The sequence below is a fragment of the Podarcis pityusensis genome, assembly GCF_964106645.2.
Source record: "Podarcis pityusensis genome assembly, chromosome: 9".
Taxonomy (NCBI): Eukaryota; Metazoa; Chordata; class Lepidosauria; order Squamata; family Lacertidae; genus Podarcis; species Podarcis pityusensis.
In genome coordinates, this window is record NC_138034.1 from 29,107,672 (window position 1) to 29,179,760 (window position 72,089).

Here is a 72,089-nt window from a genome sequence, read left to right on the forward strand (position 1 = left end):
ATATTTTTCTTTACAGCATTGGACTTTCCTTTCGCTTCCAGGCATATCCGCAATTGAGTGACCTTTCGGCTTTGGCCCAGCCGCTTCATCAGCTCTGAATCTACTTGTACTTGTCCTCCGCTCTTCTCAGTAGCATGTTGGACGCCTTCCGACCTGAGGGGCTCATCTTCCAGCGTCATAACTTTTATATGCCTGCTGTCTTTGTCCATGGAGTTTTCTTGGCAGGGACACTGGAGTGGCTTGCCTGTCCCTGCTCCAGGTGGATCATGTTTGGTCAAAACTCTCCAGTATGACCTGTCCATCTTGGGTGGCCCTGCATGGCATAGCTCATAGCTTCTCTGAGTTATTCAAGCCCCTTCGCCATGGCAAGGCAGTGATCCATGAAGGGGAGTTTCAATCTTTAGATAGGTCTAGCAAGGAGTCCTGCCTGAAGCCCTGGAAAGTACCAGCCAGTCAGTACTGAGCATGAGGTAGATTCCTACATTCCTTTAGTTACCACAGCATATGCATGAATCCCCTTACCAATGCTGCCCCCAAACTTAACTGGAGGCAGCAATGACAGAAAGGGGCTGCTGCTATAGCTTTCATCCTGCAGCAGCAGCATTCTGAATATGAAATGAAGTGTCCAGGACTTGCTGCAACCTAATGAAAGACCAGCACAATGGCATCCCTTTTCACCGCCAGGAAATGGAAGGAGGCAGTTGTGGCAATTGGGAAGGCTGGTGTTGATGCTAGGTCACAGCTAATTATTAGCTTAGTCTGAACTTTAGAGAGATTCTGGCTTGGTTTACAGAGATTGTGGCTTGGGTTACAATCAGCCCAGCTCTGAGCTGCATCAATTTACACATTGAATCCCCCAATTTTGCACTTTAGCTGCACATTTAAGATATGAAAAGCACATACTGAAAAAGCTGGAGTACAGGGGATTTGGGAAATCAAAGATACAAGTGTATTAATTCAGAAACCACTTGAAAAGCAGGGAGTCTGCACAATTATCCATTCTTACATTCAGAAAAGCTAAGACAATGGATACCACACCTTTGTTAAGCATGGTTGGAACTAAGCTTATAAAATCAATTGTACACAAAGAGATCAATAAACATTTTACCAGTGTCAACTTCAAGAGAAGGGGTGAAGTAATTTATTATAAGAATCCAACCCTCTGAATAAAAGTAGTTCTGAAAAAAAAATATTTTACTCTGCAGTTCTCAGGATATGTGAATCAATACTCTAGTAATTGTAATTCAGAGAGAATGAAGACATTTTTTATTAAACTTTCACAGAATGTTAATGCAGTGCTCTAAGTTGTACAGAGGAGAACTCTGCATGCCCCCATTTTGTTAAGACAGAAAGCGGCCCACATGACCAATCTACCTGGGCTGCTTTGTTTTAACAAACGAGGCATAATCAGCCCTCTTCTTTCTCACCAAACTACTGTTACAATAGTTCAATGCTATATACGTTGCCTCAAAAATAACTGCAAATTTGGACAGTGGAACTGACTCCTGAGTAAGGATAAGAGAGAAATTCAATTCAGTTTGTATTTGAAGACAAACATGTGTAATCCACACTTTCTTACATGATACACAAGCTGAAACATACCCATCCTTTACAATTCACACTTCAAAATTTTGAAAATAATATATTAGTGTAATGTGTGCATTTAAATGCATAAAGTGGTACATCTGGTAGCGAACGGGATCTGTTCCAGAGCCCCGTTCACAACCTGAACTGAAAGAACCCATGTCTATGCGTCTGCGCACGCACGGGTCACGATTCGCCGCTTCTGTGCATGCTCATGATGTCATTTTGTGCGTCTGCGCATGCACAAGCGGAGAAACCCGGAAGTAACCCTTTCCAGTACTTCCAGGTCACCATGGGACGCAACCTGAAAAGACGTAACCTGAACCGAACGTAACAAGAGGTGTGACTGTAATTAGTAAAAAAAAAAGGCAACATATAAAATGTATTATATTGTGGAAAAGTGATTCAAAGCACTAATTTGCCCATGTATCATCATCATCATCACCATCCCACTGTTTACCCTAAGGTCCCAGGGCAGGTTACACCATTAAAACACAACATTAAAAACAATTTAAAGCCGCTTCCAATCATAAAAAGTGAGTCCAAAAATATACACCTCAAGAAACTGTCCTACCAATTATGGGAGACAACATGTAATCAGAAGCATGTGGTATTAAAGAAGCATAGTAAATGAGGCTAAAGTCTCGGCGGATGCTACACAGGAAAAAATTGTACCAGTTTGCAAAAAGCTAGAAGATCATACATTGGCCCTGTCTATGCTTGAATTGGAGAGGAGAAGTAGAAACTTAAGACTACGAGCGGTGCCTGAAAGTGAAGGAGACAACTTGGCGAACTTCCTTTCTAAAGAATTTTCTGATTTTTGGCAACAGGAGTTAGAGAAGGAAGAAATTAAAATAGTCACTGCTTTTAGACTGGGAAGAGCACAAGGCAGGAAGAAGCCAAGGGATTGCCTAATAACATTAAGATCAAGAGAGGAGAGAGAAAAAATATTGAGCTTGCATTTCCAAAGAACACTCGAGATTGAAAAGTCTTTTGTGGAGATCTTTAAAGATATCCCAAAGGAAATTCTAGACGCAAGAACATACTATAAAGAACTGGTCGGATTGCTGAAGAAGAACGAAGTACCTTTCAGGTGGGAATTCCCGCAAGGCCTATCTTTTAAATTCAAAGGTAGGAAAATAAGGATAAGATCAGTAGAAGATCGAGATCAATTTTTAAATCACTACAGGGAAGACCTTCTGAAAGGAACAGTCGGAGAGGAAATAACATCAGAAACGAAAGACGCAACAGACATTTTAAACCTGACGTTTGGACTGAAATCACCGACAGAAGAAGAACAACTACTCGGAGCGACAGGAGGTAAATAACTTCAGGATGGCCCTGCAACTTCTAAGCTGGAATTGTAATGGACTCAACCTTCCGCGAAGGAGGAAAAACATATTCCATTTATTGAAAAAAGAGCAGTTGGACATAATTTGTTTACAGGAAACTCATATAACAAGATTGCATAGGAAATTACTCGTCAATAAGAGATTAGGCCAAGAATTTATTTCATCGGATAAAGTTAAGAAAAGAGGAGTGGTAATCTATGCAAAAGAAAAACTTTCCCCAAAGTTTATATTTAAAGATGAACAAGGAAGATATTTGGCAATTGAAGTGCAAATTCAAGGTGAAAAATTTTTGATACTAGGGATCTACGCACCTAATGAAGGGAAGTCAGAATTTTTTAAGAAGTTGCATGAGACATTGTTGGACTATTTGGATTACAAATTAATTATGATGGGAGATATGAACGGAGTGGTATCTACAAATATGGATAAAGCACAAAGACAGGTAATTACCAGAGATGGGAGACTACCAAAGACTTTCTTTGAAATGACTGAAAATATGGACTTGATTGATATATGGAGAACAAGGAACCCTCTCGAGAGAGAGGGAACCTTCTTCTCTGAAGCAATGATGACCTGGACCAGAATCGATCAAATTTGGATTACTAGTGGGTTGGCTCCAAAGATTAAGAAAGTGGAAATCTGCCCAAAGACTTGCTCCGACCATAACGCCGTGAAGATGGAGATGAAATTTACAGTAACTGGTCAATTCAGATGGAGGATGAATGACAACCTATTTCGAGATGAGGAGATCCATAGAAAGGCCCAAAAAACTTTAAAGGACTATTTTGAAATAAATCTAAAAACTGATGTAGAAAAAAGAGTGATATGGGACGCAAGCAAAGCAGTGATGCGAGGATTTTTAATTCAACAAAATTCAGTAAAAAAGAGAAAGCAAAATGAGAAGAAGGATAAGATCTTGGAAAAGATAAAAGAAGGAGAGAAGAAATTGAGATCAAAACCAAAGTCCCAGGAGATTCTGAGAGAGATTAAGTTATACCAGACACAATATATGGAATTGATGAATCAAGAGATTGAATGGAAGATAAAACAAATGAGACAAAAGACTTTTGAATCAGCAGATAAATGTGGTAAGCTTCTGGCTTGGCAACTGAAGAAAAGACAGAAACTAAATACAGTTACAAGCCTAGAAGTGGATGGAAAGAATATTTCTAAACCTAACGAGATAAGAAACTGTTTTTTGAGTTATTTTAAAAAGCTATATTCACAAGGACCGCAGAAGGAGGAAGATATAGATGAATTCCTTAAAAAGTATGGACTACAAAAAATCTCCTACCAAAGTAAGGTGGATCTAAACCAGAGAATAACAGATCAAGAGATAGAGAGTGCCATTCAAAATATGCAACTGGGCAAATCTCCAGGACCAGATGGACTGACTTCCAGATACTATAAAGCTTTGAAGGAGTGGTTGGTACAACCATTAAAGGAAGTCTGTAATGAGATCTTGGAGGGGAAAAGGGCACCAGAATCGTGGAAAGAAGCGTATATTACACTCATACCAAAGACAGAGACTGAAAAGACTCAACTTAAGAACTACCGCCCAATATCATTACTTAATGTGGATTATAAAATTTTTGCAGACATTCTGGCAAAAAGACTGAAAAAAGTGTTGATGGAGAAGATTCATAAGGACCAAGCAGGCTTTCTCCCAAAAAGGCATTTATCAGATAATGTGAGGAACATAATAGACATTTTGGAATTATTAGAGGTGAATATAAACACTAAAGCAGTTCTGATCTTTGTGGACGCGGAGAAAGCCTTTGACAATATTTCTTGGAGTTTTATGAAAAAGAATCTTCATGGGATGGGGGTAGGCCAAGGATTTGAGAATGGTATGGGTGCCGTATACGCTGAACAAAAGGCTAAGTTGATTGTAAATAATGTGATAACTGAAGAATTTAAAATAGAAAAAGGGACACGACAGGGGTGCCCAATTTCCCCTTTACTTTTTATTTCTGTTCTGGAGGTGTTGCTTAATATGATTAGAGATGACCAGCAGGTTAAAGGTGTACAGGTCGGAGCTAAACATTACAAGTTAAGGGCCTTTGCAGATGATTTAGTACTTACTTTACAAGAGCCAGACACTAGTACAAAGAGGGTGTTGGAGCTAATTCAAGAATTTGGTCAGGTGGCCGGATTTAAATTGAATAAACAAAAGACTAAAGTTTTGGAAAAAAATTTGACAGTCATGGAAAGGGAGAAGTTCCAGAATGAAACAGGTTTGACAGTGGTAAAGAAGGTGAAATACCTAGGGGTCTATTTGACATCTAAGAATTCGAACTTGTATAAAGACAATTATGAAAAATGTTGGTCGGAAATTAAAAAAGATCTAGAAATATGGTCAAATTTGAGATTGTCAATGTTAGGCCGAATTGCAGCTATTAAGATGAATGTATTGCCTAGAATGTTATTTTTGTTCCAAACATTACAAATTCTGGACAAGATAGATTGTTTCAAGAGGTGGCAGAAGGATATCTCGAAATTTGTCTGGCAGGGCAAAAAGCCCAGAATAAAATTTAAAATACTGACGGATGCAAAAGAAAGAGGGGGGTTTGCCCTGCCGGACTTAAAACTGTATTATGAAGCAGCAGCATTTTGCTGGCTGAAAGAATGGATGCTCCTCGAGAATACAGATATCTTGGACTTAGAAGGTTTTAATAATACATTTGGTTGGCATGCATATTTATGGTATGATAAAATTAAGGTGCATAGGGCCTTTAAAAATCATATTGTCAGGAAAGCATTATATAACGTTTGGATAAGATATAAAGATTTGTTGGAAAGTAAAACCCCTAGATGGTTGTCACCTTTAGAGGCTACAGCGCTGAAAAAGCTTAATATGGAAGCTGAATGGCTAAAGTATTGGGAAATTTTGGAACAAGATGGAGATAAATTGAAGTTACAGAGTTATGAGAAATTGAAACCCAAGGTTCGAGATTGGCTCCATTATTATCAAATAATGGAGGTACATAAACAAGACAGGAAAATTGGATTCCAGGTGGAGAAATCAAAATTAGAAATCGAACTGTTAGAACCCAATACTAAGAATTTGTCAAAAATGTATAATCTGCTGCTGAAATGGAATACACAAGATGAAATAGTTAAATCAGCTATGATTAAGTGGGCACAGGACATTGGTCATAACATTATGTTTGCTGACTGGGAATGGTTGTGGAACACTGGTATAAAATTTACGGCATGTAATGCCTTAAAGGAAAATATTATGAAAATGATCTATAGGTGGTACATGACCCCAGTCAAGCTAGCAAAAATTTATCATTTGCCTGATAATAAGTGTTGGAAGTGTAAAGAAACGGAAGGTACTTTTTATCATCTTTGGTGGACGTGCCCGAAGATTAAGGCTTTCTGGGAAATGATATATAATGAAATGAAAAAGGTACTTAAATGTACTTTTCCTAAGAAACCAGAGGCCTTTCTCTTGGGCATTGTCGGCCAATTGGTGTCAAAGAAAGATAGAAATTTCTTTATGTATGCTACGACAGCAGCAAGAATACTCATCGCAAAGTATTGGAAGACAGAAGAATTACCCACCTTGGAAGAGTGGCAGATGAAGGTAATAGACTATATGACACTGGCTGAGATGACTGGCAGAATCCGTGAGCAGGGGAAAGAGACGGCGGAAGAAGATTGGAAGAAATTTAAAATTTACCTTAAGAACTATTATAAAATTGAGGAATGTTAAAATGTCGAGGTTTGGAGAAAGAAAAGGAGATTACAGTGACATAAGATTAAGCTGAAGAAAAGAATAAGAAAAAATATATTTGATAAAATTAATTAGAATTTGCTGAAATAAATTTTGGAAATTGGGATGTAGGAAGGGGAGGTTTGGGGGAGTCCGAGAAGAGAGGGATATGAAAAAAAGGTTATGAAATTTTACATGTTTGTATGTCTTTTTTTTTTATTTGTTTGTATTGTTTAAAATCATTCTGTAAAACCAATAAAAATTTTTACAAAAAAAATAAAAAAAAATAAAGAAGCATAGTAAATTTCTAAATGATAAATGCAGTGGGCACAATCAAACTCAGTTCTTAGTATATCTAAAATCTTCAGATCAACTGGTCCAAACATTTTTTAATAAGTACTGCAGTTGTAAGACATGTTCATGCCTCAGTCTCTCTGTAAATAATATAATGTTTGAGTTTCAGACACACAGATCTCATTCATGGTCAAACCCCTGTCCTGAAATGAGCCAGGAAATGTGAAACATTTCCCACTCCTTGTTTCCAGCTTCCAAATAGCTATAGAATGCCTCTGCCTCTCACCTAATCTAACCAGTCTCATTTCTCATTATGGTCCCTAACCCATCTCCTGTATTCCTGCCACTTTCTCTCTGTAGTTTTGGTCCCAATGACATTCAACTTTCACAGCACTTGGAAAGCTCATTTTAAAAAGGAAGTCCAGTTCCAGTTCACCCACTCCAAAAAGGAATTAGTTTCAATTGCAGTTCTTCCACTTCCAATAAAGGAACTCATTCCATTCCAGTTCCGTTCACAATTCATTTACATGGTGCTTGGTTTTCAGAATTTCACTCTGCTAAAGTACAAAATATACTTGCATGTCAAGGCCCCGAGCCCTCACCTATTTGTGCAATAATAAAACACACGGACACCAGTATTTTGGGTTAATGGGATAATTAAGACCACAACTTTATTGGTTGCAGAATGCGAGTTGTATTGGCTTAGACATTGAAATTGAACCGACTATATCTGACTCCTGCCCGCCATGCAGGTAGTCTGGAAAGGGTCAACCACCAGTAGGGGGAGCCCTGTTGATGTACATCAACTGAGAGCTGCCCCAGGGTCCCCAATGCAGTTGTGGCATGGCCGTAGCCCATACCTGGGCTTCGGAAGAGATCCACACTCCTGGATCCCTTTAATGGAATACGGCGGCGACTCCTGTAGCTGAACTCTGATGTAGAAGCTGAACACTCCAAAGTAGTACCAGATCTGTTGAAGGCGAAGGTAAGAAGGGAGGACCCCCCCGGCCATGTGGCTGTTTAAATAGGGCAAGCCACACACCCCAGGGCAAGATGTGGCTGGGACTCCCCGTGATGTCATCGTGCCACTGTACACGGCGAGAGCGCGTGGCTTGCCTGCAACACCGCCCCCTGGGGACGGGTAGTGGCTTTATGAACAAACACACAAAATATTTTTTCTTTAAAAAATACATAGTGTGTAACATGAACAACTGTGAACAAATGTTTTAGTTTTTTATTTATCCCCCCCCCCCGGCAAATTATTATCTTTAAGCAACACTTTTCAGGTAGGTTAAAGTGGTAAATGCAGTGGGCACAATCAAACATAGAGTTGAATAAAAATGAAAACTAAATTAAATTCCTTTCATGGAAGCACTTTGTGAGATATTCATATTTCCCAAAATTCTGCTGCAAAAGAGCTTAATTCAGTCAGTTCATTTAAAAATGATAGCAATTACTTTCAGGTGTAATTCAGTTATCTTTGAATTAATTGAATGAATTAGTTCATTCCAAGCACTGAGTGCTCATAGTTAACCCTGTATATATTTTAGTTTGGAACACTAGACCAAACAATTAATGACCAATAGCAATCAGCATATCAAGGAACCTTAAAACTAACCCCAAATCATTACTTTTGGGGGGCAAGCGTGTTTTCAGTGAAATAAAAGCAGTCTAATTTTAATTGAGCTAACACTACTCAATAACTTGACATTATACAGAACCATTTTATTATTCAGTTCATATAGGTTCCTTTGTCATAAATGAGTGTAAATGCACAAGATCATATTTTTAATATCAATTTGTCATAGGCTTCTTAACCTTCTGCCACACTTACACTGTGCTTGAGAATTAAGCCCATTAGTCTAATAACCATAATTAGTCATGATTAGCCTAATTAGGACATTAGTTAATGATCTCTCATTTCACTGTTCTTGGTCGATCTGCTAAATGAAATATTTACGTCCATAAACATGTTATGCTGCAAGTTCCTTGTAACTGCTGTAGTTAGCAGTGAAATGTGGAACAGGGGATATGATTGGTTTACACCATAGACTCTTATGTAGCTACAGATTGTATGGAGATAAACTGACTGAGGTGTCACCCTAAATATTGGTAAATACACAATTAAGTCATGGCATGAGTAGAATGACTTCAACCCAAGCAATGGAACTTCTCTTCCTCTCTTCAACCTATCCACACACTTCCCCAATATGCTTCAGGAATCCCCCAACCCTCTGGTTTTGGGACAAGTGGGGGTACACAGGTGAAGGGGGGGAGAAGTTCTGTTGAACAAGCAATTGTGGCACTACAAAGGCCATATAAATGCTTAGTGCATAAAAGGCACAATTAGTCAGGTTTATTTGTATTATTTATTTATTCGACCAGATTTATATACCACTTCGTCAAAATAACTGAAAAGATTACAAAATTTTCATAAGAAAATATAGATAATATCAACAGATATTAAAAGTAAACATAATAATATTATCAAAAGATAAACAGGGTGCCTGAAAAGGAGTTATAGATCATAAGTAATTGAACATTGAATAAACCAATCATCCGCTCTAGATCTTTTTAAAAAATCCTTTTTGTTAATACCCCCCCCCTCGGTGCAGTCTGTGATGTGCAGAGCAGGTCCAGCCTCTCAGCTGGGAGAAATTACAGCTCTGTGTGGCTTCAGGGGTGAGCAGACTTCTTATCCTACAAATATTTGCCTCAGCCACAAATTTAGCCTGTTTGATGGAGACTTTCCCACTCACCCTCCCTCATTTTCATAACTCTTGCTGTTCACATCATTGGGCATCACTACATCATTTGTGTATTGTGATTCTTTTGATATGGTGTTTTTAACTAGTCCCCAGGAGTACATGGGTATGTTAGTAAAACACTACATCAATCAAAAGAATCAACAATCACATCAAGACCACTTGTTGTTTTCTGGTGATCAATATGAATATTTGCCTTGGTAATGTAGAGGCTGGTGGAAGGTGTAAAAGGGTCAAAGGAGCTGAGACCTGCTGCAAACTGTGCATGGTCCAATTCTAAAATTAATTTTAGAAGTTGTCACCAGTAAATTTTAATTAGGGAGGTTTTGAATGCAACATGCAGTGAACTTCCAGCACAGCAGAGGAACAGAAAGAGAATATCTGGCTTTCCCTGCTAAAAAGTCACCATTGTATAAATTTGTCTAGGGTCCATACAGATGGGATATTGTCCAAACATGCATGATTGCAGAGAGATTTTCAGATATTGTAGCTATAAACCCAGTCCTTCTTTCTCTTATTGGCAACATGAGAATATTATAAGCAAACAGATCCAAAACATTTGTTCTGGATACTCTTCAGAAGTTTTATCTCTCCAACAACAGCATGTGTGTTTATTTTTCTATTTCAACAATTTTACTCATGTTTAATTAACTCTTTTAGGAGTATTTTTAAACACATGAGAAATAGCCTGAAGTCTAGAGATGTCATAGTGTTACATTTAAAGGCATATAGTGTCTTTAAAGGCATATAGTTAGATAGTGTCTTCTTTAGATTTCTTAGAGGCTCTGGATGGGTTACCCTAAATGAAAACATACATGCAAAAACAAACCAAAAACCCAATTAACATTATACAAGAAAACTGCATTATCCCTTTGCCAAAGACCTGTGCAACTGAACCAAAGACCTGTGCAACTGAACCACCAATGTGTTTGAAATGGCCACACATGCTCCTCAGCACAGGAATGCTCCCATGTATTCTGGATCTCTTTCTCTTACATGTCAGAAGGTCCATTTCCCTTTGTCATGTTTCTCAGCTTATATGGGAAGAATAAAAGAAACGTCATGGTGCATCTGCAGCAACACAACTGGCTGTCTTCTTCTGCCCCAGCTGCAACAAAACGTGTCTCTCCCACATCATTCTCTACAGCCACAGCAGGTTCTGCAGCCTGCCAACAGCTTGACCTCGCCCTCGAGACAGACGGATGCCAGCAGCAATGTAACATACAGTATATCCTGCTGCTTCCTTCTTCAAACCCCACAAGAGCAGAGCAAAACACTTTCACAATAATTTTTCTTCTTCCCATCTTACAGTTATATTTCCCTTCCTTGATGTGGGTATGCAGATGGACACACAACACAGCATTTCTCTGACTTGGGATGATGGGAGTTGGAATCCAATGGTATCAGAAAGGGGGGGAAATGTTCCCAGAACTACTTTGGAAAAAAATCTTCCCACTGTCAAAATGTAGTACAGGGGGGGGGGGGGCCGTCATACTTTCTATGGGCAGAGGTCTGGAAACTTAACTTGGTGCTATCTGGTTCTTATGGTGTTGTTAACGGCCCAGGGCTAAGATCAGATATACTTGGGAAATGACTGAGGCAGATGGCATGCAGATTTTGAACTGGATCTCTTCCCAGGGGACTTCCTTCACTGATGAATTATCACACCAACACACCATTATTACCACAATGGGCTGGTATTGTACATTTCCATGACTTGTGACATTAAAGAAATAAACTGCTTCCTTGTCTTTTCTGAGACAATGACCTTTCCTTTTAAATGAATCAATATGTCAAAAGAAACCCAAAACAAAAATCCACCATTCTGAAGAGCATGGATATTTTATAGATCCTGAGGTCAAAAAATCTTTCAGATCAAATAAGTAAGTGCACATTATTCTGAACATCTAAAAAAACTTTTGGACATTATTTTTCCAGTCTGTTTTTATTTATCTTCATTCTAGTCTAATCAAGTTTCTTTTTTTTAAAAAAAGGCAACTAAAGACCTGGGCTTGGATCCAAAGATAACTTGAAGAAGTTCACCGAAAGAAAGTTTTTCCCCAGCCCCAGAACATACATCTATACCTCCTGCAAAGTCTCTCTGGAGCGTCAGGGAACCACCTGAGCAATGTGGGATGGGTGATGGTTCTTATATCAGGACCCAAACCCTAATCATGGATAAATTGTCTGAAATGATTGCAATGGAATTTATTTCCATAGCATCATAGACTGGAGAGTAAGATTGCAGCTCTCCCCCCACTGATTCTAACCAGCCTGGTTGCTTCCTCTCACTGGTGCTTGACCTGCTATTTTATTTATTTATTCCACTTTTCAGACAAATGTGGTCTCCCAAAGTAGCTCATGTCAATTACAAAAACCTTGAAAGACAGACTCTGATCTCCTGAGTACCAACTAAAAGCTCAAGGCACATGAGGGAAGGGAGTGGCAAGAAAACATAGATGTCGGCGATTTCTTTGACAAAATGAGCGCAAATTGGTGAGTTGTGTGCAAGCAATTATATCCAGTTGGAGGTCAGGCTCATCTCCCCTTACAGCCAGGTGATCTTGCTTGGATAGAGGCTCTCCAACTACCCCAGCAGCTCTTGTTCCTTTGGATCAGGGATGGGAGACCTTTTCTAGCCCAAGGGCAACCTTTCTTCCTAGGCAACCTTCCAGATACCACATGTCAGTGATGGATAGAGCAACAGATGCAACTTCTCATTTTTGTTCTAGCCATTGTTCAATAGCCCACATTACAAACACATATATTTAGAGGTTTCTATACCCCTGCAACAGGGTGAGCTCCCGTTGCTCGGTCCCTGCTCCTGCCAACCTAGCAGTTCGAAAGCACCTCAAAGTGCAAGTAGATAAATAGGTACCGCTCTGGCGGGAAGGTAAACGGCATTTCCGTGCACTGCTCTGGTTCGCCAGAAGCAGCTTAATCATGCTGGCCACATGACCCGGAAGCTGTACGCCGGCTCCCTTAGCCAATAAAGTGAGATGAGTGCCGCAACCCCAGAGTCGGTCACGACTGGACCTAATGGTCAGGGGTCCCTTTACCTTTATACACCTTGCATCTCTCCATCTTCATTCCAGGCAGGCAAGAGGTATTATCAGAATTCAAGGACACTTTCAAGCCAGGCAAAACCACTTAAGGAGGGTGGAGAGCTTAATGTACAAGGCTTATTGACTCAGGAAGTGACATGCCCCAAGATAAAGATACCCATAGGGCGGCCTTTGGGCCTTGAGGATTGAAGTTCCCCACCTCTGCTCTGAGTGGTGGTACTTTTCCTGATTTCTGCAGTCCAAGGACAACCAGTAATTGGAGCCAAGCTTTCTGACTGAGAGGAAGTCAGCTCCCTGTGCTGCTCCTACTCCAGGCAATGGATGGGGCCACCAGTTTTCCCCTTGGCATTTGTGGAATGCTGTCTCTGGTGAGGTGTGAGTGTATCCTTCATTATTAACTTTCAGGAGGAATGTGGAAGCATTCCTATTTACCCAGGCATTTGACGGCTGAGACAAATACTGTTCCTAGCAAAATTCTTGGCTGAGGGAACGTGTTTGTTTTTAGCTTTTTAGAGAGGTTTTAATGATATTGTTATTGATAAGTTTGCTGGCCTGGCCTCCTTTGAGAGGAAGACCAGGATATAAACTATATAAGTAACAACAACATCCTTCTCCTGTCATGCCTGACCATAAGTCATTCTGTCTAGCAGATGGAAGTTGGAAGACCACAAGAATGGAAGGCCACCAGTGTCCCCTCCCAGACCAAGAGGTGGTGCTGGGTTACACTTTGGAAACTGCGTTATTGAGAGCTGGAGTGGATGCAATAGACAGACGGCCAAAGCTTCCTCATATCTGCTCTATGCCGACAGGGCTGGTACCCCACAGCCCTCAGAGCCCTAATGCACTGCGTGTTTCCTCACCCCACTCAGTGTGGAACTGACAGCATCTGTGATGCACGGCTAGCTCCTGTTCCACTTGTCAATGGCAGAAAATACTATCTTGTGCTGCTACTGGAAATTTAACACCCAGTGTCTATGTTTTGCTTCTTCGGCACAGCAAAACATGCTGTGTAGTAGCTTGCCAAAAAATCTGCAATCCTAGGCAAACATGCTGGAAAGTAAGTTCTTTTGAAATCAAAGGCACTTGTTTCCCAGTAAACATGCAACAGTCTGAGATGCCACTGTCTTTTTATATCCAGTTTCCAAGTAATGGAGTAGGGGCTACATGAATTATTTGTGTCTTCCGTTCTCTGCAGAGAAATTAATACCACCAGCACCCCCATTAAGTGGGACTGAGCAGTAATTGTCAGTTTAATTGTAAGATTTTATAAACAATTCTGATGATAATGCAGACTACAGTAATATATTGGCCCAATCATTATTAATTCATTTGGTATTTATGGTAATAATAGCAATTATGATGAACTCATTTAGCACTAATAGGAGAGCTTCAGGAATTCAGCATTAATTTGTAACACTGAATTAAAATGTATCCTCATGGTGATAGCATCGATTTTTTGATATTTTTGTTTGTGTTTTCTGCAAATGGTTTCTACCTTCTTTTGTAAAGCCACCTCCCCCGCCCCTCTAAAAAAATTATATAACTTTTTCTTCTTTTTTCATTTGGTAGAAACAAATCCACAGTTCATGTATTTTCACAGAGATGAAAACTGACAAGGCCAAAGTCTGTGAGCTGAGGCTCATGTCACACAGAATAAATATCAAGCCATGGGAATAGTGGGGAGTCTGCTTTTCTTAGTCTTTTTTTATCTAAACAATTTTATTTGGAACTTTAATGCTACTGACAGCTGCCAGATTAATGCTGCCACGAATTAAAATTCCCTGTTTATCTAGGAACAACACAAAGTTGTAATGTAAGTCTCCACCCCCACCCCCACCCCGCTCCATTCTGTATCTGAACATTGCTTGTGTTTGTCATGGAGCAGCAGCTTTTTGAAGAACAACTTGATTGCTGTGGCAAACTTGTCTCTGCTCTGATTTCAGAACCATATATACCAATATGGGGTACTGGGACTTGAGCAATTAATCTGCCTAACTGGGCATTTTGCACTTTCACTTTGCCTCATGGAAAATGTGCCCAGTATAAGCCCATGAAGAGGGAGTTGTGTACATTTTCCAGTCAATAGACATAATCTCCAATGGGCCTTGAGAGATATAAATATCTCAGTGGTGGCGGCATGACAAGGCATGACTTGCTTTAAGATAACTGCTAGATATCTTGAAAGATCTCAGAACTTGCAGGTCTGAATTATTTAATGCTATGTATCCTGCACAATTTCTCTTGGTCAGTAAAGTGGCTTCCATTTCCTTTCTGTACAATTGTACTATACAGTAAGTGCACAGAATATGTTAAGTTCATCCACTGCTAATATTGTCTGTGAGAGTGTTTTAAGTGAGCTCCGTGTAAGTCAGGGGTAGCCAACATGGCACCCTCCAAATGCTGTAATAATAATAATAATAATTTATTATTTATACCCCGCCCATCTGGCTGGGCTTCCCCAGCCACTCTGGGCGGCTTCCAAAAAAATATTAAAATACTGTGATACATCAAACATTAAAAGCTTCCCTAAACAGGGCTGTGGCATAAAATTCTCCTCATACCCAACCAGCATGGCCTAATAGCCAGGTATGATGCAAGCTGTGGTCAAAAATAACTGGAGGTATCCACATTGCCTACCCCTGCTGTTATGTGAATAGAACTTCAGTACATCCCTCCATTTTCCTTAAGTGAGCCTCATCTTTCCCTCCCATAAATTCCCACAAAATCTGATTGTGGTTGTTTTCAAATGTTCATTGCAGAAACATGCATGGTCTCACCACCTGAAACGTTAATTTATTTTAAATGGAAGGAGGTCTAAATGATTCAGGGTATTCAATCACACCATTTAAACCGATGAGATTAAGAGAATGGTTGTCACTTGTTTCTACTTCCATCTCCCTGTCCTTACATAACACTGGTCTTGAAAGAGCTACATTGGCTCCCAGTACGTTTCCGAGCAGAATTCAAAGTGTTGGTGCTGACCTTTAAAGCCCTAAATGGCCTCAGTCCAGTATACCTGAAGGAGCGTCTCCACCCCCATCGTTTTGCCCGGACACTGAGGTCCAGTGCCGAGGGCCTTCTGGCGGTTCCCTCGCTGCGAGAAGCCAAGTTACAGGGAACCAGGCAGAGAGCCTTCTCGGTAGTGGCACCCACCCTGTGGAATGCCCTCCCATCAGATGTCAAAAAGAAGAACAACTACCAGACTTTTATTAGACATCTGAAGGCAGCCCTGTTTAGGGAAGTTTTTAGTGTTTAACTGATCACTGTATTTTAATATTTTGTTGGAAGCTGCCCAGAGTAGCTGGGGTAACCCAGCCAGATGGGCGGGGGATAAATAATAAATTGTTGTTGTTGTTGTTGTTGTTGTTGTTGTTGTTGTTGTATTTAGGAGGAATTCATATACCTATGATTTGACTACACAAAATATACACCCAGTGAGCTTCATGGTCAAGTGGAGACTAGAACTCTGGTGTCCCAAGTCCTAGGCCGACACTCTATCCACTACACCACAGTGACTCCAAACATTTCAAATTAAACAAATAAATACCTTGCAGTTCAGTTCTATGCATGTTTATTTGTTACGAAACTGCACTGTGTGTTCACTATGAGGTAGTGATGTTTAGCACTGAAACTCTGTTGTCTTGACCAATACCCAGGTGCAGGTTTGAAGAAACGACATTCTGTAGAAAGAGCTATAATTGCCAAAGTTTTGCTTGTGCCCAGTGTACTTTCCCTAACCAAGCTTTCTTCTGCTCCTATTTAAACATAATCTCAGATGCTGAAAGATGAAAGTATTGACCATTTCAAAAGACTGTCTTTATGTCTCTATGGAGACCAGGATACTATCTTTTCCTTCTTACCTACTTCAAAATTGATTTCTTCCAACTGTTTAATTTGTACTAATTTCACCCCAAAACTGTTTTAATTTTTATTTTCCAATGTTTTTGTTTTCAAAGAGATAAATGTTTGGTTTCCGTATCCATTTATCTACAGCACTTTGTAATTTCTTTTTTTGTTTGTTTTCCTCTTAAAATCATCTGCACGGTGTGTCTTGAAACAGCCCATCCAAGAAGCTTTGAAAGTATACTCAAATTAGCATTTGTATTTGCCACTTCACTGTGTTGGTAATAATAAGCAGAATTGAAATGATAAATAAGAGGAAATGCATCTTTTATGGTTGGGTTGGTCCATCAATAAAGAACAAAAACACTCTTCTCTCATTTTATTTTTTTTAAAGAAAAAGGCTTCAAAATGCATCTGTCTTACAATAGACATCACACTTCACCAACCATGTACAAATTTATTTCCACTGCCATGATTTAGCATGCTGAAATATGGTTATGAGAGTCACAAGTTACTTATTGTTCAGTCTAAAGGAGGTTATCAGTACTGTTCCCAATAGGCTGCATCGAGGACCAATTTAAATGGCAGCATACAAAGAAAACTTTTTTTGTCATTTGTCTAGCAAATGCTGTTAAATATCGCCTGCATAAATTAGAGTGGGAAATGTTATTCAAGAAAAAAAAAGTGTATTGTGAAAAGGTCCCCTTCCCCCCTTCCTTGAATTAGGGCAACTAGAAAACGTTTAAGACCAAATTCTTTTTTTCAAATTCAGTGCAGCATGCAGGCACCAATGGATGTCAGGGTTCTATTGTGATATATAGGCTGCATAGTAAAGCAAAAAGCTCTACATGGTAAGAGATAGTTTCAACTTGCCAGAAATGTATAAATCAGGCAGCCTGATCCCATAAAGTCACTTAAGCTACCATGACAATTACCGTAGTTTGCTCAGCAAGCAGTAATGAGATATCAAACTGTGCGGAAATGGGGCGGAATTATTAAGCTCTGTTTCCCTACACTTGGGAAGGCCCGAAATATTGAGGGGGGGGGGAGTGTACAAGGTTGTCCCTGTTGCCCTGGGTTCCTAGACAGAATTTCAAATGTTGCAGCATCAGGACATCACTGCCCACTGTTGCAATGGGGCCAGGCAATACATCACATTAAGCAGTATCATAGTTGCCCACTGCTGTGCTGGGGCTAGGCTTGGCCCATCCAGCAAAACCACCCCCTGGTAGGGTTGGGTACTTATAGCCTGTACAGTTCAGAACTGGCCCTAAACTGATACTTTATGATTGTGCACAACTCCGAGCCCACCCCACCCCTATTTTCATCAGTGCTGTGATGAAATGTGCCCTCCAGTTTCTCAGACGGCTTCTTCTAATAAAGAGGCTTCTGTTTTTCTGCTTCATTCTCAAAGCACTTCAGAAATTCAGTTGGGGCAGGGTTTTCAGCTTACCCTGCCACTGTGAGATGGTCAAAGATGTTATCCCTTCCTATTCAACATTTTTCAAGTAATCTACAGCCTCCTGGCTGTCCCACACTCTCTGATCTGAAAAGGCCCTACGGAAGGAGATACCTCATGATGTCTTCTTGTGTGGACTTTGACTGAAGTGCAGGCACCTGGGAAAGGCTGAAAAAAGAAAGAAAGAAAGAAAGAAAGAAAGAAAGAGAACATTTAGACACAAACACCCCTTAGGTACCTCACAATTAAAGTTAGCACATCAAAACCCTTGTAACCCATCCATGAGAACTTTCCTGAAATTTTCCCTCCTCGCTGATCATTTTTGAAAGCAATTATTTTTCTCATTGCTTAATGGAGTATGGTAGAACAAATGCAAAGTTTTCCACCCAGCACTCGTTTCTTTCAGTTTCTCTGGAAAAGAGTGTGTAAGGGTACAAAGACAAAAAAAGAAAAAGAAAAAAAATACTGTCATGCTGGTTTTAGGACAAGAATTACTGACTTACAAATAAGCAAGCAGATAACATATTGGAAGGGGCCATGGGTAGAAACTGGCAAAGGCTAGTGCAGGAGTGGTGCTTAATTGCAAATTATCTTTGTAGGGCCAATTCTAAAATTTTGCGGATTATAAGTACTCAACACTGCCTATACATTGTTTGGTTGTTTGAACTAAGCCTATCCCCCTGTGAAAGAAGCAGAAAAACGAGGGTTGTAGTCAGCCATGTCCTACTCAGTGTAGACCCATTGAAACAAATGAACCTCAGTTAGTAATGCTCATTAATTTTGGTGGATCTACAGTCATACCTTGGAAGCCAAACAGAAGCTATTCAGGAAATCCATTTGACTTCCAAAATGTTCAGCTTCTAAGGTTCTGCTTCTGATTGGCTGCAGGAGCTTTCTGCAGCCAATTGGAAGCTGCAGAAGCCCCGCCGGACAGTCAGCTTCCAAAAGAACATTCTCAAAATGCAACACTCACTTACGGGTTTGCCAAAACGTTTGACTTCTAAGGCATTCGTCAACCAAGGTACAACTGCACTTTGAGTAGGGTTCATGGTCTATTTTACTCAGGGTTAGGTGAAAAATATCCTGAAATTGCTGAGTGAGGCATAGCAGAGCACTGTGCTGCACCCATGAATCATGAATCCATACAACATAGAATCAGTCCGTAAGGTCTTGAGCCCAGCACAGATAAGATCTGAACACATGGGAAGGGAGAGGCATGCTGCAGGCCTCAGTTCTACATACTGAGTCACCCACCCCTTGTTAATATTACACACACTCTTGTACATACAGAGGGTTTTTCTGTGTGATCCATGACTTTTCACTGATAAATTTTTATTGGTATTATACATATATACATATAAACTTATACAAAGTCCAATACTTAAATTACACATAATATATTCATTCCATAAATCATAAATACATTTATTTTAGGCTCTGCCAAGCCTTGAACTTCCTTCCACTCCTTTGGTAAGTATCAAATAGACTTTATATTCACGTATTTTATCTCTTTTACATAATAACCTTTTACTGTTAGAGTTATTCCAATCCCGCCAGTGTCGTTTAAAGTTTAGTCCCAATATATATCCAATATTTAATCCAATTATCATGAAATTTCTGTTCATCTTGATCTCTTATTCTTCCTGTTATTCTAGCGAGCTCGGCATAATTTGTTAATTTAATCTGCCAATCACTTATATTAGGTATGGCGTCCGTTTTCCAATTTTGTGCTAACATGATTCTTGCGGCTGTTGTGGCATATAAAAATAGTACCTTATCTTCTTTTTTAATTTCTTTACCTGTCATTCCTAGCAGAAAGGCTTCGGGGTTTTTGGGAAACGTGTATTTAAAAAAATTTTTAAGCTCGTTATAAATCGATTCCCAAAAGCCTTTCACTTTGCTGCATAACCACCACATATGGTAGAAGTCACCATCTACTTCTCCACATTTCCAACATCTTTTGTTCTTTAACCTATAGATCTTAGCCAGTTTCACTGGTGTGAGGTACCACCTAAATATCATTTTCCACATATTTTCCCTTAATGCCATACATGCCGTGAACTTCATGTTAATATTCCATAATTCTAGCCATCTCTCAAAATCGATGTTACAGCCGATGTCTATTGCCCACTTAGTCATAACCTCCTTCACCTCCTCGTCTTTTGTATACCACTCCAATAAAATATCATATATTCTAGACAGTATTTTGTTCTTTCCTTCAACAACTTCCACATTGAATTTGGATTTTTTATCTTCGAATCCTATTTTCTTTTTATCTTCTTTTAACAGGTCATTTACCTGGTGGTATTGCAGCCACCCAGTAAATGAGTTTTTAATCTCTTCATAGGGTCTAAGTTTTATACCTTGATCCGTTTTCCTGGTCAGTTCCTCATAGGTAGGATTCTTCCCTTCCATATTAACTTTTTTGACCGTTAACACCTCTGTTGGTGAGATCCACCAGGGTGTCTTCCTTTCCAATAGGTTTTTATTTCTTTCCCATACTTGGAATATTGGCCCTCTAAAAATATGGTTTAAAAAGCCTCTATGTACTTTCACCTTTTCATACCACAGGTACGAGTGCCACCCGTACCTGTTATCGAAGCCTTCAAGATCAAAGATGTCTCTGTTTTCTAGCGTTATCCAGTCTTTCAACCACGATAAACACACCGCCTCATAGTATAAACATAAGTCCGGAAGGGAGAAACCCCCTCTTTCTTTTTTATCTACCAGTATTTTCATTTTTATTCGCGGTCTTTTTCCCTGCCAGATGTATCTCGCCAAGGCTCTTTGCCATTCTTTACATTGCTTTAAACCTTTAAGTACCAGGATGGTTTGAAATAAAAATAACATTCTAGGCAAAACGTTCGTTTTAATAACCGCTATCCTCCCCCAAAAAGATAATCTCATTCTCTCCCAGATTTCTAAGTCTTTCTTAATGTTCTTCCAGGTGACCTCATAGTTATCCTTATATAGATTGATGTTCTTAGCCGTAATCCAGACTCCAAGGTACTTCACCTTCTTTGCCGTCATAATTCCGGTTTTTTGTTCTAGGTCTACTATATCTTCTTTAGATACATTTTTAGTCAGTATTTTAGTCTTATTCTTATTGACCTTAAAGCCTGCCACAGCACCAAACTCTTCAATTTTTTGTAGGGCTTCTTTTACACTGTGCTTTGGATCTTCTAATGTTAGAGCAATGTCATCCGCAAAAGCTTTAATTTTGTGTTCCTTAGTTCCTACCCTGACTCCTTTAACCTCTGCTGTATACCTCAGCCTCTTAGTAAGTACTTCCAATACTAAGATAAATAATAGGGGGGACAGAGGGCAGCCTTGCCTCGTCCCTTTAGAAATATCAAAAAATTCTGATGTAGTATTATTTATTATAAGTTTTGCCTTTTGCTCATGATAGATAGCCTCTATACCTTTTCTGAATCTTTCTCCCATCCCCATCCTTTTCAAATTTTCCATCAGAAAGTGCCAAGAGACATTATCAAATGCCTTCTCCGCATCGATAAATATCAAGGCCGCCTGTTTATCTATTCTAGTTTCCAGGTATTCAATAATATCTATCACATTTCTTATGTTATCCTTTAGTTGTCTTCCTGGTAGGAAGCCCGTTTGATCTTTATGAATTCTATTTTTTAATACCCTTTTTAGTCTTTCTGCCATTATATCCACAAACAGTTTATAATCGTTATGTAATAACAAAATCGGCCTATAGTTCTTCACCTCTAAGGCATCCACATCTTTTTTAGGTATTAAAGTAATATATGCTTCCTTCCAGGTATTTGGAATCCTTCCCTCTTTTAAAATATTATTCATCACTTCACATAGAATTGGGCATAATTGCTCACTTAATGTTTTATAGTACTTGGCTGGTAGGCCATCCGGCCCCGGCGCTTTCCCAATTTTCATCTTTTTTATTGCCTTCCTTATCTCATCTTCTGTAATCCTCTGGTCTAATAACTCTGTCTCTTCTATGGCAATCTGTTGTAAATGGTGATCTTCCAGGTATCGGTCTATTTCATAATCTATTTCCTTTCCTCTTTTATACAATTCCTTATAATACGTCTGAAATATCCTTTTTATTTCTTTTGGCTCTTCCACTATCCTTTCTCCATCCCTTATCTTGCAGATCGTATTTTGTTTTTTCCTTTCTCTTATTTGCCCCGCCAAGAATTTTCCTATTTTATTAGCTGATTCAAAGTTCTTTTGTTTCATCATTTTAATTTTCCACTCAATTTCCTGGTTAACTATCATAGAAAATTGGGCTTGTAATATTTTTAAATTTTGCTTTATTGTCTCGTCACCTGGTTTAGTAGCTAGTTGTCTTTCATTCTCCATAAGCTGTGTTAGAATCTCTTCCTTTTTTTTTCTCTTTCTCTTTTCTTAAATGGCTGTTTTTCTGAATTAGGAAGCCCCTCATAACGGCTTTTCCTGCATCCCAGACCGTTTCTATAGCTGTTTCTTTGTGTAAGTTCCACTTGAAGTATTCTTCGATTGTTTCTTTCGCCTCACTTACTATCTTTTGATTATTAAATATACCTTCATTCATTCTCCATCTAAATACTCTAGTATCTTTACCCTTTATCTCCATAAATACCGGATTATGGTCAGTGTCAGGGAACTGCCATCGGAAGGAAGGGAAGTGAAAGGGCTCACACAGGTTGGGAGAGACTCAGCAGCTGAAGAGGGAACCAGTAGGGGGAGAGGAGCTGAGCTGAGGGAAAGGGAGCTGGAGGGATGGCTCAGAGACACTTCCAGCGAAAACAGTGGGGAGGTTTCAGGACCTCCTGTAGGGACACCCACTCCTCGCCGGAAACTGTCACGCAGAGAGTCCAGAAGACGTGTTTCCGTTAAGGAGCTTTTATGTTGGAAGCGATTCCGAAAGCAACCACTGTCGGAATCTGCCAGCGACTGACGGAGCCATGTTTAAGGGGCTCCGTTACAGACAGAGGTTTGCAAACTTGACCAAACTCTGAGGGACTAGGATTTTACACACAAGCAGCTCATCGTCCCATCACAGCATTCCGACAGTCTTCGTGAGCAGCTTGTGCAGGAGAAGGCATCATGAGCAACCCAGCCGGAACCGGAGAAGCAGGAGCTGGAGCGGGTCCAAGCCTGGAAGAAAGGTACCGGGTGTTGGAGGTCCAGCTAGCGCTGCAGACGGCGAGGCTTGAGGAGAGGAGGGCTCAGGATGCAGACAAAAAGGGGAAAGACACCCAGCTCGTCAGAAAGGTACCAGGATTGGTGCAGAAGTTTGGGGGGGAGCCCAAAGACTATCATGGCTTTCGGACAGAGATGCAATATGCCCTCAATCTGCAGTTTGATGAATTCCCTGACGAGGAATCACGAGTGGCTTTCGTGATTGGGCATCTTGAAAAGGGGGCGAGAGACTGGGTTAGACCCCTGATGGCAGCGAATAGTGACGTCCTAAAGGACACGATGAAGTTCTTTCGCGCCATGGATCTGATGTTTTCCGGCGATATTGAACAGGGAGTGGTCCGCAGACAGTTAATGGCTTGCAAACAGGGGAGCCGATCTGTCCGTGAGTACTGGACTGAGTTCACCATGTTGATCCATAAATTGGGGTGGGATCTATCGGCGGAACCCATTCAAATGCTCTTTGAAGAAGGGCTTTCTTCGGCTGTGAAAGACGAACTTTCCCGGGCGCCCAGGGCGGAGTCTATGGACCAGCTGACCAAATCAGCGCTGACCATAGGAGCGCGCCAGGAGGCGAGAGCATTGGAGAGGCGGGAAGGGAAGGGGGGACGTTGGAAGGAGTTCCGCATTCCAGACATTCCAGAGCCAACTTTCCCGCCGGCAGAGCCGATGGAAATCGGAACAGCGCGCGCGCGCGCAGTTTCAAAGCCCAGTGAGGGGGGAAAGAAGGAGGGAAAAGGCGCCCGGAAATGCTATCTCTGCCAACAGCCAGGTCACTTTGCCAGAGTCTGCCCCCAGAGGAAGGAATGGCAAGGGATGGTAGGAGCTGTGGAGGGAAGAGAGGAAGAAATACCGAAGCAAGTAAAAGCCAACGCCTGGCTGCCACCGTCGGGGCACAGCAGCCAGGCCAAAGAGCAGTGAAAGTGCCCACGCCAGAACCTCCTAAACCCGCCCTAGTGATAGAAGTGGCGCTAGAGCTGCCAAACGGACACCCTCTAAAGATAAAGGCGCTGTTGGACTCAGGCAGCTCCTGCAATTTCATGAGCAAAGAGTTTGCAGCTGAACACCAGATACAGACGATCCCTTTAAGCAACCCCCTGCAGGTGACCACGATCGATGGCAGGGAGCTGTTGGGAGGAGAAGTCAGCTTGCAGACCGTCCCAATGATAATGAAGGTGGCAAGGCACACCGAACTGATAGCGTTTAATGTGGCCACCTTGGGAGGAGCTCCCATTATATTGGGGATGAGCTGGCTAGCGTTACATGATCCGCTGGTGGGCTGGCATCAGAGAGTGGTTTCTTTTGGTTCAGCACATTGCTTAGAACACTGCAAAGAGGGAAAGGGTTTGGCAGGGGCCCAAGCCACCCTAGCAGGGACTGAAGTAACGGAGAACGTGAAGGTACCACGACAATACGCAGATCTCCGCGACGTCTTCAGCGAAAGGGAAGCTGACCAACTACCCCCGCATAGACCCTTTGACTGTCAAATCAATTTACTCCCTGGGGCACAGCTCCCTGTAGGCAAGCTGTACGCCATGTCAGACAGAGAGATGCAGGAGCTAAGAGAGTTCATTGACAAGAACCTGAAGAGAGGGTTCATCAGAGAGTCCAAGGCGGTGGGGGGCAGCCCAGTGTTTTTTGTGGATAAAAAAAACACGAACAAGCCGAGGCTTGTGTGTGACTTCAGGGCCTTAAATGCAGTGTCAGAACCAGTGGCTTTCCCTATGTCCAGGATTGACGACATTTTGACAAGGGTCAGGAAGGGAAAGATTTTTACTAAACTGGACCTAAGGGGGGCGTACAACCTGATACGAATAAGGAAGGGGGATGAATGGAAAACCACCATGTTCACCCCTTTGGGGGCATTTGAATATTTAGTTATGCCCTTCGGCCTACAAGGAGGCTCCGCGTGCTTTCAATCGTTTATGAACCACGTCCTGGGGCCTTTGCTTTACAAGAATTGTGTGGCCTTCTTAGACGACGTGTTGGTGTATTCTGAGAATGAGGAGCAGCATGTGAGAGACGTCAGAGAAGTGTTGAGCAGGCTGCAAGCCAACCAGCTGTGGGTGAAACTGGAGAAGTGTCAGTTTCATACCAAGGAGGTGGAATTCCTGGGGTATCGCCTGTCAGACAAGGGATTGGCCATGGATCCCGGCAAGGTCCAGGCGGTGCTGGAATGGAAAACACCCAAAACAAGGAAGGATGTGCAGAGGTTCCTAGGATTTGGGAAATTCTATCGTAAGTTCATCCGAAACTTTGCCCACCTGACGGCGCCCATTACGGACTGTCTCAGCAGTAAGAAGAAGTTCGTTTGGACTGAGGAGGCGGAGCGAGCATTTGAGGAACTAAAAAGGGCCTTCGCCTCGGAACAACAACTCCTGCATGTGGATTTACAAAAACCGATGAGAGTGGAAACTGACGCATCAGACAGAGCTATTGGGGCGGTGCTTCTGCAGCCAGGGAAGGAGGAGTCAGAGTGGAGACCGTGTGCCTTTTTTTTCGCGAAAGCTGAACAAATCCGAGAGGAACTACACGGTGTATGACCGAGAACTACTAGCCATTCATGAGGCGTTCCGGAGATGGAGGCACCTGCTAATTGGCGCACAACATAAGGTGCAAGTGTGCACTGACCACAAGAACCTAGAGTATTGGAGGACGGCACGAGTGCTCAACCAACGGCAAGTGAGATGGGCCCAGGAGTTCTCCAAATTTAACTTTGAGATTTGTTACGTGCCAGGCCCAGAGAACATTAGGGCGGACGCTCTCTCACGCAAACCTGAATATTTGGAGGGGGAGGGAGCACCCGAAGAGAGACATGTCATTCCAGAGGACCGCTGGGTGTGTGGGGCGGCATTGGTGGGACAAAGAGAACTGGTAGAGGAAACAGAGAATGATGAATACGCCCAGAATAAGCTCAGAGGTCTTAGGGGTGAGGGAGAGGAACCAGGGGGTTTCGAGGAAAGAAATGGAGCTTTGTATTACAAAGGGGCACTGTATATCCCTGAAGGAGACTTAAGGGGGAGGGTACTCAAGCAGTTGCACGACAGCCCCACGGCGGGGCATTTTGGACAACACAAAACCATGTGGTTGGTCACCAGGGAATTTTGGTGGCCTAAGGTGAGGGAAGATGTACGGGAGTATGTAAGAGGGTGTGAGCAATGCCAGCGAGCCAAAGGGGAGAGGCGGGCACCGGCGGGGCTATTAGAACCCTTACCAACCCCAGAACGACCTTGGGAGGCAGTGTCGATAGATTTTATGACTGATCTGCCGAAGTCCAAGGGGAAAACAGCCATCATGGTGGTGGTAGACCTACTAACAAAGATGTGCCACTTTGTAGCCTGCTCGCATGCAGTCACGGCGGAAGAGACAGCGAAGTTATTTGTAGAACACATTTTTAGGTTGCACGGGGTGCCATTGAGGGTGGTCTCAGACCGAGGAAAACAATTTACTTCCAGGTTCTGGAGGAAGCTCATGAGCTTACTGCAGGTGGAGGTCAACTTTTCGACTGCCCGGCACCCTGAAACCAACGGGCAGGCGGAAAGAGCAAACGGGGTCCTCCAGCAATACCTGAGGTGTTATGTCAATGACAGAGAGAATGACTGGGTAGAAAAGTTGGCGCTGGCGGAATTTGCCTACAACAATGCCGAGAATGTGTCCACAGGGATGAGCCCCTTCTTGGCTAATTATGGGTGTCATCCCAGGGCTTTCCCAGGGGGAGAAGGGGAGAGATGGGGTGTCCCGGCAGCCGAGCATTTTGTAGAAGAAATGGAAGCAATCCATCGTCAGCTCCAACTCAACTTAGAAAGGGCGAAGGAAGAATACAAGAGGCAGGCAGACAAGAACCGAAGGGAAGGTGAAACCATAAGGGTGGGAGATAGGGTGTGGCTGTCAACCCAAGGGTTGCCGTTCAAAGGAGGTTGTAAGAAATTAAGACCCAGGAGATTGGGTCCCTTTGAGGTCATTCAACAGGTCAACCCAGTGGCTTTCAGGCTCCGGTTACCCAACCACATGAAACTGCACCCAGTATTTCACAGGTCGTTACTGTCACCGTATGAGGGGAGACGAGAAGGGATGGCCACTCGGGGACCGGTCATAGAAGAAAGGGAATGCAGCAGCCATGTGGCAGAAATCCTCGACGCCAGATGGAAGGGGGATCAGGTGGAGTATTTGGTAGCGTAGGAAGGAGAACCGGAGTCAGAAAACACTTGGGTAATGGCAGAAGATATCAATGACGAGGTATTGATAGAAACGTTCCATCAAAGGTTCCCAAGGAAACCTCAGCCTGTGGAGAGGTTCCGGAGGGAATACTTTGGGACCACCGATGAGGAGGAGGAGTTGGAAGGATTCTCGGAATCGGAAGGGGAAGGGGAGATGGACTCTGAGGAGGAGGAGTACTTCGAGACCAGGAACCGCAACAGGTGGAGAGAAGTGTTCGGGACATCGGAAGATGAAGGAAGTTCATTCCGGGGTTTTGCCTCCTCACCGCCCGTAGAGGAGGGGGCGAGAGGGGATGAAGGGGGCCCTGGAGGGGAGGTGGATGTCAGGGAACTGCCATCGGAAGGAAGGGAAGTGAAAGGGCTCACACAGGTTGGGAGAGACTCAGCAGCTGAAGAGGGAACCAGTAGGGGGAGAGGAGCTGAGCTGAGGGAAAGGGAGCTGGAGGGATGGCTCAGAGACACTTCCAGCGAAAACAGTGGGGAGGTTTCAGGACCTCCTGTAGGGACACCCACTCCTCGCCGGAAACTGTCACGCAGAGAGTCCAGAAGACGTGTTTCCGTTAAGGAGCTTTTATGTTGGAAGCGATTCCGAAAGCAACCACTGTCGGAATCTGCCAGCGACTGACGGAGCCATGTTTAAGGGGCTCCGTTACAGACAGAGGTTTGCAAACTTGACCAAACTCTGAGGGACTAGGATTTTACACACAAGCAGCTCATCGTCCCATCACAGGTCAGATATAGTTTGTGGGAGTATTTCAGATTTAGCTAAGTTCTGTGTCAGCTCCTTCGAGATCCAAATATTATCTATTCTCCCCCAACTCTGATTTGGGTTTGAGAAAAAGGTATATTGTTTTATAGTGGGGTTTTTAAATCTCCAGGCGTCAATTAGTCCCATATTATCAACCAAATCAAAAAACATTCGAGGTAGCTTGCCTTCCTTTGTCTCGCTTTTTTGTTGACCTATCCAAATTTGGTGACACCACTCCGTTAAAATCGCCCATCAATATCATTTTTTGATCGATCCATTCTAATAACTTATTACCTAATTCTAAGAAGAAAGCCGATTTTTTATCGTTAGGTGCGTATATTCCGGCGACAATTATTTTTATTCCTTGGAATACAATCTGTACTACTATCATTCTCCCTTGCTCGTCTTTATACAGTATTTTTGGGTCGAATTTTTCCTTTATATATAGTACCACACCTCTTTTCTTAACCTTATCCGATGCCACAAAATCCAACCCTAGTTTCTTATTATTCAGAATTCTCTTATGTTTTCTTATTACATGAGTCTCTTGTAGACAGATTATGTCAAGGTTCTTTTATAATCTGGTTCCTTTTATTTTTATTGTTAAGTCCGTTCACGTTCCAAGACAGTATTTTTAAAGCCATCTATTATGTACAATTAGTAAATTATCAAATCTGGCTTAAAGCTGCTGTTCTTTGTCTTCTTTCTCTTCCTCTTCCCTCGCTTCTGTTAAGTTTATCTCTCTCTCTTCCTCTTCACTCCTCCCGCCCCCGCCCCCCTCCCCCAGCCGCTCCCCTCCCTCCCCCCACCCCGCAACCCTTCCAAGTTCCTTCTCGTATCTTCTTGCAAATTTTTCAAGTTCTGAAGGGCTGGACAGTTTGAATCTTTTATCCTTAAAGTAAAATGAAATTCCTTCCGGAAACTCCCATCTATATAGGATCCCATTTTTCTTCAGTTGTTTAGTTAATTTTTTATACACATCCCTCCTTCGAAGAAATCTCGAAGGGATCTCTTTAAATACAATAATTGGGTTTCCTTCAATATATAACCTTTTACTATAATTCTGTTTCAATACTTCGTTCCTCATATCCAACGAGTTAAACATGGCTATTACATCTCCTGGCAATTTTTTCCCCCTAGCTTTAGCCGATTTTGTTTTTATCCGAAATATATTTGCTAGGGAGAAGCTTATCTCTTCCTCCTTCCTATCTAACCAAATTGCCAACTCTTTCACCATTTTAGATCTTATATTCTCGTTTGGGTCCTCTGGGATCCCTCTAAATTTTAAATTTAGTTGGTTCTGTCTCATCTGAGTCATAGCCATACTGTCCAGCAATTCTTCCTGTACCTTACCTATCTCCTTAACTTCTATTTTAATTCTGTCCAAATCCTTCTTACTATATTTTGTATCCTTTTGCACCCTTTTCATAGAATCCTCAAGTACTTTGGCTCTTACCGATAGGTCTTTGACTTTTCCTGTCAGTTCTCCCACCACCCCCTCTAATCTCTTATCTAATGTATCCTGCACTTCCAATAGCTTTTTCTCTATATATTGCTCATTATGTTTAAATTCTTTCCTTATTTCAGCCATCAAACTATCATAGTCCTTGATCTCTTTTCCCTCCTTCCCATCTTCTTGTCTAGATGGCCTCCTTTCTGCTGGCGTTCCCACCGACTTTTTCATTTTGTATGTCAACTTAAGTTAACTAATTATTAAAGACTTTCCCCCCCGTAAGACACTGAAGAGAGCTGCTGGCCTGTTCCTCTCATTAATTTCTTCCAATGCAGTTTCCTTTGATCCCACACGATGGCGCCTTGTTGACCTTCCAAGTCTTAGTTCTCTTCTCTTCAGTAGAGTTCATCAACCGAATGTCTCCTTCTGCACAAGGCCAAGCAGCTAATCTCGTGCAATATTAGCAATCACACAATTAGGGGGAACCAAATATACAAAGATACGCTAAATACCAACCGAAGCAAAAACAACAAAAAGGAATAAAAAGAAAGCAGCTAAAAAAACTGAAGAAGGAAAACCAATAAAAAGGAGAACCAAAGAGAAAAGAACAAAAAAGAAAAACAAAAAAAAGAAAACAAAGCAGTTACAAATAGGGAAAGCCAGCGTCTCAAAAGATACCCTAGGGACGTACAATAGAGAGGGTTAAAGGAAGGGTTAAAGGGAAATAAAGGGTGGGTGGGGAGGTGAGGAAGAAGTAACTGCCAAAGATACACGGGCGGGTAGGTGAAGTCACGTAATCGTGTAGTGGCTCTCTGGAACTCTGGAAGAATTGTGAGGTGAGTCTCGATCCGGGAGCAGACCCAGGAGAGCAAGGCGGGACCGAATGGAGAGACACTCCGCGATGAAAAGGATTCCGTAAATGGCAGAGGGTCCTGGCAAATTGTCTTATTGAATTTCTTTTCTTGCCAAAGAGTTCTCAATCTTTTTCCGCTGCATTAATAGTCCAGCCTTCTCCTACTTAAATATTGGAGTATGTCTCTTTAAAACGGGTGGAGACTGGGAGGAAAATGGCAGTGCAAAAACCCAGTAAGTTTTTACTTTACTTTAGTTTACTTTCTCCAAGCCATTCACTTTTTCTCCCAAACCTCGCCGGAAGAACACTGCCTTTCCCCGTCTCCCCTCCTCCTATTATCAGTCTGATTTTCAATCGTTTAACTGGGCTAAATATGTACCAGACTCTCCCCTTTGTTCAAACGTGGAGGATGAGAGGAGTAGAAATCGTTGTTTAAGTAATACTTAAATCAGTCTCCGCTCAAATACACCAGGCATAGAATTGGGTGTAAAAAACCCACCAATATATCTCAAGCCGGTCGCTGGCACAACACTCTCCGACCAGATAAAACAGACAAATTCCTTTCACTTCTCTCTTATCTCTAGTCCATTAAAATATTTTCAATGTTACTTTGCCTCAGATTACTTGTATTTTATACTTTGTATCTGAGGTCTCTCCTCTACGCCCACTTAGCAGCAGCTTTTCATGCTTTCTCTCTCTCGCAGTCTTCCGCCATACTCCCTTTTAGTCTTACCGCCAGTAGTGGATTCCTTCTCCTTCACCCCACACAATTCTTTTTCCGCTGGGTTCTTTAGTTAAGCTTTCTGTCTGTTATCAGCTGTTTCCCAGTTTTTTGGCTGTTGTCGGAGGTTCACCGCTTTTCACGCGGAGCCTGAGGCTTCACAACACGGAGTCTGTTGCTTCCCCTTCATGCTGCAGCTCCAGCCCTGTAAAACGCCAACAACACAGGCGAGCACAAGCAGCGTCGCAGGGTACTCTGTCCCCCAGAATAATCCTCCTGAGGTTTTGGGGTTCACGGAGCCTTCGTGACCCCTCTAGAACACCGTGTTGTTCGAGACCCCCCCGGAGGGCAGCCTCGCGCTCCTTCCCGTGGCCGCGGCGTCCCGGAAGCTCACCAGCTATGCTTTCTTGCTTGCTCCACAATGGCAGCCCGTGATCTATGACTTTTCAAGGAGTTTTGATTGTGTGTGGTGAGCCCTATTCACATACAGTTCTCTATGTAAGGGCTGTTTTCAGAGCTTATTATTAATACATGGAAGACCAACACACATGATCCTGCTTTCTAGCACCTCTCTCTCTCTCTCTCTCTCTCTCTCTCACACACACACACACACACATTAATATAACATCTGAAAGGGGCTTTGGTCCATCCCTGTTTAAAACAACAAAGCTCAAAAGTTTCTAGAATACTCATGTATGTCACTTTTTTTTTATGATAGAATGACAAATATTTAATGGGGGGTGGGTGGGAGGAAAAGACTGATTGCTCTCATTTCACCAGTGAGACTCACAAGCCACTTTAAAGTCTAAGGCAACATTTTTCAGCCCTGTGTCACATCTCCCTGATAATGTAAGGCAGTTGCCTTTTTGTCAAGTGAAATTTGAAGCATGCGTAGAGATGAGACTTTCCCCACTGCTCTGGGGACATTATTTCAAAGCCTCATAAATCTTCTAGTCAGGAGGTTGCTTCTGCTATTCAGCTTGAGCTTTTCTTTTTGACTTTCATCCTATTATCCTAAGTTTTATGTCTTTGTTCCATCCAGCATAATTCCTCTACCTCTCTGGCATTTAAACCTTTTAAGTACTTGAAGACCGCTATCAATTCCCTCTGTAGTCATCTTCCTGGCTAATATGCTTATTAAGGGTTATTTCTCCCTACATATTTATCATGTGTTTCTCAAGATGTCTCCTAATGTTATTTTCTGCCCATGTGACTCGTCCTTGGCTTAGAATTATCTCCAAATGTCAGTAACGTGCCTTTTCACCTCAGTGTTGAATAAATGCTTGGCTGGATGAGAGCCTATTGTAGTTTGCTCCAATGCTCCTCTGAACAATTTGATCCACGTTGCTTTGTGTTATTTCTTTCTTTGTCATTTGCTAGGCTCCTAGCTAGAAACATCCAAGAATGCCAGCATGATTTTGCATATGGGGGATAAGGCACCTTTGCTTTCTTTGTGAACATTGGGGTGCTCTTGAACACAATCTTGGTTCTCTTAGGGGCTCTCCAGACTGGCGTTTTATGGCAAGTGTATTCTGCAGCATGTTCTTGACACAACAATAGTGCATAAGTGGTTGATTTATTAGTTGATCTGTGGTGTCTTCCCAGTGCAACTACATTGTTGTCATTTCTGGAGAGGCTATATCACAACAAAAGTGGGGCAAAAAACCAAGAACCTCAGAGTATTTATTATATGAAGAGCTGTAGGGTTTTAGCAGAGACTTACAGGATATACACTGAATGGAAACTAAGCAGCATGATTGTCCCCAAACTTCTGCAGGTGCAAATAGTACTGAAAGTGGGATCGCACTGATGGCATGATTAGCACATGAAGGCACAATAAATGGGACATCTTGAGGGGACCTTGGATCACACTTAAGCATTTTAGTGCCCTAAAAGCTTCATTTTCTTCTCTCCACTCTGTGGCCTTGGATCAGACCAGGGCATTTTAGTGCCCTAAAATCTCTGCTTCCCGTTTGTCAGTCCTCAGAGCACAGCTGTGCCCTCCAATCTAATTCTTCTCTTATCACTTCTGGTCCAGGGGTCTCTTACCTGTCTCCTCTCCTGCCGTTGCCGTGATCCCTTGTCTGTTGTCATACTTCCTTCGCCTCATGGTTTACCTAAGCAGAAAAACACAAGATGTAGCTGAAAAGTGAAAATCCTTCTTATCTAGCAAATAATTCAGCCTCCAAGAAAGTGTTGACCTGCATGGTTGCCTTATAAATAAACTGGCTCCAGTTACATGTCAAGTACAAGGTCAAATATATACAATATGATAACCACATGCCTGAGTCCTCTTGAATAGGAATGGGGAAAATATTTGATTCAGTGCACATTTAAAGGCAAATCTATCAGATTTGCACTCCGAAACAATATGTGAATCAAAACAGCTATCCTTCAAAATTTGCATTTATCCAAATTTTGCAATGCAGTTCTCCAACTAATCAATGTTTACAAAAATTTGTATGTTAGAGAACAGTGTGCATAAAATGGATATTTTAGTAAAATCATGATACAAAATGCATTTTATTATTGAAGATGGCTTGCAAAAAATGTGTATGTCATTTTAAACTAAGTAAAAAAAATGTGTTGTTCCGGAGAAATTAACACTGAAATGCTGGCAGATTTTCATGACTGTTTTTAAATCATCATCATCATCACCACCACCACAAATTGCTGCAAAATGGGAAGAATTGAATTTAATAAATAGTAGTGATAATAATTTGCAGAATGGTACTTATTAGTACCTGCAGATCAAGATACATACATCACTTTATTTGTATGCCATCTTCCCGTAGTTAAAACTCAAGGCAGATTACAACATGAAAAAATACACAATTCAAAACACAAGGAAAGTAGTCATAAAGCACCCCTGTACTCCAAAGACTGGCCATACTCCATTCCAGCATTCCACAATATACAAGGAACAGAGGGTGAAATCAGCAGACCCAGAACACATTCTAACCTGCATAGGCCTGTGTGGATCCTAGCTATTCCCAATGCATGTAAAAAATACCACTTGTTATCTATATATCTGGAAACATTTCACCTAAAATGGCATCATTGTAGTTAGATAATGTAGAAAAAGATGCTTATTAACAACTTTTTATTTGTCCCAACATGCAGATGCTACCAACCTACTGTACACTACAGCTACTAACTGCACTTGCTTGTTGCCAAGGGAGAATTTGAATCTGCTGAAATGGTATCATACAATAGCAATGGTCAATGAAAACCACAGAATAGCTCCCGAGTCAGTGTTATGTAGGCTGTGGTTGGCTTCTGGTATGAACTTTGTGTTTGAGGTTCAGCAGTAACAATGGTACAAAAGACTGTAAGTTATCCAGTATTATGTATTAGATTGTTGCACACTTTTCTTATACTTCATTCATTTCATCTATCATTGTAAGCCCACATCAAGAGGGAATCATGTGTTGTGTTTGAAATTTATGGTTTAGTTTTTAGAGGTATCTTTTCCATCCATGCTAATTTTGGAAATGTTTTAGTACACCAGATGGGTAGTTAGCTGATCAGAAAAAAGAAAACCTTATAGGCAAATGGTACTCCTTAATTTAAATGGTTGGATTCACATTTCAGGCTTTGCACCAAGCCACTTTCATCCTTTTGCTGCTACTGATGTTTTGATGGATGTACTATAGAGCTACCATAACCATTCTGGACAAATACTTGATTAATTTTGTTCAAAGCAGGAACAGTTCTTACTAGCATTCAACAAATTTTGCTTAACTTTATATGAATATACCTGATTTCATTCTACCTTTAAGGTAAATGTGGGTGTGATAAACTGTCATAAGAAGGCTACCTGCACACCCACAAGGTAAATTTTTCAGTGTGCAGAAGTATTTTTCTCATGCCCTTCTGAAAGCTTTCAAGACCTGGGTCAATATGAACAGTAAAATGTTGATGTGGACTGAACAATAAACAAAAGTTGGTCAGGAAGCAAAGCAATGATATATAACATTTTAACATGCACCCCAACTAAGTCCAGATACACTCTATCTTAAGGTTACCAGGGTTTTTTCAATGAATCCAGGGACACTTTTCAACTTCAATGGATTTTGTATGGGGACTGATTTGTAAATCTGGGGACTCTCCCTGGGAAATGGGGATGTCTGGTAACCTTACTCTATCTGCATTTCAGCATACTTTGAAGGGAATGTGAATTAGCCCAGATTCAGTAGCTGCTGCAGCAGAAACGCTTGGTAGAGTACATGGGAAGAGCCAGAAAACAGGTGGGAAGCTAAACAGAGTCAAGAGACTGCATAGGGGGAATTAGTAATGTTTGTTTGGTTCAGTCAATAACCAGTAGAGGGGAAATTAGAAAACCAAATAATGCTGGAAAAGAATTAATAATCTGGGAAAGCAAGGCCTGATCACAGGCTTACTGATGGAGACATAATAAGCAGTGACATAAATAAGCACACTCTAGGCAACGGTGGAACGATAAGAAGTACTGTGGTATACAGAGTGTGTATGTACAATATATACATGGATGAGTAGGATACTGCATGTGCATTTAAGTGCATCTGTTGGTATTCTCTCCACATTAGTTATGTTAAAGTATTTCTAAATGTACACATACATTGTACACATACTCAAGAGTCAGGAAGTAATAAACCAAAGCCAATGTTATCTCTGCAAGTGCAAATTATTTTTTATTGCTTCCTTGACTGGCATTTAGATCTCTTTATGTTTGTAAAGATAAAGCATTTCCATTTTACATCATGAGTTTTTCACTGATTTTTCAGCTTTCATTTAATTTTAAACTTCCCCATTTACGTCACTTCAAAGGATACTGGTGCATTCAATATCTGGTAGATTAAAGTCCTTTGGCAGCATGCCTTTCCCCCCTTGTATTGTAATCTCAGATCTCAGGACCGGTGGACAATTTTACTGGACCAGTAATCCAGAACAATCACTGAGCTTTGAGCTTCTGTTCCGAAAAATACTTTCTTGCAATGAGAAATCCAACACACTTGAGACCAAAGCAGCTGTGCCTGAGAAACAAATGTGTGAGATATGTGTGCTGGTAGGAAAATCCTAGAGGAATGACTTGGGTAAAAGAAAAAAAGAAAAAAAAGAGATGATGGCCATTTGAAATAACAACAATAATTTGAAAATATTCGTTAAATTTAATTTTGCTTCTTATAATGTGTTTAAACTGCCGCTGCTGCATTAAATTCAGTTCTGCTTAATAGCATTAGAAAACTACTTAATTCCAATTTCAAAATGAGGGATTTTACAGTCTAGTGGTTTTTAATAATGCTTCAACACCACGAGTCTACAGTAGCCTCTCCTTGATTGCATACAAGAACAGCAATTTCCCCATGTTTTATTGATTTTACTTTTCTTGGACAATGGACATAACAAAATGCTCATCTTAGAACACTTTTTAACACATGGATTATTGCAAGAAGAAATGCGGAAGTTGTATCCTGCTACATGCCACCCATTTTGCCTGTAGACCCTGAATTTTGTTAGCCCACCATTATATCCACTCTTCTCAGGCAGAAGCTGAGATACAGAGTTTATTTTCATGCTGGAGATGATGGGATATACAGTCGTACCTTCGAAGTTGAACAGAATCCATTCCGGAAGTCCGTTCGACTTCCAAAATGTTCGGAAACCAAAGTGCGGCTTCTGATTGGCTGCAGGAAGCTCCTACAGCCATCAGAAGCCACAGAAGCCCCATCGGATGTTTGGCTTCCAAAAATAGTTTGCAAACCGGAACAGTCGCTTCCGAGTTTGTGATGTTTGGGAGCCAAAACGTCCAAGAACTAAGCTGTTCGAAAACAAAGGTATCACTGTAGTCTCCAAGTCCCCAGCAGGAAATAGATGACTCCCTGCATCCATGATTTCTGTCACCACCTACTACTCTGTGGGTGGGGAACCTCAAGCACAGGGCTCAGATGCAGTCCTTCAGACTTCTCTCTCTGGAGATTCAAGTACATCCGTAAAGTTAAAGCACTTTATATGTGTTATAACACTGTGACCCCAGATGGCACTGTGGATTCCTGTTTTTTGCCAGTGGGATTTCCCCATATGAAGTTTACAATGTGTTTAACTGAATTGCTTCTTTGATGTGTCTAGATCCAGCCTGGATCTCAGGACTCTCCCTGGGCTATGCATTCCATTCACTTTACCATCCTCCAGGCATTTTTGCCTGGCTGTCATGTGTGCTTGAACTGTAATAGTGCCCTTGCTTGTCTAAATGAAGAGATGCAAGTGTAGAAACCTCTGACTTTCACATGGCTAGGCTGTTGTCCACTGTACAAAGATAAGAGTGACATCAATTGTTTCAGCCACCACTGAGATATGGATCTCAGAAGGTTGGCAATTGGGAACATAGCCCTCAGGTTGAAAATGGTTTCCTCCCCCTTACTCACCATCCGCTGCTCCATTCTCTGACCACAAACAAAATAATAATGTGCAAATTACTCCTCTCTCCCCTGCCACATTATAATGGTAGGTTGGTAGGTAGGTAGATATCATTTTTAACAGCCTGCTGTGCAAAGGAGGGGCTCGGTCCCAAATGATGATGGTAGCAATAACTATTCACAGGGCCATTGACCATAAATGGCAATTGTGAGCAGTCAAAGGGTCTCTGATGGCTTGCCAATACTGCACTGCAATGGAAGGTAGTCTATTAGCGTGCGTGGGGCACTGCCCATCAATCACAATCTCTTCCCAACTAGTTACCACCTACTTGCCCTGCCTGTCACTGACTCCACCTACTGTTGGTCTCCTAGCCTACCAGCCTCAGTGGGCACCAGCCACTATTTTTGTGGTGCCATTACTACTGTTGAAGTGAGGACTTGGAACCTATGGTGTAGTTATCTTTGGGAAAGCACCCAACTTCTTTTAAACTAAATGTGCATAGGTAGTTGGGGCGCTGTATTTTGAATCCTTCATATAGGTCTACGAAAGCTTTTAAAATGAAGATATCTTCGCCATACATATCTTAATGGAATAAATTAGACTCGATCTGGTACAAATCTTCTTTTTCACAGAGATTAAACTAATGGGTAATTCATAGAATACCAGCTTATTATTAAGAACATTCTCATGTATATTTTGTAGTGGGAAGCTTCATCTTGGTTCCTCCCCTCGATTTATTTCCACCAATGTTCATAAAAAAATCTGAAGAAGTGGAGCACTTAGTCAGCCTTTAAATATAATTTCAAATATGCCACTGAGTGCAAATTTCATGTTGGTTTGATACAGTGAACATAAGGATAATAACTACTTCTGCACATGCCTCAACAAATGCATGAACTCATGAATACCTCCAAATGATTAGAAATAAATTGACACCCTTTGGAGAATGGAGTGGGCTTCAATGGAGAGTTCCTGCCTAACAATTGAGTTGAGGAACCATTAAACTTCTTTTTCCCAGAAGGTTTTCAAGATTCTTCTGCAGCTTTGTTATGGAAACATTCCCATCTTTATAGATTAATCTTTTAAAATGCAGAATTTTTGTATAATAGATTTCTCATTCATTATGTTTATAACTGTAAGAGTAAAATTGCTTAAATGCTGTAATTGATATGTTGGTTTTCATTTACTTTGAAACATTTCTATATAAAAATACCCAACAGGTTTGGCTGGGCTTTTCTCTCCATGTAGTAAAATTTGTATGAATATATATCTTTTAATTAAAATAGATGAATGTTCAATATTTCCATTCCATTATCTTTCTTTGCAAAATTGCATGAATATGAAAACGCCTTTGTTTGATTTTTGTCCTACAAGACTTAATGGGAAAAGTGAATGTCTGCACACCTTTTTATATAACTAGCAAAATCCCTGTCATGCTGATGGGTGGCATGTGCATGAAGGGAGGTTTTGTGCACAAAGACTCATTGCATCACTCTAGTGATGGCCCATCTGAATTGTGTTGTAAGTCTGTGCTTCTCATAAAGGAGAAAAACTGTTGAAGAGAGCATACATCCCTGTCAGATGGATAGACAGCAGGCAATGACATTCAGCAACACAAACAAAATATTAACATAGAAACAAAGGTCAGATCATTGGTCCATCTACCTCAATATTGGCAACACTGACTAGCAGGTGGCTCTCCAGAATTTCTGGGTGAGAGTTTCTGCTAGCCCTACCAGGAAATGCCAGATTGAACCTGCAGCCCTTCCTCTATTGATACAAAGAGGCAAGACTGTTGACACAAGGAGAAGGCAGTTGTCACAGGGCAAGACAGACTCATGATCCTAGAAAAAGACAGGAGCTGACTCCAAACAGGAAACCTAAATGAACAGGATAGGAGTAGATGCCAAAGGAGAAAGGAATCAAGGGTAAATAAAACACTAACATTTAAGGTGACTCACACTGACTTCAAACATTGGTCCATGTTGCCATGTGTTGGTTCCTCTGGCAGTAGCCCTTCAGGGACAGACTGTGATCTTTTCCAGCTCTTCCATGTGAAGGCTTTTTTAACTGATGATGCAGAGGACCAAACCTGGGGCCTGCTGCTTTTTAAAAACATGTGCCCTACCACTTAAGCTACAGACTTACTGCAGAAATGGCAAAGGGACAGGCTCATGGGGGTGGGCCTGACAGGAAAGCATGCATAATCGGACCAGGATGAAACTGGGCTGCTGGGTGGTAGTGTGCAAAGCCATATGCCAACCTGGAGAACTATCCCTTCACTACTTACTCTCTAGCAGGGGTGAAGAGTGTGTAGCCTTCCAGAAGTTGCTGGACTACAACTTCCATCATTACTTTCTGGGGCTGATGAGTGTTGGAGGCCAACAGCAAATGGAGGACCAGGGACTTAACACCCCTGTTCCATAGCCCTACCTGGCTCATCATCAGGGGCTGTTATGAACCACCTAGGAAGTTCCTGGTTTGAAAACTACCCGGTCCTGACAGTTACATCTTGCTGGGTGAACTTTTAACCCTATGACATTTATCCTAATTCCAGTCTCAATTTTTTTATTTTTTACACATCTAGTCAAAAATATTATCCAGTATGTAAACAAAGCACTTTAGAAATATATTTACCGGTATGTCTGATATTTATTTTGCCTTGCACTAAGGACAGTTGGCCCTTCAGTGATAATGACACATTGTTGGTATCCATCTGCCCTGACACAAGATGTTGGTCTTTGTCAGGTTGCTGGTGAGGCCAAATGCCACATAAGCTTGGGCAAAATGTTGATGAGTTTCCTCAAAGTGTGCTGTCAAGGCTGCATCATCTGCAAACAACATCTCGTGGATAGGAACCTGCCACACTTTTGTCTTTGTGTGGAGATATGCCAGGTTGAGCAGACCCCCACCGCTCCTTGAATGGAAGTATACAACGTCTTCAGTCAAACTGAAGGCATCTGAGAGCAACAGGGAGAAGAATATGCCAAAGAGAGTTGGAGCAAAAACACAACCCTGTTTCAATTTCCCCTTAACGACTCAGAGTCGTTAGGGTCTCTGAGTCTGACCAGGCCATGCCTTGTGCATCCCTTTCTCACTCAATAAACATGCTTCTTTGGATTTTTGCATTAGAATAACCCCTGAATTTTCACAGGGAAACTATTTGGAGATTCAGCTTTCATAATTCTACTACTTTAGTTATGCATATATTAATTAAGCAACATGTGCATTGGCCATTGTGAAAACTGGATGCTGAAGTAGATGGGTCACTGGCCTGAGCTAGCAGTTTCTTCTTATGTTCTAATTGTTTTTCTTTTCTTTTCTTTTCTTTTCTTTTCTTTTCTTTTCTTTTCTTTTCTTTTCTTTTCAAACCACTTCATATTTCAGCATAATTCTCTAAGCAATATATCCTAACAACAACAACAAAATCAATATAAGAAATGCAATGCAAATCCCACATTCAAAGCCGAGCAATACTAATATTAAATTCTACATTTTAAGTCCTATAATTAAACAACAATTCATATATATAAACAATTTGTATAAGGAAGGCTAGTAAGAACCATGTGAGCAAATCGCATACAAAACATCAAAATAGATTGAGCTCTAACATCAGAAAAATACAAGTTGATAATGGTATTATCATGAAGATTCCATACAGAAAAAGAAGCACATATAACACAAGAATCATCAAAATTATTCACACACATATTCATGCCACACAAAACTAATCTAAAAACAACCCCCTAATACACAATCATTCAATGACCACACTCTCTGTGCAACTACCATATTGCTCCATACACTCAGTTCTCACTCAGTACAACATGGTAATGTTCACCTCTGCAAAAAAACATCCAATAGCAGCAGGGGGGAAAGAAAACAGCTGTGGCAACACCCTCTCCCCAATATTCACCTAGGGTGATTTAGTCCTCCTCTACCCTCCTCTACCATCTTACATCTCTTGCCAGTTCATATGCAAATGAATGAGCTTGCCTCAAACAAACAATAGGGGTGATCATATCTCTGTGCAATTTTTTTCATTTTAAAAAATCAGATAAATTTATGAACATGAAGCCTTGTTGTAAAGGTAACAGCAGTGCCTGAAACAGATCAAATATTTCTCTTTTCCAATGCGACTGTGTGAAGTAACCCTCTAAAACTGAGAAAGTGAGAAATGGTCATGGTAGCAGAAATCAAGCTATGCTGATAAAAGAAGCAGTATTTATTGAGATCAAGAGTCATTGTCAGTGGATCATTGTTAGTCTTGAAAGAAGGAGCCATAAAGGTGCAGAGGTGCCTCTTCAGCAATTATTGGGCTTCAGTCGGCACACCTGGAGTAAAAAAAGAAGAAGCTAGCAACCCAAATATACCTTTTTGACTTTATCCATATTTATTAGGGTAATTGGCAGATTCAGTTTAAATTTGTCAAAAAGATGCAGAACAGCTCAAGAAGTATTTATGAAGAGACGGAGACAATGTAAGTTGTACAGAATAAACTTCCAAGGATGTATTCTTTTTTGTCAGTTCCTATGGAAATAGGTCAGCTTCCCTCAAATAATGAGACAGGTGATCATACTCCTCTTTTCTTTACGTTAAAAAAACACACCAATTCATTCATTTAGTTAGTATGCTACTTATCTCCTGCCTTTCAGGGTACAAATCCTTCCAAGGCAGCTTACAAGTAGAATCAAGAAACAGTGGTAAAAGAAGACATTATCAAAATGGAACAATTCATAAGAATTCTCTCCATGTATCTGTTGATGTTAGTTGACCCTGTGGGGGAACTGTAGTACAGCTGCAATGGACTCAGACATATTCTCCTTCAACGCCCCCTTCATTTTCTTCTTCCTTCCCACAGAGCGACTGATGTCAGTTTGCTCAGAGGGATTTGTGGAAAAGACCATCCAGCTGAAGCAGCCTTCAGTCTTCTCTATTTGCTTCCTTTGGCCTCCTTTCCTTCTCACAGATCAGGGTTCTTGTCAGGGGGACCACTGGAGAAGAGCTGTAGCGCAATGGTGGAGTATTATTTATTATTATTATTATTATTATTATTATTATTATTATTATTATTATGCCTTACTGGCCCATTTTAAGTCTTTTCTGTATATAGAGTGCTGCTTTTTTCTTTTTTACATTTATACTTCTATTGTTTTTATTGTATCAATTGGTCTGATTTGCTTCAATAAAAAATTATACAGTTGTACCTTGGTTGTCGAAAGTCTTGGTACTTGGTTGTTTTGGCTCCCGAACACTGCAGACACGGAAATGAGTGTTGCGGTTTCTGAATGTTCTTTGGAATCTGAACGTCCAACGGGGCTTCCGCGGGTTCCAATTGGCTGTAGGAGCTTCCTGCAGCCAGTCAGAAGCCGTGCTTTGGTTTCCAAACATTTTGGAAGTCGAACTTCTGGAACGGATTCCATTCAACTTCCGAGGTATGACATTATATAAAAAAATATTTCTACAGAAGCAAGTGACTTTAGTCTCAAAGTGCCTTGCAAACAATTCACAGGGAGCTTCCAGAAGGTCTAAAATTTGATGTCCTATAGCATATGTTAACAGATTCCAAACAATACGAAAAAGCTCTGTTGGATGGCTACTTGGAATCAGAGAAGTGGACTTTCTTTGTTGGACGTCCATGGACATGCGTCTGAGGCTGGCCCTGAATGTATTTCTTTTCTGCCTCAGAGTCCTCAATGTTGAGGGGTCGTGACATAGCCATTATACCTATTTTTGGAATACTAATACTTGCATACTAAATCCCCACATGTCCAATCTCCTTCTTTAAGAATTGTTGTGAAATACGTCCAAGGTGTCAGGGACACGTATGAGTCCAAAGGGTGGGCAGAAAAAGCTGGGGGCAAGAGGAAGAGGCCCACTGATTTGAGGGGTTCTGCGTCACCCATGAAGCAGAAGGAAGAGGAAGAGGCCTGGAAGTCAGAGGCGAGGAAAGAGTTGCAAGGAGGCACAGAGGTGGAAGACAAAATCCGAGAGAGAGAGTTGGGTTGTTAGAATCTCCTCCACCCCCCCCCCAATGTCTCCAAGGACAAGGAGGGGCTTAAAATGTGTGTCCTCCTTGGGAGGCTGAGTATTGTGGGATGCAAGGTATTGTGTGCACATTCCTTAATAATACCCTCTGCAGCTAGCTTTTGTCTCAGTGGGTTACTGGCATTCATGAAGGCTGGCTATATTCAAATATGCCATTGTGTTTACTTCCAGAAATGAAACAGTTCAAAGTCATCTCAGTGTGAACTTTCCTTCAGTGTACAGCATCACATTAAAAAGTGTTTCCATGCCCTGTCTACTTATTTTTTAGACAACAAATGCAGCTCATCACTTGGAATGCAATTTGTGGATTTTTTTTTTTTTTTTTTTTTGTAATGGATTCATGAATTATTGAGATGCCTTTCTATTGCAACATTTTATTTACATTGTAACTTGGCTAATAATGAAGAACATGGCATCAACAAGCAAGGTACAATATGCTTCTTGTTTTTAAAGAATGAGCATTGAGTTAAAGAGGTTTTGCTCATTCCGAGTAACTTCCGTCGCTCTAAGAATACTTTCAATTTCTCTCTGAAAAGCAGTATTGGCCAGGGCAAAGATGTGTTAATGGCATAATGATTCTGAATTATTTCAAGAGCATTAAAAATGTGCTCCCTATTGACAAGTTAAATGCATTCTTAACATTTCATTGAAAGGCATTCTGAAATCACAGTATAAATCAGAGAAAATACTAGAAATGATAGTATTTCAACTAAACTGATCATTATTCTTATATATAATTTAGAATGAGTAAATTTGTAGCACTAACAATCAAGATATTCAGAAATGGGGATGGCGATTTTAGTTAAAAATGACTTTTGTTTTTGAGTAGCATAAAGTTGCAATGAAAGTTTAAAATAGTGTAAAAATACTTGAATGTCAAAAATGGTACACAAGATTATACATTCCACATTTATGAAAAATATTTTAGAACTTGTTAAGCACTTACAGTTGAAAGCTTCATTTTCTATGGCTGCATTTATGCTGCTAATTGCAACTGTTCTATATTCTACCAAGCCTCCCCAATCCAACAAGCTGCATTCTTCTACTCTTAGTGCCGTGCTCCCTCCAGAAATCTCTTCGTTCCCACCTTTCTTGAAATATCTACAGCAATGTCTCTACAAAGTATTTTTATTTTGTTTTTATAGGATACACACACATACACGAAAAGAGACGGTTCCCTTGCCAACAAAAAGGGAAATTAAAAAGGTAACATACAGTTGTAGGTAGGTAGGTAGGTAGGAAGGAAGGAAGGAAGGAAGGAAGGAAGGTCACAATGAAGTTGTTCCTAGAGTATCGTCTGAAGGCACCTAATGTCACCACTTTGTTGAAGCTAAGCAGGTCCAGATCTAGCCAGTGCCTAGATGAGCAATCTCCTGGGAAACACTTATATGCCATCTGGGGTTCAATTATGGGAGAAAGATGGGATAGAAATGTAAGGAAACTAAATTAGATAAAATAAAAACGGCTGATGCATACAATCCCTTCAGGATAGCACGCTCTCGCAGGGAGTGTACAGCAAACTCACCTGCTGAATGCACTACCCCTGAAGAGCAATGGCACATACACATCCTTTGCTCATGATGCTATGGTGCAAGTCATAGTAGGGCCTCCGCTGTGGGCCTTTAAAACTAGGCTGTGAGCATAAGGTGCTGATCAAGTTGGAGCAAATGTTTAAAGGAGAAAATTGAAGATCAACATGGGTGGGAGGAAGGATTCGTGTGAATAGCAGTGGAACATGCAGCAGTCAGATGTAAGAAATGACTGCCACCCTCAATAGTTCTATGTGGTTTCGGACTGATCAGTCATTGCTGTGATGTATAAGTTATTTCTATAATTATTATTACCAAAGCTGAGGTGGGTGTCATGTGGGTGCGGGTGGGTGTGTAGAGAGGGAGGTGTGGAGAGAGACGGTGCTTGCTTGACCTGGAAAATTCCAGATACAGAAATTATGAGAATAAAATAACGAATGTTTTCTACTTTCAAGTAGCTCAAAACTGTCCAGGGCTGTTGGCTGACCTGTGCTCAGACACTGCATGAATCGTCACCTCCACATGCGGACTATTTGTATCATTGCTGTGATATGTATAAATGCACTACTCCAAAATGTGATGTTTATTCATTATCATCCTGTATAAAGAGTCTAGCATTGTGCTGGGCATTGATCATCACAGCTGCATAGGCATTGGCCTCATAAAGGTGCAGGTCACACAAATAATCTCTTGGTATGAGTGCTTCCTAGCTGGGCATCCAGGGACTGCCGATAATACTCCTGAGGCATTTCTGTTGCACCTGCCAGTCACTGCAAACAATCCCCATTGTTTTGGAGCTAACAAATGAATAATGCAATAGTTTTGTATGGGAGTCTCAATATTTATCATTAAATCCATTTTCAATTGTGGCTCACAACTAGCCTGCGCTGGAATTAAAGCCATTGTGGGTGAAACCCTGAAAAAATAAAAGTGCTGTATGCAGTGAGTATTACTGCACACAATTGCAGCAACTCCATAAATGCAGAGAAGGTGCTGAAGCCCTGGTTTCATTACTGGCAGGACATCAATAATTTTAGTGGCAAAAGCCACATGAAAAGAACTGTTTTGGAAGCTTCTGCAAATTGCATTTCATGATATTGCATCTAAAGCACTAGGCTAAAGTGACATTATGGCTATTTCTTCTCCTTTTATTAGCCTTGCAGGTTTTTTGATATTAAAATTAATATGATTTGGCGTGACCCTCCCTAAATATTCTGGTATTAGAGAACTAAAGCATTGATCTCTCCCAGGGGCGAAGGGATGCCTGCTCTTGAAATTCTCTCTCCAGGCAAGGACCTTTCAAAGTGCAGCATCCTGTTTTGCATTTTATTCATTTCACACCAAGTGCATCTGATAATCTCTTCCATTATGTAGGGTTAGAAGTGCTTGAACATTCTCATGAGGCTAGAATTCAGATGTGCATGTGTGACTTTAGACATAACATCTATACCTGCTGGGAAGAGCCTACAGCCTGCATTTCAGTCCACTAGGTGGTATGAGGATTTCTCCGTTACATTTCAATACTTTCTCTAGCAGCAGTTTACATATATTGTAGAAGTTGTCTAGAATATTTCACATGCCTACTGCTGAGGGCACGAGGTTTCTGAGAAGCCAAAATAGGTGCAGCATGAGTTAGGAGATTGCAATTGGGACATACCTTTAATCTATGCCAGGGTTGAAGAACTTTGGCCCTCCAGATGTCGCTGAACTACAACACCCATCAGCCCCAGCAAGAAGCATCAATGGCTGGGAATGATGGGACCTGTAGTTCATCAACATCTGGAGAACACACCTCCTCCAAGCAGAGTCAGGCTCTTGGATGAAATTAGCATCCTTCTATCTTTTATTAGAAAAGAGGGCTTGAAGAGAGGGCTTGATAAATATGTCCATTTAAGTTTCTTGGTTTCTCAGTCTTAAGTTCCATTCACCACATTTCAACATCAGTGGAAAATCTCCACATGACCTGGAACCCTAATTATGCATGGTTCTAAATCATAAGAACTGCAGATCCCACCCTCAATTGCAGAAGTTTGCCCTCCCAGACATTGAAGGCAGATACCACCAGCAGTTTCTCCCCTCTTGAACTCTGGGCATTTCCTCAATCAGCTTGGTTTTGTTTCTTGGCAGGGTGGGGGCTCGGTCTATTTATTTTGCATAGATTTAGTTGGACCAACATCCAACCACCCAGCAATTCATGAGTAGCTCAGTAATAAGCAGATGTTTGACACAAAAGATGGAATGATGTGGGTGGGTGAAGCCCTAACCATAAGTGGTATATGATGCTGCTTTAAATGTATCGTGCAAAAGGGGCCATGGTTAGGGCCTCTCCTGAATGTTCAATGAACAGTATCTGTGTGCTCCATGCCTACTTAATTGATCAATAGCTTGCATTTCCTTAGATGGAAAAGGGGGGTACATATAAAACAAGCTACCAAGACTATTGTGATTCCCCCTCTTGTATTGTAAAAACAGAGGTCTGACTGTGCCTTTTGAGCAACCAGAACTTTATTTATTCATTTCACACTCGGTTTCTAGAGGAGATTGGTTGTTGTTTCTGTCTCTGGAGGAAGTGCCTAGTATAAGGTTTGAAACGTCAGGGATAATTAAGACAAACTGTGCTTTTTACACCAACAAAAGAAATATATCTCCTAGAATAACTCCCTATTGATGTCTCAGAACAACAACAGCAACAAAACACACACACATACAAAGGAAAGAGAGGGAGAGGGAGAGACTAGCACTGTTGAGGCTGCTTGCAATGCTAAATCAAATGTCAGCATTAGCACGGCTCTGAATTGGTGTAGCTTACAATTTCAGTGAAAGCAGCAGCTATAGTATTACCAGCGGGGACAACTACAGACAAAACGCTGAATAGCCAAATGTGAAGGCAGCCGGTGTAAGAATCAAATAGAATGAGAAGAAGTGAGTTGGCCTGTGATTCAAAAAGTAGCCTGCCTGGAAAATACAAATGTAATTACACAAATCAACTGACAACTTTTATTGTAGGCTATCCCTCTGTGGGCATGCAAGCATCCTCTGTGTGTGTGTGGGTTTCCTGGTTTAGAGAGCTGGGCCAGTATCGTAGCTAAGCTGCAAATCAGGAGTCACTGGTTTGCCTATCACAGCTGCCACAAATTCACTAGATGGCCCTAAACAAGGCCTTTGTTTTCTTGTTCTGCAGCCTCAGTCGTCCTGCTCCCCCTTGCAATATGGAGCAGTAATGCTGACCTATCAATAATGGCTGTTGCAAAGATTGCAAATAGATAAAGCATGTGAAGCACTTTGAACACCTGAAAAGGCTGTACAAACATTAAGTATGATAATGCACAGAATGTGATTCTTAAAATATGAATCATAGAATCATAGAATCATAGAGTTGGAAGAGACCACAAGGGCCATCGAGTCCGAGCCCCTGCCAAGCAGGAAACACCATCAGAGCACTCCTGACATATGGTTGTCAAGCCTCTGCTTAAAGACCTCCAAAGAAGGAGACTCCACCACACTCCTTGGCAGCAAATTCCACTGTCGAACAGCGTATATGAGTATATGAGTCTATAAAGGTGCAAATAATTAAAACAGAGCCATTTTGAGACTGCAGTTTGTGCCCCGGCCCCTCACCAGCATGGCTCTGCAGAGTGGCCAAACCACTGCCACAGCCTCACCATTCACAGTGGCCACAGTGCAAGATAGGGGAGAAGGATGGTTGGGCCTGATTCCTCTACCAGCTCCAGGCTAGTGCAGTGACAGACCCTCCAAGTGTCCCTATTTTCTAGGGACGTCCCTGATTTAGAGAAGCCATCCCGCTTTCTGATTTTATCCTGGAATGTCCCATTTTCCTTAGGATGTCCCTATTTTCATTGGATAAATGTTGGAGGGTATGGTAGGATGTCCCTGTTTTCACTGGGAAAATGTTGGAGAGCATGGAGTTATCTAACCCCTGATCTGTCTGAAGGTAATCCTGTATAGGGAATTTTTTTTAATGTTTAATGTTTTTCAATATATAATGTTTAATATATATTGGAAGCTGCCCAGAGTGGCTGGGGCACCCAAGCAAGATAAGTGGGGTATAAATAGTAAAATTATCATTATAGAATGGGATGTCCCTATTTTCATCGGAGAAATGTTGGAGGGTATGCTGTGAATGGGACTGATGCTGTCTCCTGAGAGCAGCAAGACTAGCTCAGGATCCGGACAATCCCATGCCAGCTCAAATCTGTCCCCTTCCTACATTTGGAACACACTGTTTTAGGACTTTCTAGGCCTCCCAGTAGCCTGCACAGTCAGCCATGGTTGGTAGGGGCCACTTAACAGGTAGAACTGAGCAGAGGGCACCTCATCTCAATCCAAACCTTCACTCAACCCATCGAAAGAGGCATTTGAATTGTGGTTGCTAGACTTCCAGGGCTGGCCTGAAGTTCCAGATTTCTTTAGCTACCCCCAAGAGGCAGGTCAGACAGCCATTATTTTTTAAAAATGATTTTTATTAACAAGACTATGTCTGAAGCTTGCAAGCTTCAGTTCAGCAGGATCTGGCTACAAATTATTGCATAGACTCTCAGTGGGGGTCTGCCCTCCTCTGCTTCCTTCTCTCCATCCCAATTAACTTCTGTCTCCTGGGTTGAGAGGTGGGTGAAGAAGAGGAACAATCACCTCTGTGAATCACCAAGGCCAGTTCCTAGGTCCTAGGTCTCCGGGTTTGGGTGCTGAAATCTCAGGATCTGGGATACTCCAAACCCAGTAACCCTAGTTTGAATTGGTGTGTTGGTGAAAGAGTTGTATTTGGAGAACTCATCAAAACAACTTTACTTCCAGGTAATGGTATATTTAAGTGAATCCTTAGACCAGGCATAGGCGAACTCGGCCCTCCAGATGTTTTGGGACTATAACTCCCATCATCCCTGACCACTGGCCTTGTTAGCTAGGGATGATGAGAGCTGTAGTCCCAAAACATCTGGAGGGCCGAGTTTGCCTATGCCTGCCTTAGACTTTAATCCTAAACACACCTACTTGTAATTAAGTCCTACCGGAGTGGAACAAGATGTGATTCTGTGTAAGCATGAACTGGATAAGGTTCTAAGTCCATATTGAAATTACAAATTAAGAGCAAATGAAGTCAATAATTTTAAAGACCCACAGAAATCAATGGGACTTAAAAGTGGATTGGCTGGATTGGGTGCAGCATTAGCAAAGCAATTTGGATAGGAGAGAACATGATGAATGTGATGTGCTATTTAAAAACCTTTCAACATGTGGTGCCGTATTCTTTTCTTTTTTGGTCTTATGGATTAAAAAACCAACAAAGAGAACTTTCTAGTGACACCAGCCTGAAATATCTTTATACAAGACTAAAGGACTGCTAAGTGGCTTGATGCCACTGCTTTGAAACAAGCATGCATTCCTTCCTCTTGAAATGGACATTAAGACCTCTTGCGACCCCAAGCAAATTTGTCACAACATTAGTTACCATTCTCATCACTGGCATGCCAATTTGGCAGCAATCTATTATGTTCCACCTGCATACGCTTGCACATTTTTTATTAGGAAAGATGAGACATGTCAGGACTGAATTGGCCTCCAGTTGTCTTTAGAGGTGACATAATTTTGCAAGTATCCAAATGTCTCTTCCAGAAAACAAGGTGGCTGCAGGTACAATCGAAGGTTAAAAGGCAATTTGTATGCTGAAGAGGTGAGCAATATGTCATAGTCACCTTGCATGTCAGCTACTACGCTATTCACAGAGTATGAGCAACATGGGGTGATTATACATATAGCACACACACACACGCGCGCGCACACACACACACACTTGTTGTTTGGCTTAACACTTTCATTTGGGCTTATTGATATGTTTCCCTAGTGAAAACCAGACTGTATCAAGGAAATTAATTTTTTAGATACATCAGGTTTAGAATTATCCAGTGTGGAACAGAGATAAGTCTGGGATTGGAAGTGATATCCAACCAGTTTTCTGACTGCATTCTGGATTCAAACAGTCTTTAGTATGCACAAATCATTAAGGGCCAGTTTATGCCTGAAGAGCTATAAAGGTTCAATATTTCATAGTCAGGGTTTTGATCTATGATTCATCAGTCAGTTGAAAGCCAGAGAGGGTTTCTCCTTTGCAGACACTCAGAATCAATTGTTCTCTAGATAGATAAATTATTATTTTTATCCCCATCTCACCACTGAACGTGAGAATTGGGATATGTCTGTCAACCAAAATGTCCAGCCATGCATGTTATATAATATACAGGGTCATTCCTCACTTCTGCCCCATCCCAGAATGTACAAAGTATTCCAGTTGGTCATTACACTTAAATAAAAATGGCACTGTTGCATGGCACTGGCATATCTAACTTTTCCCCATTTTTACACATTTTTTTAATTGCTATCTTCTTCTAAAGGTGTTTGTTGTTTTGGCTTTTTCCTACAATCTGTAACTCTTTGAAAAGCTATTGCCTGTGGCGCATTTTCTTCTTCAAGGGGTATTCAAGGGTATGTAGTACCAGCACCTCTCTCTCTCTCTTTGGTTAAAAAGTGTGATACTTACTGTGACAACTTCAAGGTGAGTACCGGCACCTATTTTTCTAGAAAAAGAGCACTGATTGTCAGTATGCAGCCCTGATTTGACTTAGAACACCTGATGACTCATAGGTGAACTGTCCCTAAGGAGAAAGGGAAGCACCATCTGTGGTGCTTGGTTCACCCTACAGGCTATGCAATACATTTCATTTCATACAGAACATAAAAAATAGTGATAGACAGCGAAAGTGGCTCTCCATTATTGTTGTCTCATTCATAGATAGGAGAAATTCTAAAAAATTCCAGTGTCAGTTGGCTCACCATGAAAGTGACTGCAGAAGCTTTGTAGGGTTAGAACATTTGGCAGCCTAGTAAGCCATCAAGTTCTCCAACAATGCTTTATAGGAACAAGGCTATGTTATGATATATGTTCATTCTAAAGCTATCAGTAAAGTGGGAAAGGCAGGGCCACTTTCCACAGGGCCAACTCCCAACTGCCTTTGAGAAGCAACAGAGGGCAAGAAAAGGACAGTGAAGAAATCAGCAGACCCTCTTTCATTTTGGACTGTGCTCCTTCCTTCCTCCCCTCCCCTCCCCTCTCCAACCACCACCAACTACCACCTGAAAAGGACCCCAGGGAAGAAAGAGAGGTAAGGCTAGGAAGACATCAGGAGCTGCTCCTGCTGCAGCTGGACTCATCCATCCCTGACAGGGTCATCTACTACCAGTAGCCAACTCTAGGCAGTCAAGGTGTCTTCGACCCTCTCAATATTTGTTGGAAGGGGGTTGGGCCACCTCAATGTTGAGGGGGTGGAGGAGGCCAAGCGTTGAGTCAAGTGCTGTGCACCAGGCCCCTTCATTCTTGGGGGCAACTTGGCACTCTGACACAGTTGTCCTGAGGGAAGAATCCTTATGTTTTGCTCTGTGTTGATATTGCACTCTTTCTCTGTGTCAGCGTACATAAGATGCCTTGGGATGATTTGTATCCGGAAAGGCAGAATGTAAAGCACTGCAATAAATAAATAATAATTATTGCAATCTTGTGGTGATACTTCTTAAGTGTTTGTTATCTAAACAGCTTTGCGCCTTCCTACTTTATCGTGTCCTCCATCATGGAGGGCACGTGTTGCGGTGAGATCACCTAAACTGCCTCCCTGTTGTAGGGTGGGACCGTTTGGATAGCCACCACACACCATCGGTTGCCCCTCAGTTGCTGGGGTAGAAATTTGGCCTGTTGGGTTGTCTATTGGCTACTGAGGGGCTATTTAGAAGAAGAAGAGTTTGGATTTGATATCCCGCTTTATCACTACCCGAAGGAGTCTCAAAGTGGCTAACATTCTCCTTTCCCTTCCTCCCCCACAACAAGCACTCTGTGAGATGAGTGGGGCTGAGAGACTTCAGAGAAGTGTGACTAGCCCAAGGTCACCCAGCAGCTGCATGTGGAGGAGCAGAGACGCAAACCCGGTTCCCCAGATTACGAGTCTACCGCTCTTAACCACTATACCACACTGGCTCTGCTGCACGTTGCTGGGAGCTTTCTCTTTCCTGCGATGTGCATCGGATCTCCCTCCTTCCCTCCCTATATTTAGGGCTGTTCTTTGACCTTGTTATACCTGTCTAGGGGTCGTCTGTTTTGGAGCAGGGGCCCAGTAGGAATTTTGCCATTTGGCTGATTGGCTGTTGCCATTTGGTTTTTGCCTACTGTGTAGCAAATCGTCACAACTTTGTAAGGTTTTTTGGGAAGGTGACGTGGTTGGCTCTGCCTGCCCCTCCATTGCTGCTGCTTGGGAATTCTGTTAAAGGAATCCAGGGGGCTCACCTTGCTTTTGTCCGAACCCTGTTAAGGGGCTAGGGCCATGCCAGAGCCCCTGGGAGCATCTGGGGTGAGCTGTGAGATTGAAGCCAGCTTCTCGCTGCCCCAGGATGCTTTCCCTTACTGACATGTGGTGGTGCCCAGTATCAGTCCTGTTCCTGCCATTGTGCAGGTTCAGGTAGTCTGGAACCAACGCCTAAGCAACCACTCACATGCTGTAATCAATAATGTTGTGGCCAAAATTAATGCCAACAACCTTAAACTAAATTCTATGTCTAGTGTGTCTTTATTTGGGGGGTGGTTTTGGGGGTCTTCACACACAACTCATATACATCTCCTACTTTAAAGCAGGAGCAGGACTAGCAATGTTCTTGCTGATTTCAAAAGCAATTTTTTTTTTTAAAAAAAAGGAAAATCTGAATGTTTATCACATGCCACAATAGTTCTTGGCCTACTGAGTGCTGCTCACCAGTCCAAATGACAAAAGAGCCAGGATATAGTTTGCATGATGAAGAGTAAATATTTTACGAGAGACAGAGATCAACGTTCACTCACATGCTTATGAAGTAGAATCTTTCTTCATGCAATCTCTTTTCTCAGAAAGGTGCTAGGCAACATCCTGACCTATGCTGGGGCCATTATTCAGTTGAAAGTGAGTTAGAAACATACTTACAAGTATTCAGACTGTGGGAATAGGCTCCCTGTGGAAATGGCATGTGCGACATTTTAAATAACGCTTCGCTACTGGTGGGGAGGAAAGCATTTGCACCAAGTTTTGGGTAGATGCTAAAACCCATTTTGTCTGTGCCTTGCCATTTCTCAGAGAATGGGATTGAAACACACACTCCTTCTCCAGCTGCACCACGCCATGCCCTATAAGGTCACGCTGACTTGGATTATAGCCTAACCTTCTGATGTCTGTGCAGAAGCCACTCACTGAGGCCTCCTTTCAGACATTTGCTTCAAATCGCAGTGACTGGCCCAAGTTTGTTCTGTGTCAGGTAGGGAGATAACAGTCAGAACTGTGTCACCACCTAATGACCTGCTGAAAATCTAGGTCAGCTGTGATTCTTAAAATAAATAGGGGGGGGGGGATGCCGCAGAGTCTGTCAACTGTCTTCTGTAAGTTGCTCCTTGGCTAGGTTGCTGCAATTCTAAGGGAGAAATGCATTTTTTGTGGGGGGGGAGGAATAAATATTGTGACAAAAGAATGCAGCTATCCTGCTCTGAAGATGGTTGAGGAAATAATGTGCTTCTTTCGTATTATGCAATTTATTATGGGCAGTGGTGTTATTCTTTAGAAACTAAAAACCGGCACCTCTATTACTGCAAAAAAAATAATAATGGAGTCTCTCATAAGGCTGAATAATTAAAAAAAGAAAAGAAAACCCAGCTCAAGATAGGCTATTGGAGGATGCTTTTATCAGTGACACAACATGAGACATAAAATTCAGGCAGACAAGGCAGTGTTCCAAACTCAGACTGAATGGAGGAGGGTGGGTGAAATTGAGTGTTGCTTAGTTACTTCCATAAAGGGTGTTTCTGTGCTGAAATTCACTTTGAGCTCAATTTGTTTTTAAGCTTAAAGGCTGCTGCTGAGTTTGACCTTCAGTTGTATTGTTACAATATACTAGTACTGAGTTGTTACTACTAATATTTGGAAGTTGATTGCATGCATACTGAGATGTACAGTTTTGCAATTTTGGGTCTAGCTTTTAAACATTTTAGCTGTTGTTACCTAGACCAGCAATCATAGCCTTCTATTTGTTTACTAGGAGTTGGCTTGCTCTCTCACAAAGCCTCTTAAGTTGTCGAATATTTTCATTAACTTTGGGCCATACTTCAATTCTGAAAGTTTAGTGGTTTTGTTGTTGTTTCCCCTGTTGAATAAACCATTGAATATTTTGGCAGGAAGAGTAGTGGATAATTCAAAAACATTTTACACTTTAACGAAAGGGTGCTGAGCAGCTTTACAAAATGCTTCCCCCCCTTAAAAAAAAATTGGTCCTGTGTAGAATCACGTTGTGCACACTTAACAAAATTCCCCTCATGTATCACAGATGGCCTTTCCATTGTCCTACTACATTCCTTATTAGACTTACTAGAAACATTCATTTACATCAATCAAAGGGGGCCAGAATGGAAATTAAGAGAATAATTAGCATCCATTTCTTATTGAAAACATTAGTTTTAATGACTACCCATGGATACTGTGAACACAGTGCTGCTGAATTATTTTTTTTATCCTCATTCTCAAAGGAGCCTCAGAGCCTGAGGGAGATTCTATAGCTGCACCTGCTCATATCTTTGATTATGTGTCACCAACAGTCCCCATGCCTTTAGGCTCAGCTCCTCTGAGTGCCAGTGCGGCACCTGGAAGCTCTTTGGTTAGCAAAGAAGTTTGTAATTTGGAGCTTGATTGGTATTAATTTTTTCCCCTCTTTCCCCCATGTTATCCTTTAATGGACTAATTCCCAGGAAACCCTCCCAGCTCCTTCTCATTTGCTTTCCGCGTTGCATGTTTGGCATTAGAATATTATCCCTATTGTGATTAAATGGATGCTCATTTATGCAGAAACTGAAGAGCTTGTTTTGGTTGACCTTAACTTTCTGGTTACCTCAGCCAACTCTAGCTATTGCTGTCGTTCATTTTGTGCACAATTTGTTGTCCCGATACATAAAGAACCAACCTGCTCCTCTCACAGTGGGTGTCAGGGTCTTGAACTTTAAAGTTCAGTGTCTGAAACGGTTGCCAACTGAGTGAGGAAATTCTGGCCCTCCAGATGTTGATAGATTCCAGCTTCCACTAGCAAATAAATGGCTTTGGATATTATTATTATTATTATTAGTATTAGTATTAGTATACTACTAATAATATAGCAGCAATACTCATCATCCAACAAGATCTTTAGGGCCACAGGTCCCCCAGTTTTGTATAGACTTGTGTACTTCGTTCTCAGAACTTTCTTCAGGGGCTGAAGGGATTAATAGAATACTTTCTGCAAATTGGCAAGGAATGTAAAGCTCTCATTGGATTCATCAGAATTCATAAATAGTAGTATTCTGACCTTTTTCTGGTCCGTAGAGCAATGCCTTTTGCTTGCTACACTTCAGAGTCAAGTTCTCCAGCTTTTTGCTTCTTCAGCTTCCATTTTGAGTAGGCCAGTTGCTGGGAATCACAGCTTGGGAGAATGCTAGTGCACCTGTGTCCTGCTTGTGGGTTTCCCACAGGCATCTGGTTGGCCACTGTGAGAAAAGGATGCTGGACTAGATGGGCTATCGGCCTGATCTACCAGGCTCCTTCTTGGTTCTTATATTAATATGATCTTTCTATGTGCATTTGAAGTGGAGCAGCTGCCCAAATGACTCAATCACACAAATGTTTGCTTCTTCACATACAGTGAAAGCTGCACCTTATGCCATGAGAGAGCAGGGGTGCCAACTTGAATAAAATATTGTGGGGGCCCACGTAGGCCTCTCCCTGCATAATCAATCACATGATGCACTTTGTTGGGGCCTGGACCCCAGAAATACTTTATTGTGGGGGCTGAAGCCCCCACAGTCCCAAGGAGTTGGCTCCTCTGTGAGAGAGTGCATTCAGTAGTGATCTGTTAAATAATTACAAAAATGCTTTCCACCTTAACTTATGCTAAGATCTAACAGCTGTGGAGTAAGATTCTTTTGTATGCCCCAGTGTCATATCTCCAAACCTGGTGTCCTTCAGATATTTTGGACTACAACTCCTATCAGGCCCAACATGACCAACAGTCAGAGATTATGACAGCTGGGGTTCAACCACATTTAGAAGGAAGCAGGTTGGGAAAGGTTGCACTAAGTACTAAAGGAATCAAAGAAGCATTCTTAAGCAACTTGTATGCCCTGAAGTTGAGTATAATTATTTTGCGGGGTACATCTGAGGAGCCAGAATAGTGGTAGCATTCATATGAGATGGCCTAGGCACTGACTATAGAATCATAAAGACATAGTTTTCTGAAACTGTGTGTTAGTTCCAATGACCTAAGTAAAGTGGGACAAGGACACCTTGTCTAGTGAAACTTAAGGAAATAGTGTCATATTCTCAGATGGTTATTTGAGTTGCATGGCCCTGAGGCGTCCTAAGGCTAAGATGGTCTGTGGGGGGTGGGGAGAAAAAAAGGGGGGAAATTAATGTACCAAAGCCATTTTTCTGTTGGGCAAAGTAATGCTTTCATCGTAGACTTATGCACAGAGCTTGAATAATAGCCAGGAATGTTCTTTAATATTGTATGCTCTTGCAGCCATCAATATGGTGATATTAAATGATGCCCCAAAGATACGCAGGACAGTTGTGCTGAAACTGCTTAGGTCACGTTTAAGATTGGAAGTTATCAAACAGCTAAATGTGATACTTAAGCCATTGTTAACATTTTTCGCAGAGTTAATAAGGTTTTTAAAAAAGGTGTTGCTGCTTGATTTCAAAAGAGAGAAATCTGTTTAGGATGAGGTGGATAATGAAACCTCTTGCACAGCTGGGAATGGAAGGCTCTCTTGATGCTCATGGAGGTAAGTAGGGCTCTCTTAAAGCACAGGAGAGCACGCTGTGTGTGCACACCTGTGTGTATGAATTGCAGGTATGAGGACCATCTACAGCCTCATATGCACTCTGAACAAAACCATTCCTTCTGTAGAAATGTGTTGGAAAACTCTGCCATTGGACATGTTCTATAAAACAGCATAGTTAAATTATAAAATTCACATCCCTGGGAGGCTGTGATGGCCATCAACATGGATTAGACAAATTCGTGGCTATTAGCCATGATGGTTATGCTCTATCTCCACTGTCAGAGGGAGTTTGCCTCAGAATACTGGTTTCTGGCAATCACAGGTGGGTAGAGTGCTGTGCTCTTCCCCTGGTTGCTGGCTTTCTGTAGGCATATTGTTGGCCACTGTGAGACCTATTTGTTTTTGTTTTGTATTTTGGTTGAACGAAAAATGCCAGATATAATAATAAAAAAAGAATTCCCTGAATGCCCAGATCCAGGTATGGGTCAAGTACTCATTGATTAGAGAATCCCAGCAGAGATTTAAAATCATAAAATATGCTGCAAAGCAAAGCATTGAAATATAAGCCATTTGATCATTATAATATCAACATCTAAGTTGCTTCTGGAGTTAAGAATTATTTGCTTACAAATTTTTCAAAGGTCAGATTCTTGTGCTTTCCCATACAGCAGTCAGAAAAGACATGCAGTAAAACTTAGGTTCCAAAGTGGTAAATATTTCTAAATTATTTGCATAGAAACACAATAATTTTCTAAATTATTTGCATATGGCTTGCTTAAGCCACACAGCCTAAGCTTGGAGCATCCAGCTTAGACCTCCTTAGTGGCAGGCATAGGAACCAACTCCTAAGATGTGCTCCTGCCACTGCTAAAGGTGGATCCTACCCATGAGAAACTGATATAAAAATTATCCCACCCCCAGAGAAATTTACTGTAACAACTCATCATGTCTGTGCTCTGCCTACAAACAGTTGAGGATTTTCAGAGCCCATTTGCACACTTCTCTTGTATCCACATTTGAGTCTGGTATTTGCCAGCAAAAATATGGCTGGGGGGAAAAATCAACGTGTTGGGTTCAGGCAGCTCATGAGCAGGGAGGTGGAACCAAAATAAATGCCGCTATTAAATCTAAGGAAATCTGGCCTGGGTTTGGGAACTATTTAGAGACTGAAATTAACAGGCAAGAAATGGCTCCAGACTCGTGTCTTGCCCTCAGGCAGATGTGGCCAATGGGGTTGTGCAAGTGGGGCTACCTTGCTCTCCTAGCTTCTGAACACCATGCATTGCTGCCGGTTACCAAGGGGGAGAGGAGGGAGAGCAAGACAGCAGGGAGCTCAGCACAGTGTGGGAGCAGCAATGGGTCCAGTCTGATGCTCCCAACACTGTGCTCACATCACGATTAATTCCTTGCTATTTTGGTCCTCCCCTTCTTGGTAACCAGCAGTGAGGTGTGGTGTTGAGAAGCAGGATAGCAAGGCAGTCTCCCATGCATAGCTGTCAACCTTCCCCATTTTTGCGGGAAATTCCCTTATTCCAGCGCCGTTTCCCGCTGCTTCCCGCTGCTATCTCGGATTGTTAGATATCCCGTAGACTATCCCTGGGACAGGTGAGGCTGCTGAGTCCCTTATTTTCAAATCTGAAAGTTGACAGCTATGCTCCCATGGCCCACAGGCACAACTGCCTTTAGGCTTTTTAAGAGCAAAAACTAGAGTTTCAGATATACCTGTATGAAGGACAGTAGGGTGGGAGCTGGCTGTATTTTCCTAATTTTGTCAGATGAGGCTTGGGTCTGTGTCAAATATAGCAGGGAGACAGAGATTTGACATGAATCCTATTAAGCTATTCAGTCTACCTGCAAACATGCAGAAAGAAGCAGGGCAATTCTTCATCATCACCCCGTTTAGAGTTCCCCATGACTTTGAGGTTGAAGTAGTGAAGTGAGGAACTTCTTCTACTCCTGAAGTCTCTGCACTTGATTTAGAGCTTTGGTTGAGATGGAAATGGGTAGTAGGATTTTGAGTGCAATTGGAGGGAGGTTAGAAATTCAGTTCAGGCAGTTGACAATTGAGTGCTAAAGAAAAATATTTTCAATTGAACACATTATGAACCTGGGTGGGATACGACACATTTCCACTCACCTAATCATGCCAGCTTTTCCAAGAGCCAAGCACATCAGCAATTTGCTCTGAAGGTTCTTGTGTTGTACTGATTTTGCATTGCATTTGATGGAGTCAAAAGTTGGTGCTGGTTCCATTGTAACAACCCCAGTTTAACAAGCCATGGAAGAGTATGCACATGTGTTTTTGTTCGCGCTCTCTCTCTCTCACACACACACAGACAAACACACATCGTCTTCTGTGTTTGTTTACAGGCAAGCAGAATGAGCACATATCACTGCATCCTTTGACATAGGGAAATCTGTCTCCAGCTGGAATGTTTGACATAGTGTTATGGGGGCAGTGGGCAGCAAGGGGAGAGTTGTAAAAGCTTCAATAAAAATAATATTCGATGCATCATTTTGTTTTCTCTCCTCTTGACCAAGATGGCAACAACTGTATCTTTAATGAAGCCAGAAGGCTTATTCTAAATCACCATCACGATGATTGCTATATTCAAGGATCTAAAAGAAACAAAATTGCATTTCACAGGCTTTCTAAAAAATAGCTGGATTTATTTTATTTTTTTTAAGGAAGAAAATTGCTTTCTCTTAAAATAATGTTACTTTCCAGAGCAATAAGTGCCTTCAAAAAGGGACTTAATGAAAGTGGCTCTTCAAACATAAATGTGCCTTTGCTCCAACAAATCCCTAAGAAAAGCCTTACAAAAGTTTCTGCAATTCTCTTGGAAAAAAAGTGGGGGTATTAATCTAGTTTCTATTCAGTTTACACTGAATAATGATTCTTATAATTGAACTTTTTGAAAATTACAGTGTTTGGGGCATATAAAATTTAAGAGATTTTATAAGACCACCTCTCTAGCTTGTTTTTTTCACCCACAAATATGTATACATAAAACTGCCAGTGCAAAAGAAAATATGAAGCATCTTCCTCTCAATGCTGGCCATCTGAAGAAATGTATGCTCTTGCCCTTGATTTAACATTCACCCAAAGGCCAACCAATGTAAGGAGCAATATGAAGTGTGTGTGTGTGTGTGTGTGTGTGTGAGCACTTTTTAGCGTAATCATGTATTTCAGTCCAGCAGTGTACGTTTAATGAGAAGTCCTTCGAAACAAATAGCAAGGCAAAGCTATAGTGCTCTTTTGGAAGCGATAGCTTATGGAGAGAGACAAAGGGAGAAAAAAATGAAATTCTTGACAATGAAAACATATACAAGAACCTTCAAAGAAAAATCAACCATGGGCTCCAGAAGCTGTGTCAAAAGGAGGGCCTACTTAATTATGCCTTTGTGTATATATATATATATAGAGAGAGAGAGAGTTAATAACATTGTGGATCATGCTACACATTCAGAACCAGATGCTGTTCATGTAAACAAGGCAAGCTTTTGATCTGAATCTCAGAAGGAGTTGATCGTCATAAACAATCTACAGAGTAGCCAAGGTTATTTAGCTTTCTTTTACTTCATTTATTTGTAATTTTGTTTTTATATTTATGAAGCAAGCCTATTCTCTGTAAATAAAGTGAATGGAAAACAAATACTGCAAGATTCGATGGGTGAATAGCACATTATCTTCATCTCCCACTGTCTTTCCCAGCTATATTTGTCTTCTGGGGCTGTTACTTTATTTTCCTTTTAAGGCAAGCACCAACTAGTGTGATTTCTTCCTTCCCAGAGATGGAAATTTTTCACGTTATCATAATAAGTGTGCAAGAAAGCACCCAAAGAGCAGATCCTAACAAGTTGGTTTCTCACACTTTTTCATATTAACAGTGACTTCCAGGTCCTTTCTGATTTATTCTAAATAGATCTTACTAGAGTGTACTTCTATTTAGCACATGCTTTACTGATGTCAGTTCCTGTAATTACACAATGTTATATTTCAGTAACGAATGATGCCTTTCCAACTGCCAGTCTCATCTAAGCCTTAGTTTTTTAACCTTGTTTAGAATCAAGCTGAACAAATGAAGATGTTTATTAAATACAGGAGATTTCTCCGGGCATTGCCATAAAGTGGGGTTGCAAGGACAGACATTTCCATTACACTGAACTTGGGAGGGTGACCTTGTGAAGCACAGAACCTCCCAGAGATGTCTTTCTGCTATCTGGAACTGGTGTGATGCCCACCAGAACCATTCAGAGGCCAGAACCTGAGTCCTCTTTCCCCATACTACAATAACCCATCCTCTGCCCTTAGCCCAGCTTCTTGCTCAGAGGCTGCATCACTCCTTCCTGCTTTCATTCATTTCATGTGTGTGTCAGAGAGATAGTATACACCAGGCACGTCCAACTTCCATTAGGTTGCGATCCACCATCCAGTATCAAAAACTGGCAGTGATCTACCACACTCTCCCACTGTCATTCTTCAACTTAAACATATTATATTTGGCTGGGGAAACCCAGCCAGATGGGCGGGGTATAAATAAATGATGATGATAAAAATAATAACAAATTATTAACCCCACACCATCCCCCTCCCAGGGCCCTTGGTGCACGTGGGAAGCCAACACGCCCCAAAATGTCCAATTCCCCCTTTACCAATGAAGAACTCCATGGGGAGGGGGGCAGCAGCTTACTTTTGAGTAAATGCAGCTAGGCTGGAGCTGGAAAGGTGGGGAAGGTTCAGCATCCACACACACGCCTCATCTTTGCCTCCCTGCCCTGGGCTACAGATTGCAGGGTGTGGAGGAGAAGAAGAAGAAGAAGAAGAAGAAGAAGAAGAAGAAGAAGAAGAGGAGGAGGAGGAGGAGGAGGAGGAGGAGGAGGAGTTTGGATTTGATATCCCACTTTATCACTACCCAAAGGAGTCTCAAAGCGGCTAACATTCTCCTTTCCCTTCCTACCCCACAACAAACACTCTGTGAGGTGAGTGGGGCTGAGAGACTTCAGAGAAGTGTGACTAGCCCAAGATCACCCAGCAGCTGCATGTGGAGGAGTTGAGACGCGAACCCGGTTCACCAGATTACGAGTCTACCGCTTTTAACCACTACACCACACTGGAGGCAGGTGCTTTGTGCCTTTCCCGGCTGGCCAGCTGACTGGGCACCTCCACAGCTGCAGGGGTGCTTGATGCAGCCGCGAGGTGGCCATGATTGGCAAAAATCCATTGCGCAATCGTCGCGTTGGACATACATGGTATATGTAAAGCCATATGATATTGACATAGAAATAAGTCCCACTGAGTTCAGTGGGGCTTGCTCTGAAGTAAGCATGCATAGGATTTCAGCCTTGTACTTGGTGTCTTTTGCAAGAGAGGAGACTGGGGAGAAGGCCTAATTCGTTGTGTCTGGCTACTGTGATCCCTGAGCCCACATACCATTAGTTGCCCATTCCTCTACCCCACCAGTCTCAGTGGGCACCAGCCACTATTTGAATATTTTGTATCCTTGCCTTTTGGAACCCTTTAATTAAAAAAATTGAAGCCATCAAACTCAGATGCCATTATCACATCTTGTAGCATTGAATTCGCTACATTCATAATGGAATGTGTGGTTAATTCATAGAATTCACTGCCATCAGATGAGATGGTGGCCACTGGTTTGATGGCTTTTAAATGAGATTAGATCTGTGTCCTCCTTTTGTCTCATGACCTCAAGCAAGTGGTTGTCCCACAGTTTAAACACTCTCACAGGGTCACTGTAAAGCTCAAACCTTCCATCAATGACCTCCTTTAAAAAAGTACAGAGTACATATAAAATAAATTATTCTTAAAGCAAAACTGCATTCATTGTTTAACTTTCTGTAAGTCTCTTCTATATCCTTTTAAAGGGTGAATAAGTTTTGAGAGTGTAATCCACTGGGTGCTGTCTTCATGAAGCAAATAATGCAATGAAGCAGCAGAAAAGTAACATTGAGAGCAGAAATTCCTCCATCAGAAACCTGCAAAACTTTCCCCCCCATGTGTCAAATCAATGCTCCATTCAGTATTGACTACATTCAAAGAAATTTTTTGAAATATAAATGTGGAATCAAAATAGATGGAGAAATTGTATGTTTGGGATATCACAAATATTAGAAGCAAATAAAATATTTAGAGAATAGCTTCTGCATAATATACCTGGTAAGGTGTTACCTTTCAACCACGCTTGACTGACCAGAATTTTAACTGGATTTTTCTTTCTTTCTTTTCTTTTTTTTTTTTTTGTTTTCTGATGTTGAGCTTAAATATTATCATTTAATGAGACTTTAAGAACTAATTTGCATAATCCTCAAGCAAAATATTGTTCTGTATTGAAAAGAGCCATCAGTATTCCTTTTTCACAGCTTGTATTAATTCAGCTTCAAAAAGAGGATGTTTATGACACCTAGATAAGAAAATACAAATACAGTTGTTAATCACTGTGTAATTACAGAAAGCCTTTCCTTAAAGTCACAGCACAAATAACTCCTGTGCGCTTAATTCACATTCAGCTGCCAGTTTTAATGTTCCTTATTTAACCTTTGCAAATGAAAGTTACAATAACTTATTCTGCAACAAATGCACCTGAGACAATAACAGAGAACATCATAACGAAAAGCTGAGGCTCATAAGAAACTAGCCCAGTTATGATAGCAGGACATTTCATAAACATCAGCTTACTCTGTCAAATGCCTGGGGCCACCACAGCTGATGCCTTCCACTTTTATTTTGACAGAGTACAGCTGCTGCTGCTGCCGCCACCACCATGGTCCTTCTTCCCAGTAGTTCTGGATCCCACCCCCAATGAAGACATCAAAGGTGAGCTCAGAGGCACTGGAAAGGAGGACGGTGATGGCAGGCACATATTAATGGATAAGAAGAATGGTGGTGGTGCCTCCATCTGCACATGCGGCAGTGCTTCACCACCACTTCTGCCCTTCTCATCAGCCTAGAGGCCACTCTACCTAATTCACACTTTCCAAAATACAGCCATCCTTCAAAATTTGCCCTTCTCCAAATTTTGCAATGCAATTCTTCCATGTGTACAAAAAGGCATATACTGGAATGCACATAGTGAAAATAATGTACAGATATGCTTTACCTTAGGGGAAATTTCTTTGGAGAACCGTATATAAGGCAAAATGGCACACATAAGTGTGGGTGCAATATATAAATATTAGGAGAAATTTGCACTACAATGATGATGAATTATTGTGAGGACATTTTTTTTTTTAAAGATCAAAAGCTGATGTTAAAATGTGGAGAGTGGAACTTAAGATTGAAAAAAATAAAATGAGAAACTGAGTGAAATGGAAAATGACAGATTTGCCCACCCCCAATTTAAAGGTTCCTGTGCCTGAATTACTCAGGGTCAGAGCTTTCCAGACTGTGTGTCGCAATCTGTTAGTTTGTCAGCTGCAGTCTGTAGGTGTGTTGCGTGAATGCTCCCCGCATTCCTCCCAGGGCTGAAAGGGATTAGTTTAACCTGTGGTTTGCTAGTAAAACTGAATTACTATGTCACGAAATGATGCTTGTTTAAAAAGTGTGTCACCAACATGAAAAGTTTGGAAAGCTCTGCTCTGGGTGGACAGGGACAGCAGAAGTAGCAATGTATGGTCAGCAGGAGACAAGAAGTGCCTCCACCTTTGCTTTGGGTTTCCCAATCTCCTTAAGTGACAGTCACACACACACGCACACACACACACACACACACACACACACAAACACACACACTTCCTACCACTCAGTTAATTAACATTAACATGCTTATTCTTACCAAACTTCAAGTTGAAAAAAATGCCATACTGTATAGATGCCATACTCACTGAATGAATTTCAGAACTCCCACATCTAGTGCTGAGGGAAGATTCTGTAAGTGAAATGCAGGGGGCAAGGACATCCTCAACCAGCAAAAATGTCTTGGGCTTGCCCTAGAGCCAGATCATCAAGTCACCATTTCACCATTTCACCATTTCACCATTTCACCATTTCACCTCGACTGAACTCACAGGCAGCTTATAGGAACAAAACATATAATAAATTTAAAAAGCAACATACAACATTGAAAAGTGCAATAGAAGTGGCCTGTAATAAAAACATGCCCTCTTCATACTGATAGAAGTCACTTCCAAATATATCTGCTTAGCCATACATTGGATAGAGGTAGAAGGTGGGCAAGATTCTCTCTAGCCAAGTCTGAAAGTCCTTTCCTATGCAAAAAGAAGTAATAGATAATATACACTTTTATCATGCTCCACATGTGCATGAAAATGCACAGTAGTTTCATGCTCCGTTTGCTATTAATGTGTGCTTGCAGCCTTTATCTGCAATGAAAGTCGATTATCTCTTCACCCAACTGGAAGAAGCTGCAATAGGTTTGATTAGTGAAAGGGAGGGGTAGAGCACAGGATTTGTTGAGTTGGGAAATATATATATATATATATATTTAGAATGAGCTGCATGATAATAGATGTCCTTTCTCAGATGCGTTTCTCTTTCTAATCACCTGTGTGCAGCAGAGACATGCTACTGTACTGTAGACACTAATTAACAAGAGAAGTGCACAGAGGATAATATAAATGTTGATAGCTGTCTGTGGAATGGCGAGCATGAACTACGATGACAGAACTGAGTGTGAGCAGGCCACCTGCTTCATGTGATTAATTTTGTCATGGGAGGGCATTTATTAACCTGATAAAAGATTCTTTTCTCCTCCCTTGCCTGTGTGAAATTTAAATAAACACCATCCCATTGCTTTCCCTACTTGTTAAAGCTTGATTGTCCAAAAAGGACATGCCACTCTGTGCGATCCCCTTCTGTGGCCTATCACTCTGCTTCGGAAGAAGACTTGATCCATTTTGGTGTGTGAGGCACCAAACCGCTGGGATTTTTTTTGACAGTTTTGCATTGGTATACAGTTGATACAATGCTGTCATCTAATGTTTGTTTATTCATAGATTCATAGGCCAGAAGAGACCATTAAAACAATCTGTTCTGTATTGCTGCACCCGTTCTTCATTTGAAGAAGGCAGCACATCATAATGAATCTTGTTCACCCACAGCTCAGAATGTTCGAGCAGCAAATTGCATTGATGGATAATGATTTCAATAATTTCACTGATGATTTCTGTGTTATATTTTTTAATGGTAACAATATGGGCTTCCAACAGTGTTCCTCATTTGCTTGCAGCTTGTTCGAAATGTGGCAGCGCAGCTGCTTACTGCATTAGGCAACTGTGATAATTTCTTTTCGGAAACCATTTATCGTGTTGTCCGGGCTAGTACTTAAAAGAGTTCTACCCTTCTTTGTTTTGTCTGAACACATTTAGAATGTAGTCACTGACAATGACACCTTGGACCCCAGAGTCTGTAGCACAGTGTATTTCGGGAGGCAGTAGCACCACTGCTTATGCTCCCCTCTGTTTCTCCCCCAGCCCAAACAGAAGGTCGGTTGCATGGGCTGGAAACTGGGAGGTGGGCTGAGTCTGATGAAGCCTCAAGATGCACAGAGCAGAAGGATAAAGAGGCAAGTGTGTGCATATTTCCAGAAGGTCCTGGACGAGCAAAGTGAGAGCCTTGTGCACTAAACAAAGGAAATAAGAGAGGAAGGTGAGGAGGCTGAACCAGGAGGTAAGTAACAGAAACTGGAAAGAGGATAATAGAGGAGGGAGAGATGGTATAAGAAAGGAGGAAATGATGGAACAGAGAGGGAAAGCTCTCTGTTCCATCACAGAGCATCAATCAGCCAGTGGGGAACAGGGAACAGTCTGGGCCTGTTAGCTCCAATGGCAAGTCAAGAGGAGGGAGAATGAAAAGTGGACTGGGACTGGAAACAGGAACCCTATACCACAGTGGAGTAATTTAAAGAGAAGGATCTGCTGATGACAAGAGACCCAAGCTCAAATAATGAGACAGCCTGATGTTAAGAGACACTCTGGGACTCTAAAGATCATATGGACCTAAAGGTTGAAAACATTTATACATACATACATACAAACATACATACATACATACATACATACATACATCAAGTTCCAGGACAATGTCCTTACAAATATAATAAATAAAGCACATATCTGATAATGAAATATAATCTAATAATCTTTCTTCAGGCCTGGCTTTCAGACCGATAGCTTTGGTCACTTGCTGGATGATCTTTGCTGGGAAGTGAACAGCATGGAGTGCATCCCTGTTGGTTCTGCTGGACCTATCAGATGCTTTCATCAAAGACCATGGCATTATTCTGGGTCACCAGGCCAGGATTGAACTGGGGGCACATTTTTATGGTGGTTCAGTTCTTCCTGAAGGGTAGTTCTCAGAAGGCACTGGGTTGCTGCCATACAACATCTTGATTTGGGGGCAGCTGTGTCCTCCAGGTCAATTCTTTCATCTAGGATTTAACATCTTTTTGAAACCAGTGGAAAAGATTATTCTGTGATTTGGGGTCTACTGACATCAGTGTACTAATGATACTTTCCTATCAAGATATCTTTGTTTTGGAAACTGGAAGCCAGCTGTTGTTATTTGAGTACCACATATTCTTAGGGATGAGGTTTAGCTGACTCTTCCAGAGACTCTTCAAAGGCATCCCCATGTATTCTGCAATAAAATGCTGGAGGCAGGAGTACTCCCAGTCTGAAGGCAGATTTTCTAAAAGGCCATTTTCTTGTTTGCTTGGGGTGGGGTTGTGTGTGTGTATTTCACTTTAGTTTTAAAAATGGGGTTGTAAGACATCTTGAATGATGCACAGTGGGATAGAATATTTAAAATAAATAACAATTACATCTAATAACAATTACATCTATATCCATCCTGGTTGCCAGTGGAGTGGTGGACTTGATTCAGTGCGCTGCTAATTTTTAAAACCATGAGCAATGTTAATCCTGGCTGTGTTAGGGTCTTAAAATCCCCCCTCCCCCCAAAAAAACCCCACCTGGAAAAAATCACTATTTTCCCAAGTGCTTGTTGGGGAAATACAGTTACGTTTGTTGATTTCAATTGATGCATCTTCCTGTCCCTTACCATCACTTTCACTGGATATGCTGACATTTGCCTAGCTTCAGGTTAGTAAAAAACCTGTGCCTGCAGAAAGTTGAGAACTATAAAGAGCCTTCCAGAACCTCCAGTGGGCAGAATTGTTTCAGGCAAACACATTTCTCTTTCATTTCTATATTCTTCAGCTCCGCACCCATTTATATAGTGATGACTGGTGTCCATTAGGACTGGTAGGTCAGAAGGCAGAGCAACTGATGGTAAATGGAACAAGAGCCAATGACAGGCATAACCAACTAATTCTCGTTTTGTTTCCATCCTCCTTTACAACCCTGCTGTCCTATCTCTGCTTCCCAATACAAAGATTGCGAATTTACCCTTCTCTGTGTCAGGGCATATTCTTAGTCTGCACCCATTAATTGAGGTGTAATGAGGTTTGTGGCAAGGGTGCTGAAGCACAAACTTGATCCTCTACTGAAGCTGCTGTGGTTTATAATGCAGCTGATCTGTTCTCAAAATTGTGCCACTAAGCTTGAATGCAAAAAGAAGAGAAAAAACACCAGTGATGGTTTCAGTGTAGATGTTGAAACTGGCTTAGGAAGATCTTCACTTTCATTGTTATCAGTGGCAGGGCCAAAATTCCTAACTGAATCCATCAACCTCCCTTCTATTTTAATGTAATGGTCCAAATAGGAGTGATTTGCTTATCCCATCTGCCCATCAAATCTGTATTTCTTTTACTATAGACAAATGCATTCAGATTAACATATGAATGTGGGGAAATGCACCAGTTCAAAGATGCCCACTAATATTGTCCTGTGCTTTTTCCTTGTTAAATTTCAAATGTAAGTGTTGGCCTTTATTAGTAGAGACACTGCTATAGCACTGGATACTGAAGTGATTATGCACGTAAGACAAATGTGGATAACTTCCCACTTGATTTAAAAGGCAACTTGGAAAGTCGGCAAGGCTAGATGCAGATCCAACACAATTCTATCCAACTGGCACAAGGTCTTCTCCCATTTCTGAAAGCCTTCAGATGCATTGTTTGCTTCATGTGGAGACTGCCAAATCTGACTCCAATTCACACATTCCCTAGTAGCCAAATTAATGTAGGGCACATGTTTCCATTCTGTTTGTATTTACAAAGGCATACTTAGGGGCATTTGCATCGTGATGCTTCATTCTTTGCCTCGAGATGCAAGAGAAGATTTGGATGTGGTTGACTCAAAATTTCAGGGGGTTATTATTTCTGTGTTGATTGGAATCAAAAGGACAAATTTAATCCAGGCATCTCTAACAAATCAGCTCAAATCACAATCCAGTTTATGTTATTAGAATGCAAATGCACCAGTGAGTGCTCAAATTATGGGGTGTGGGAGTTCAATAAAAGCCACAAGTCTCAGCTCCCTGGATACTCCCAATTTTAGTTAAAGCACGCCTGTGTGGTAGCCTTCAGAAAGCCAAGAAGGGCACATAAATATATAAAGTTCTGCCCTCTCCACCACCCCAGAAGCTGAGCATTGAAATCAGTGATTTTTTGTGAACATTGCATCTGGTGGAGCAGTCAAAAGTATCTTCAGTCATGGCCAAAGGGGTTGGAATAGCTATTTGCTCAAGTTTCAGATGTATAAGTAAAGCAACTGTATATTGCATAACAGTATATTCAGTTTGAAATCCCAAACACAATTTATTCCAGGCTATGACACTTAACTCATTCTACCATAGTTGGATTAACAGGTGCACAACAGGATTAACAAGACTGAACAAGATAAATGCCCCTGCCATTACATGTTTATATAAATACTAGAGACTGCCATCACTGCTCACATTGCTTGCCAACCCCACCTCTTTTCTACTTCACCCAAAACTTCCATCCCCTTGGTCCTGGAGGTTCTGCTGAACATGATTAGAACGGACCGGTTGGTTAAAGGTATACAGGTCGGAGCCAAACAGTACAAATTGAGAGCATTTGCAGATGACTTAGTATTGACGTTACAGGAGCCAGAATCTAGTACCAAAAGAGTTTTAGAACTGATTCAAGAATTTGGTCAAGTTGCAGGATTTAAGTTGAATAAGTTAAAGACCAAGGTTTTAGAGAAAAATTTAACACCAATGGAGAGAGAGAGGTTTCAGAATGAGACAGGTTTAACAGTGGTTAAGAAAGTTAAATACTTGGGGATTAACATGACAGCAAAAACTGGGAATTTATTTAAAGACAACTATGAAAAATGCTGGGCTGAAGTGAAAAAAGATTTAGAAATTTGGTCAAATTTGAAGCTTTCACTGCTGGGCCGTATTGCTGCGGTAAAAAATGAATGTATTGCCTAGAATGTTGTTTTTGTTTCAAACACTGCAAATTGTGGACAAAATGGACTGTTTCAAGAGGTGGCAGAGAGATATTTCTAAATTTGTCTGGCAGGGCAAGAAGCCTAGAATAAAATTTAAAATATTAACAGATGCAAAGGAACGAGGTGGATTTGCCCTGCCAGACTTTAAACTTTACTATGAATCAGCAGCTTTTTGCTGGTTGAAAGAATGGTTGCTTCTTGAAAACACTGACATTTTGGATCTAGAAGGGTTCAACAATGTATTTGGATGGCATGCATATCTGTGGTATGATAAGGTCAAAGCACATAAAGCATTTAAAAATCACATTGTCAGGAAAGCATTGTTTAATGTCTGGATAAGATACAAGGACTTATTGGAAAATAAAACTCCAAGGTGGTTGTCACCGATGGAAGCAAAAGCTCTGAAAAAGCTCAATATGGAGGCCAAATGGCCGAAATATTGGGAAATTTTGGAAAAAGACGGAGATAGACTGAAATTGCAGAGTTTTGAGAAATTAAAAAACAAAGTGCGAGATTGGCTTCATTATTATCAGATAATGGAGGCATATAAGTTGGATAAGAAAATTGGTTTCCAGGTGGAAAAATCTAAATTAGAAACAGAACTATTAGAACCCAAAACTAAGATTTTGTCAAAGATGTATA